Genomic DNA, 60,948 nt, shown 5'->3' on the forward strand with positions numbered 1-60,948 from the left:
ATGCAGACTTTTAGAGACCCCCCCATTATAATAATAATGTTCAGACACATTTCACTTTGGCTGAAATCATTGTGACCGGTTCACCCACATGAAGAATCAGTGGGAAGATTAAGAAAAAAAAGCGCTTCAGAAAAGCGCTATATAAAACCGATGCATTATTATTATTATTATTAAGTTTGGGACAGTTTTTGTTTTGGTCTAATATCAGTTTGAACAATAGTTACTCCCATAGTGTCACAGACGTGTCCCATTGAACGATAAAGACCTAATAACTCAGGACAGACTTTAATCTGCTCTATTGCACTATGTCCGCACTTAGATCCACTGCACCTCTTATATATTTATATCACTTTATCGCTTTATAAAACTGTATATCACTTTATTCCACTTTATATCACTTTATATCACTTAAAATCACTTTATATCACTTTATATCACTTTATGTCACTTTATATCACTTTATACCACTTTATATCACTTTATATCACTTTATGTCACTTTATATCACTTTATGTCACTTTCTACTACTTTATCACTTTATATCACTTTATGTCACTTTCTACTACTTTTTCACTTTATACCACTTTATACCACTTTATATAACTTTATATCACTTAATATCACTTAATATCACTTTATACCACTTTATACCACTTTATATCACTTTATATCACTTTATGTCACTTTATATCACTTTATGTCACTTTCTACTACTTTATCACTTTATATCACTTTATGTCACTTTCTACTACTTTTTCACTTTATACCACTTTATACCACTTTATACCACTTTATATAACTTTATATCACTTAATATCACTTAATATCACTTTATACCACTTTATACCACTTTATATAACTTTATATCTTCATAACACTTGATATCACTTTATTAGCCTGACTAACACCAGACTAAAATCACAAGTGATATTTAGTCTGGGGACACCAATTCATTTTCTCGTAGGAGAGGTGTGGTTTACGATCGTCAATACTCGTTTATTGGGCGAAACGAAAAAAAAAAAGAAGTCTATCATGCGTCTGCACGAGGCCACAGCCAATCGTATCATCGTATGAGATGACGTATGACGTACCCGCTGTAAACTTTTGAGCTAAATTATTTATTTAGCTTTATCTAAAGCTTGATTGAAAAATACCATCGCGTCTGCTGCTGTCATGTTGGATCCGTAAATAAACGTTGTTTTTTTTTCCCCGTAAATAAACTACAAGCTTCTGTATATCGAAGAGCGCGTCATCGTCTTGCCGTCCCTCCTCGCTCTGTGATTGGTTCCCAAATCCACCGGAAAATTTGGGCCATGGTCCCCAGGCTGTTGTGCAGTTCGAAATAATTCGAGCGCACACAGCAGCATGGCGTTAGCCAGGTTATCACTTTATATCACTTTATACCACTTTATACCACTTTATATCACTTTATACCACTTTATACCACTTTATACCACTTTATACCACTTTATATCACTTTATATCACTTTATACCACTTTATATCACTTTCATCCATGTCTTAATGGCTTTTACGCAGGAGCTAAGTGTTTCTAATTTATCTGTCTGACCTGGTTTTATTGAGAAATACAGCTGTGTGTCGTCCGCATAACAGTGAAAATTTATATTGTGATTTCGGATTTTGTTCCCTAATGGAAGAATGTATAGTATAAATAAAATTGGCCCGAGCACTGAACCTTGTGGCACCCCATAGCCCACTTTGGAACACGGTGAAGACTTTTGGTTTACATTAACGAATTGTTGCCTGTCAGATAAGTCAGATTTAAACCAGGAGAGGGCTGTTCCCCTGATGCCTACGTCACATTCTAACCTCTGCAGGAGAATATTGTGGTCGATTGTGTCAAAGGCTGCGCTAAGGTCTAACAAAACCAGGACTGAAGCTAGTCCAGCATCAGCTGCTAATAACAGGTCGTTGGTAACTTTGACTAAGGCGGTCTCTGTGCTATGATAACTTCTGTACCCTGACTGAAATTATTCAAATAAGTTATTGTCCTGTAGGTGACGGCAAAGCTGCTTAGCCACTACTTTTTCAAGGACTTTTGAAATGAAAGGGAGATTAGATATGGGCCTATACTTGGCTAAAATGTCAGGATCAAGACTAGGTTTTTTCAAAAGTGGTTTGATAGCCACGTATTTAAAGGACTTTGGCACATAACCGTTTTCTAAAGACGAGTTAATTATTTTCAAGATGGAATCTAAGATTTCAGGAGTAATTTCTTTAAGGAGTTTAATTGGAATTGGATCTAGAGGACAAGTTGTAGGTTTTGAGGACATAATGATTGATGATACCTCAGCCTCATCTACAGTTATAAACCTGTCTAAGACTTCAGATGGAGTCAATGATTCAACTGGGTTTAGATCAGGACAAGATGAGGGAAGTTTATAATTTCTTTTATCTCTAATGGTTTTGATTTTATCATTAAAGAATTTAAGGAAGTCATCGCAGCTAAGGGTATTAGGGATTGAAGGTTCTACTGCGCTGTGACTGTTTGTTAGCCGGGCCACAGTACTGAAGAGAAACCTAGGGTTGTTTTTATTTGCTTCGATTAATGAAGAGTAGTAGTTTGTTTTTGCTTTCCTCATGGCTTGCTTATATGCGAGTAGGCATTTGTTCCAATATCTAAGAGATTGTTCAGTGCGCGAATTGCGCCATAACCGCTCTAATTTGCGAGTCTTCCGCTTAAGCGCTCGTGTTTCCGCGTTGTACCAGGGGGCGACACACCTTGGCCGAATAACTTTCTGTTTCAGTGGAGCCGCAACATCAAGGGCTGTTTTTAACGTGAGCATAACGCTGTCCACAAACTCATCACTATCATTTAAATCAGTAAGCGAGCTATTCTCTGTAATGTTAAAGACTGGTTGGATAATTTCTTTAAATTTTAAAACAGATTTTTCAGATAGTGTCCGTTTTAATTTAATCTTATCCTGTGGATTAGTGTAATCTTCAATTAAGAAATTGAATGTAATTAGGAAATGGTCAGAAAGCGCAGGGTTTTGAGGGAGAACGTTTAGGTTGCTAATTTCAATCCCATATGTTAAAACCAAATCAAGGGTGTGTTTATGACAGTGGGTAGGTTTATTCACATTTTGTGTGAAGCCAACCCCGTCCAGCAGGGCACTAAATGCCCTGCTCAGACTGTCACTCTTATTATCGACGTGGATGTTAAAATCACCCACTATTATAATTTTATTCCAGTCCAGCACTATGCTGGCTAAAAACTCAGAAAATTCTGCTAAGAAGTCTGAGTAGGGGCCCGGAGGCCGATAAATAATTGCTAGTAGTAAAGCTTTTTGATTTTTAAATTTGTGACAGGTGAGAGACAGCGTTAGACTTTCAAATGAATTAAACTTTAGAACAAGATTAGAGTGTGATATCGCTGCGACCCCACCACCTCGGCCAGTGGTTCTAGCTGCTTGAAAATTGACATAACTAGGAGGAGTAGATTCATTAAGCCTAACATAGTCGTCCTGCTGAAGCCATGTTTCAGTCAGGGCGAGAAGGTTAATATTGTTATCGCAAATTAAGTCATTAACTAAAAGGGATTTTGAAGAGATTGATCTAATATTCAACAACCCAAACGTTATGTGCTGAGCACTTTGTTTATCGTTTTGTTTAATGCTTAATTTACTTTTGGGTATTTGTATTAGGTTATTTGGTCGTACACCAGCGTTTGTTATGTTAGCTTTTAATGTTTTAGTGCTTGGTGTACGGGGGACAGACACAGTCTTTATTAGCTCTGGTATTTGTATTAAGTTATTTGGACGCACACCAGTGCTTGTTTTGTTAGCTTTTGATATTTTAGTCTTTGGTTTACGGAGGACAGACACAGTCTTTATTTGTTCTGGAGAATCTACACACTTGATTTGTGACAATCCGGGAGCAGGGTTGGTGGTTACAGAGGAGCGTTCTACACTACTGCTCTGCGCCCGGAGCTCATATCTGGACCGTCAATTTAGGCCGCAACTCAGGCTATCGGCCACATTCTTAGATAAAAGGGATGCACCATCCAAATTTGGATGTATTTCCTGTTTGCTGTTTCTTTATTTCAAAATAAAAGCCCTGTTCTTACGGTTGTGCCGCGCTGATATTTTAACATTACAAATTGTCGGACAAAAGGTTTTTAGTTTTCTCAAAACCTTTACAACTATTAATATTCACAAATCAGGCTTATTTGAAAGATATTTAATACACAATTATGCCCTGATGTTTTATTTTTCATGTGTTACCCTGAAAATACAATTTTCAGAAGCTTTATTAGTCTAATCGTTTGCTCGGACGGTTGCACCACCTGACATTTCAGGGGTTTGAGGTGTGAAAACATTCAAAATATTTATTATTGAAATGTCATGAAAATGTGTTTAAACTAAATCGGTTTTGTAGAAAAAAGTGATAAATGTAATGAAACAAAATATTTTTAAAATAAATTTAACACTCGTATAAAAACATGCGCGTCATGAATGACCCGTATATTCAGAGAACTTTCACACCTGCAGCTCGAACCTTCTTGACCTGACCTAAATCCCCCCCCCCCCCCCTTGTCTCCAGTTTGTGCTGATTTTAAAGTGATTCATTTGTTCCACTAAAACTCGACAAAAAATGTAAACAATTGTTTGAGTAAATCTTGAGTAAAATTAAAAACATTTTCATTCAAAGACTAGAATTAAAACTAAACTAAAATGTTTAAAAATGAAAAGTCCATTGACGTCTTTTCACAAAATGATACAAAACTGATTGAAAATCTTTGAAAACCAATATTTTATTATAACAGACAAAGTTTTATAATGAAGAAAAACTGAAGGCGCCGAAAAAACCCAGTGAAAAAAGAACAAAAATGTGACAGAAACGATATAAAAATGACTTCATCATTTAACAAAATAAAATGAATATTTCCTTTTCCTTGTTGGGCTTGTAACATTTCCACTGCGCACACGCAACACTCTGGTCCTGCACTTCTGAAGGTCAGACTAAGATTATCACATATTTGTGAAAATAAAGTTTAGATGAAGATTTACATTCTATGACCTCCCTTAAAAACATCAGCATCAGTATTTGTAAAACATAAGTCTCTGTGAACGACACAGACATGTTCATGTCATGAAGCACATTTGATCTGAAAAGATCTGAAACAAACTCATCACAGCTGTTCCTCTCCAGTGTGGATCCTCTTCATGTGGTTCTTTAGGTGTGATGACTGAGTAAAGGTCTTGTCACACTGCTCACATCTGTATGGCCTCTCTCCAGTGTGGATCCTCTTCATGTGGTCTTTAAGGTGTGATGACTGAGCAAAGGTCTTCTCACACTGCTCACATCTGTATGGCCTCTCTCCAGTGTGGATCCTCATGTGTGTTTTTAGGTAGGATGACAGAGTAAAGGTCTTCTCACACTGCTCACATCTGTATGGCCTCTCTCCAGTGTGGATCCTCATGTGGTCTTTAAGGTGTGATGACTGAGCAAAGGTCTTCTCACACTGCTCACAGCTGTATGGCCTTTCTCCAGTGTGGATTCTCATGTGAATTTTCAGAACTGCAGACTCAGCAAACACATGTCCACACAGGCCACACTCAAAGGGCTTTTCCCCAGTGTGGATCCTCATGTGTGTTTTTAGGTGTGATGACACAGTAAAGGTCTTCTCACACTGCTCACATCTGTATGGCCTCTCTCCAGTGTGGATCCTCATGTGGTCTTTGAGGCTGGATGACACAGTAAAGGTCTTCTCACACTGCTCACAGCTGTATGGCCTAACTCCAGTGTGGATCCTCATGTGTGTTGTGAGGTGTGATGACTGAGTAAAGGTCTTCTCACACTGCTCACATCTGTATGGCCTAACTCCAGTGTGGATTCTCAGGTGATCTTCAAGATCCTGTGACCGACTGAAACTTTTCCCACACTGCTCACACTCGTATGGCTTTAGTCCATCATGGACTCTCTTGTGTCGCCCGAGACCTGAGAGCAGATTAAATGACTTCCCACACTCATCACATATGTATTCCTTTTCCCCAGCATGTATCTTCATGTGGGTTTTGAGGCTGGATGACACAGTAAAGGTCTTCTCACACTGCTCACAGCTGTATGGCCTCTCACCAGTGTGGATTCTCATGTGATTTTTCAGAAATCCAGACTCAGTAAACACATGTCCACACAGGCCACACTCAAAGGGCTTTTCCCCAGTGTGGATCCTCATGTGTCTTTTGAGGTGTGATGACTGAGTAAAGGTCTTCTCACACTGCTCACATCTGTATGGCCTCTCTCCAGTGTGGATTCTCATGTGACGTTTTAGATCACGTGATGTAGTAAATCCTTTCCCACACTGCTCACAGCTGTATGTCTTTCCCTGTGTGCGGGGAGTCTGCAGAGGCTGAGCTGGGTCCATTTCTCTGCAGACAGAAACAGGAGTTAGTGTCTGTGTCACACACATTATTGTGTAAAACACTAAATGTAGTTTGACCTGGTGTGACCCTCCCCCTCCCTCTGTTCTCATTCACACACACAGTATCACCCCTCCCCCATCAGCTCACTGTGAATCAGCAACAAACTCCAAAAGACACTTTGGAAACAGGATTCCTGTCGTTTTTCTCCTGGTTTAAACTGCTGAAAAGCCTGGCTCCAAAGAGTTTTTCTTTTTCTAAAAAGTGCAATGATCCGTGAGACAATGCTGGGCTGTGTATCAGAGTTTGAACCACACACAGGCCCAGAGTCCAGCTGGAAGTCCCTGGGGGCTTTTATAGCTCTGTGTGGAAAGCCCCTCCCCCCCTCACCTCTGTGGATGAAACCTCTGCTGCCCCCCCTCCTCCTCCTCTTTCCAGCTCATTGTTCCTGCTCCACACCTAAAGCTCTGGTTGGTCAGGCCTTTGAGAGTCAATAGTTTCAGATTCAACAGATTCAAAGGAAGTTTTCTCTGCACAAATGTAACCAGGCTCTATCATGACTTGTTCACAGAAAACATCCACAATGTTGGCCCTCTCTACTCGGAGCTACAGGCCTGATTTTGATGTGAAAACATTCAATAAAAGTATATATTTCCCCTCATGTTTGTGTCAGTATCTACAGCTCAAGTTTGAAAGTTTGATTTGCACAAGTTTTTCCCAAACATTCTTTCTTATTGCCTAAAGGAGCGAGGCCTCCTTATGATCATCCACATCTACAACAAATGTATGAACACAAAAGAGGAAATGCGAGTGTAACATTGGCCTTTTATGAAACTAGTTCTTCTTCTTCTTCTTGTTTTACGGCGGTTGGCAACCAGCTTAAAGGAGCATTACCGCCTCCTACTGTTCCGGAGTATGGGTCAGCCAATGAGCTTACACACTACAGCCGTTGTATATGAACAAAGCAAAATAATGGAAAAAATAAATAAAAATAAAAATAAAATAAAAATACCCCCCCAAAAATAAATAAATTAATAAATTAAAAATAAATAAAAATTAAAATTAAAAAACTACACCCTATCAAAAACCCCTATATCCTTCAAAAGCCCCACCACTTCCCTTATCTGTGCCCCGCCACACTCCAGCACACTCGCCATAGTGAACCCCCTAATGCCCAGCTCCTTCAACCTACTCTTCAGAGCTTCTCTCTCCGCACCATAACCCTCACACCTCAAGATTACATGATCTACAGACTCCTCCGCCTGCTGGCACACTCCACAAAGCCCTGTCTCATGTTCTCCTACCATCTTCAATGTTTTGTTCAGCCCGCAGTGTCCCAGTCTAAGCCTGGTAATTACCACCTCTTCTCTCCTACTTCCTCTATGCACCCCAATCCCTGTCACCTTCTTCTTCACCCCATACAAATGCCCACCCTTACCCCCAGAATCCCACCGCTCTTGCCACTCTTTTACAACCTGCCTCCGAACCACACTTTCTGCTTCCGATTTGCTGCTCTTAATTTCCATCTCAATCCTACTCTTACTCAAAGCTCCTTTAGCCAATCTATCCACTTTCTCATTTCCACCAATTCCTGTATGCGCTGGCACCCAAAGAAATTGAACATCCCCGTCACCCCTCCTTATTCTGTTCACAGACACAAGAATATCGAACAGCATACCCTGCCTTGTTCTTGAACAAAATGTTTGTATACTCGAAAGGACAGCTGCTGAGTCAGAACACACTACTACTTGTCTTAGTTTTGAATGCTCTATCCACTTCAACGTAGGGCTGCTCGATTATTGAAAAAATAATAATCACGATTATTTTTGTCATAATTGAAATCACGATTATTTGTTGCCTTTAAAAAAAAATATCAAAAAAGTGACAAAAATCCTGCAAAAAAAGACAACAATCCAGCAAAAAAAAGAAAAAAATACATCAAAAAAGTGACAAAAATCCATTAAAAAAGTGACAAAAATCCATCAAAAAAGTGACAGAAAATCCAGCAGAAAAAAGACAAAAATCCATCAAAAAAGTGACAAAAATCCATTAAAAAAGTGACAAAAATCCATCAAAAAAGTGACAAAAATCCAGCAGAAAAAAGACAAAAATCCATCAAAAAAAATGACAAAAATCCAGCAGAAAAAAGACAAAAATACATCAAAAAAGTGACAAAAATCCATTAAAAAAAAGACCAAAATCCGTCATAAAAGTGACAAAAATCCAGCAGAAAAAAGAAAAAAATCCAGCAAAAAAAGTGACTAAAATTAAAAATGTGAAAAAAAAAACATTAAAAAAAATAAAAACATTTAAAAAAAATAGTTTTTTTGCGATTATGCTAATTTTGTAATCGTTTACTGTTGTAATCGAAATCGTAATCGAATTTCGATTAACTGCACAGCCCTACTTCAACGCTACCAAAATTGCTACCATCTCCACTGTGTACACTGCCAGTCTATCCGAAGTCCGTCTGTTTATCTCGATCTTTTTTGATGGGACCGCTATTCCAAACCCTGTAATTTCATTATCTGGGTTTTTAGCACCATCTGTGTACACATGAACATACTCAGAGTACTTATTCAAACTGTGATACTGAAATGCTGAAACCAGATCCACTCATCCTTTCAATTCTGTCTTCAGGTCCAACAGGTACCAGTCAACAGAAGGGGTCCCCAATAACCATGAAGGAACAACAGGGAACACTAAAGCAGGACACATTGTAAGGTCATACACATGATACTCCTTAGCCCACTGATTTCCCACCGTTCCAAAATGCTCCTTCTGACTTTTCCCAAACTCCCAACATTCCAATATGCCCACCAAGATGCACCCAGTAATTCACTGCCAATTGCTTCCTCCGAAGATCTAACGGCATTTCTCCCATTTCCACCTGTAGGGCATTGATTGGAGACGTCTTAAAAGCTCCACAACATACTCTAAGGGCTTGCGACTGCAGAACATCCAAACGTTTCAACACAGAAGACGCTGCCGACCCGTAGGCCACACGACCATAATCAAAAACAGATCTAATTAACGCTTGGTAAAGTCTTGTCAAAGCAGAACAACTTGCTCCCCCATCCCTCCCCGCTACACAACTCATTACATTGATGACTTTCTTGCATTTGGTTCCTATCCGGTCAATATGCTCCCTCCATGTCAGGCGCGCGTCAAACACAACACCTAGAAACTTGAAGGAGCTCACTCTTTCAGTCCCCTTATCATACAGTTTCATAGGGCGGTGCAATTAATCGAAATTCGATTACGATTTCGATTACAACAGTAAACGATTACAAAATTAGCATAATCGCAAAAAATCGATTATAATAATTTTTTTCACATATTTTTTTTTGTTAATTTTTTTTTTTTTAATGTATTTTTTTTTTTAAATGTTTTTTGTCACTTTTTTGCTGGATTTTTGTCTTTTTTCTGCTGGATTTTTGTCACTTTTTTGCTGGATTTTTGTCTTTTTTTATGGATTTTTGTGACTTTTTTGATGGATTTTTGTCTTTTTTTAAATGGATTTTTGTCACTTTTTTGATGGATTTTTTTCTTTTTTTTAAAGGATTTTTGTCACTTTTTTGATGGATTTTTGTCTTTTTTCTGCTGGATTTTTGTCACTTTTTTGCTGGATTTTTGTCTTTTTTTTAATGGATTTTTGTCACTTTTTTGCTGGATTTTTGTCTTTTTTTTGCTGGATTTTTGTCATTTTTTTGCTGGATTTTTGTCTTTTTTTGCTGGATTTTTGTCATTTTTTTTGCTGGATTTTTGTCTTTTTTTGCTGGATTTTTGTCACTTTTTTAATGGATTTTTGTCATTTTTTTGCTGGATTTTTGTCACTTTTTTGCTGGATTTTTGTCACTTTTTTGATGTTTTTTTTTAAGGCAACAAATAATCGTTTGAATAATCGTGATTTCAATTATGACAAAAATAATCGTGATTATTATTTTTTCAATAATCGAGCAGCCCTACCGTCTCACTCACTTTCCTTTTGGTGAAGAACATCATTTTTGTTTTTTCCACTGAAAAACGGAATCCCCAGTCAAATCCCCACAATGTTTATAGCATCCTGGACCTTGCTGACCATGTGCTCTATATTTCTACCTCTTTTCCATAACGCACCATCATCAGCGAACAAAGACCTGCCAATACCCTCAGGTACAGCAGAGAAAACATCATTAATCATTATGATAAACAACAGGGGACTGATTGCACTGCCCTGTGAATGAAACTAGTTTACCTTATATGGGCAGTTTAAATCAGCGCCCTTGAATGAGTGGAAATAGCTTTGTTTCAATTTCCAAACACAAACTCACTAGTTTACCTCATATGGTTCATTCTCGCTTCAGTTTCAGCCCAAAAGTGTGATTAATGTCGCAGCAGAGCGGAGTTAGCGTTAGCCCTGAGCACCGCTAGCATCACAGCTGAAAAAACAAAAGATGTGACTTCCGCCCAGGCCGCGCTGACCCAGAGAGCAGCGGCCTCTGCTGGACAAGGGCGGGATGACACGTTTGAGATCGTCTGTAAAGTCAGACACTTTCTGTTTTTTGGTGGTTATTGTGTCAAAACTAAACCACATAAATACATAAATTAACCATTTGCAGACATTTTAGGATGTTTTCTAACAGTGAGTATTAAAAAATAATTTCAATGATATTAAAAATTATATTTAAAAAACGTATTTCCAAACATGCATGTCTATAAAACCTGCACTGTTCCGCAAAAGTGGCTTTAATTTTCATGTTCAAAGACAAAGAATCAAATCCAAAATGTGAAACTTTTTATTGGTGACAAATGAACCTTGTGCCGTTAACTTTCTGCCACTGGGAGTGTTTCGTACGTTCGGTGCATTTCGATGCTTTACACGGCCATAAAATTGTCAAAGATTAATGTTTTTTAGATATTATTTTGTTATTGTTTTCATGAAAGAGTCCTCTTTACATTGACATATTAACTTTATAAATTATCAAACAGTTTTAACCCTTTAAATGCCAGTGTTTGTCATATACGACCATCAGTAATGTTGAATAATATGAAATAATTCTAAAATTACAGCTTTTTTTTTAACCATGGCTCCTGTCAGTGTGACCGGCCTGTCCGTGTGGATAATCAGCAGGAAGATTCACTTTGGTGTATTTTTTGTTTTAGTGTAAAGTCAGTTTGTTTAGTTGTGCCCCATAGACTCCCATTATAAATGCAGACTTTTAGAGACCCCCCCATTATACAAAGCCCAAAAAATATTTTTTCTTACATTTGCCATTTTTCTGCATCAAACTGCTCACAATTATGCAAAATGTCAGATTTTTTTTTTTTACTAAATGACCATATTTTCCGTGTACCTGAAACCAAGGCTTTGCATTGGTATTGACATGTAACTGTTATCGACTCAATAATGTTCAGACACATTTCACTTTGGCTGAAATCATTGTGACCGGTTCACCCACATGAAGAATCAGTGGGAAGATTAAGTTTGGGACAGTTTTTGTTTTGGTCTAATATCAGTTTGAACAATAGTTACTCCCATAGTGTCACAGACGTGTCCCATTGACTCATGAACGATAAAGACGTAATAACTCAGGACAGACTGTAATCTGCTCTATTGCACTATGTCAGCACATAGATCCACTGCACCTCTTATCACTTTATATCACTTTATCACTTTCTACCACTTAATGTCACTTTATCACTTTATAAAACTATATATCACTTTATTCCACTTTATATCACTGTATACCACTTAAAATCACTTTATATCGCTTTATATCACTTTATGTCACTTTATATCACTTTCTACCACTTAATGTCACTTTATCACTTAATATCACTTTATGTCACTTTATGTCACTTTATATCACTTTATACCACTTTATGACACTTTTTCACTTCATACCACTTTATATCACGTTATACCACTTAATACCACTTTATATAACTTTATATAACTTTATATCACTTAATATCACTTAATATCACTTTATACCACTTTATAACACTTTTTCACTTCATACCACTTTATAACACTTTTTCACTTCATACCACTTTATATCACTTTATACCACTTTATACCACTTTATATAACTTTATATCACTTAATATCACTTAATATCACTTTATACCACTTTATATAACTTTATATCACTTTATATCACTTTATGTCACTTTCTACTACTTTATCACTTTATATCACTTTATGTCACTTTATATCACTTTATACCACTTTATAACACTTTTTCACTTCATATCACTTTATATCACTTTATACCACTTTATACCACTTTATATAACTTTATATCACTTAATATCACTTAATATCACTTTATACCACTTTATATAACTTTATATAACTTTATATCACTTTATATCACTTTATATCACTTTCTACTACTTTATCACTTCATAACACTTTATATCACTTTATTAGCCTGGCTAACACCAGACTAAAATCACAAGTGATATTTAGTCTGGGGACACCAATTCATTTTCGCGTAGGAGAGGTGTGGTTTACGATCGTCAATACTCGTTTATTGGGCGATACGAAAAAAAAAAAAAAGTCTATCATGCGTCTGCACGTAGCCACAGCCAATCGTATCATCGTATGAGATGACGTATGACGTACCCGCTGTAAACTTTTGAGCTAAATTATTTATTTAGCTTTATCTAAAGCTTGATCGAAAAATACCATCGCGTCTGCTGCTGTCATGTTGGATCTGTAAATAAACTTTTTTTTTTTCCCCCGTAAATAAACTACAAGCTTCCGTATATCGAAGAGCGTGTCATCGTCTTGCCGTCCCTCCTCGCTCTGTGATTGGTTCCCAAATCCACCGGAAAATTTGGGCCATGGTCCCCAGGCTTTTGTGCAGTTCGAAATAATTCGAGCGCACACAGCAGCATGGCGTTAGGCAGGTTATCACTTTATACCACTTTATACCACTTTATACCACTTTATACCACTTTATATCACTTTATATCACTTAATATCACTTTATATCACTTTCATCCATGTCTTAATGGCTTTTACGCAGGAGCTAAGTGTTTCTAATTTATCTGTCTGACCTGGTTTTATTGATAAATACAGCTGTGTGTCGTCCGCATAACAGTGAAAATTTATATTGTGATTTCGGATTTTGTTCCCTAATGGAAGAATGTATAGTATAAATAAAATTGGCCCGAGCACTGAACCTTGTGGCACCCCATAGCACACTTTGGAACACGGTGAAGACTTCTGGTTTACATTAACGAATTGTTGCCTGTCAGATAAGTCAGATTTAAACCAGGAGAGGGCTGTTCCCCTGATGCCTACGTCGCATTCTAACCTCTGCAGGAGAATATTGTGGTCGATTGTGTCAAAGGCTGCGCTAAGGTCTAACAAAACCAGGACTGAAGCTAGTCCAGCATCAGCTGCTAATAACAGGTCGTTGGTAACTTTGACTAAGGCGGTCTCTGTGCTATGATAACTTCTGTACCCTGACTGAAATTTTTCAAATAAGTTATTGTCCTGTAGGTGACGGCAAAGCTGCTTAGCCACTACTTTTTCAAGGACTTTTGAGATGAAAGGGAGATTAGATATGGGCCTATACTTGGCTAAAATGTCAGGATCAAGACTAGGTTTTTTCAAAAGTGGTTTGATAGCCACGTATTTAAAGGACTTTGGCACATAACCGTTTTCTAAAGACGAGTTAATTATTTTCAAGATGGAATCTAAGATTTCAGGAGTAATTTCTTTAAGGAGTTTAATTGGAATTGGATCTAGAAGACAAGTTGTAGGTTTTGAGGACATAATGATTGATGATACCTCAGCCTCATCTACAGTTATAAACCTGTCTAAGACTTCAGATGGAGTCAATGATTCAACTGGGTTTAGATCAGGACAAGATGAGGGAAGTTTATAATTTCTTTTATCTCTAATGGTTTTGATTTTATCATTAAAGAATTTAAGGAAGTCATCGCAGCTAAGGGTATTAGGGATTGAAGGTTCTACTGCGCTGTGACTGTTTGTTAGCCGGGCCACAGTACTGAAGAGAAACCTAGGGTTGTTTTTATTTGCTTCAATTAATGAAGAGTAGTAGTTTGTTTTTGCTTTCCTCATGGCTTGCTTATATGCGAGTAGGCATTTGTTCCAATATCTAAGAGATTGTTCAGTGCGCGAATTGCGCCATAACCGCTCTAATTTGCGAGTCTTTCGCTTAAGCGCTCGTGTTTCCGCGTTGTACCAGGGGGCGACACACCTTGGCCGAATAACTTTCTGTTTCAGTGGAGCCGCAACATCAAGGGCTGTTTTTAACGTGAGCATAACGCTGTCCACAAACTCATCACTATCATTTAAATCAGTAAGCGAGCTATTCTCTGTAATGTTAAAGACTGGTTGGATAATTTCTTTAAATTTTAAAACAGATTTTTCAGATAGTGTCCGTTTTAATTTAATCTTATCCTGTGGATTAGTGTAATCTTCAATTAAGAAATTGAATGTAATTAGGAAATGGTCAGAAAGCGCAGGGTTTTGAGGGAGAACGTTTAGGTTGCTAATTTCAATCCCATATGTTAAAACCAAATCAAGGGTGTGTTTATGACAGTGGGTAGGTTTATTCACATTTTGTGTGAAGCCAACCCCGTCCAGCAGGGCACTAAATGCCCTGCTCAGACTGTCACTCTTATTATCGACGTGGATGTTAAAATCACCCACTATTATAATTTTATTCCAGTCCAGCACTATGCTGGCTAAAAACTCAGAAAATTCTGCTAAGAAGTCTGAGTAGGGGCCCGGAGGCCGATAAATAATTGCTAGTAGTAAAGCTTTTTGATTTTTAAATTTGTGACAGGTGAGAGACAGCGTTAGACTTTCAAATGAATTAAACTTTAGAACAAGATTAGAGTGTGATATCGCTGCGACCCCACCACCTCGGCCAGTGGTTCTAGCTGCTTGAAAATTGACATAACTAGGAGGAGTAGATTCATTAAGCCTAACATAGTCGTCCTGCTGAAGCCATGTTTCAGTCAGGGCGAGAAGGTTAATATTGTTATCGCAAATTAAGTCATTAACTAAAAGGGATTTTGAAGAGATTGATCTAATATTCAACAACCCAAACGTTATGTGCTGAGCACTTTGTTTATCGTTTTGTTTAATGCTTAATTTACTTTTGGGTATTTGTATTAGGTTATTTGGTCGTACACCAGCGTTTGTTATGTTAGCTTTTAATGTTTTAGTGCTTGGTGTACGGGGGACAGACACAGTCTTTATTAGCTCTGGTATTTGTATTAAGTTATTTGGACGCACACCAGTGCTTGTTTTGTTAGCTTTTGATAATTTAGTCTTTGGTTTACGGAGGACAGACACAGTCTTTATTTGTTCTGAAGAATCTACACACTTGATTTGTGACAATCCGGGAGCAGGGTTGGTGGTTACAGAGGAGCGTTCTACACTACTGCTCTGCGCCCGGAGCTCATATCTGGACCGTCAATTTAGGCCGCAACTCAGGCTATCGGCCACATTCTTAGATAAAAGGGAAGCACCATCCAAATTTGGATGTATTTCCTGTTTGCTGTTTCTTTATTTCAAAATAAAAGCCCTGTTCTTACGGTTGTGCCGCGCTGATATTTTAACATTACAAATTGTCGGACAAAAGGTTTTTAGTTTTCTCAAAACCTTTACAACTATTAATATTCACAAATCAGGCTTATTTGAAAGATATTTAATACACAATTATGCCCTGATGTTTTATTTTTCATGTGTTACCCTGAAAATACAATTTTCAGAAGCTTTATTAGTCTAATCGTTTGCTCGGACGGTTGCACCACCTGACATTTCAGGGGTTTGAGGTGTGAAAACATTCAAAATATTTATTATTGAAATGTCATGAAAATGTGTTTAAACTAAATCGGTTTTGTAGAAAAAAGTGATAAATGTAATGAAACAAAATATTTTTAAAATAAATTTAACACTCGTATAAAAACATGCGCGTCATGAATGACCCGTATATTCAGAGAACTTTCACACCTGCAGCTCGAACCTTCTTGACCTGACCTAAATCCCCCCCCCCCTTGTCTCCAGTTTGTGCTGATTTTAAAGTGATTCATTTGTTCCACTAAAACTCGACAAAAAATGTAAACAATTGTTTGAGTAAATCTTGAGTAAAATTAAAAACATTTTCATTCAAAGACTAGAATTAAAACTAAACTAAAATGTTTAAAAATGAAAAGTCCATTGACGTCTTTTCACAAAATGATACAAAACTGATTGAAAATCTTTGAAAACCAATATTTTATTATAACAAAGACAAAGTTTTATAATGAAGAAAAACTGAAGGCGCCGAAAAACCCAGTGAAAAAAGAACAAAAATGTGACAGAAACGATATAAAAATGACTTCATCATTTAACAAAATAAAATGAATATTTCCTTTTCCTTTTCGGGCTTGTAACATTTCCACTGCGCACACGCAACACTCTGGTCCTGCACTTCTGAAGGTCAGACTAAGATTATCACATATTTGTGAAAATAAAGTTTAGATGAAGATTTACATTCTATGACCTCCCTTAAAAACATCAGCATCAGTATTTGTAAAACATAAGTCTCTGTGAACGACACAGACATGTTCATGTCATGAAGCACATTTGATCTGAAAAGATCTGAAACAAACTCATCACAGCTGTTCCTCTCCAGTGTGGATCCTCTTCATGTGCTTCTTTAGGTGTGATGACTGAGTAAAGGTCTTGTCACACTGCTCACATCTGTATGGCCTCTCTCCAGTGTGGATCCTCTTCATGTGGTCTTTAAGGTGTGATGACTGAGCAAAGGTCTTCTCACACTGCTCACATCTGTATGGCCTCTCTCCAGTGTGGATCCTCATGTGTGTTTTTAGGTAGGATGACAGAGTAAAGGTCTTGTCACACTGCTCACATCTGTATGGCCTCTCTCCAGTGTGGATCCTCATGTGGTCTTTAAGGTGTGATGACTGAGCAAAGGTCTTCTCACACTGCTCACATCTGTATGGCCTCTCTCCAGTGTGGATTCTCATGTGAATTTTCAGAACTGCAGACTCAGCAAACACATGTCCACACAGGCCACACTCAAAGGGCTTTTCCCCAGTGTGGATCCTCATGTGTGTTTTTAGGTGTGATGACACAGTAAAGGTCTTCTCACACTGCTCACATCTGTATGGCCTCTCTCCAGTGTGGATCCTCATGTGGTCTTTGAGGCTGGATGACACAGTAAAGGTCTTCTCACACTGCTCACAGCTGTATGGCCTAACTCCAGTGTGGATCCTCATGTGTGTTGTGAGGTGGGATGACTGAGTAAAGGTCTTCTCACACTGCTCACATCTGTATGGCCTAACTCCAGTGTGGATTCTCAGGTGATCTTCAAGATCCTGTGACCGACTGAAACTTTTCCCACACTGCTCACACTCGTATGGCTTTAGTCCATCATGGACTCTCTTGTGTCGCCCGAGACCTGAGAGCAGATTAAATGACTTCCCACACTCATCACATATGTATTCCTTTTCCCCAGCATGTATCTTCATGTGGTCTTTGAGGCTGGATGACATAGTAAAGGTCTTCTCACACTGCTCACATCTGTATGGCCTCTCTCCAGTGTGGATTCTCATGTGATTTTTCAGAACTCCAGACTCAGTAAACACATGTCCACACAGGCCACACTCAAAGGGCTTTTCCCCAGTGTGGATCCTCATGTGGGTTTTGAGGTGTGATGACTGAGTAAAGGTCTTCTCACACTGCTCACATCTGTATGGCCTCTCTCCAGTGTGGATTCTCATGTGACGTTTTAGATCACGTGATGTAGTAAATCCTTTCCCACACTGCTCACAGCTGTATGTCTTTCCCTGTGTGCGGGGAGTCTGCAGAGGCTGAGCTGGGTCCATTTCCCTGCAGACAGAAACAGGAGTTAGTGTCTGTGTCACACACATTATTGTGTAAAACACTAAATGTAGTTTGACCTGGTGTGACCCTCCCCCTCCCTCTGTTCTCACTCACACACACAGTATCACCCCTCCCCCATCAGCTCACTGTGAATCAGCAACAAACTCCAAAAGACACTTTGGAAACAGGATTCCTGTCGTTTTGCTCCTGGTTTAAACTGCTGAAAAGCCTGGCTCCAAAGAGTTTTTCTTTTTCTAAAAAGTGCAATGATCCGTGAGACAATGCTGGGCTGTGTATCAGAGTTTGAACCACGCTGGTTTTTCTACATCAGTAATAAAAAGGTGAAGCTTAAATCGAGCGCTGGAGCTGCAGAAGAAAGTCCAGTCTATGTTTGATTGTGAAACACGTCTTGACTTGAGTTTAGAACCTACTTTGACCTGACCTGGCTGATGTGAGTGTGTCTGTGTGCAGATCCTCCTCACCTGTGTGCAGACAGACTCCTGGGGGGGCAGCAGCAGCACAGACTGTGGAGCCGCTCTGTGAGTCCCCCCTCACCTCTGTGGATGAAACCTCTGCTGCCCCCCCTCCTCCTCCTCTTTCCAGCTCATTGTTCCTGCTCCACACCTAAAGCTCTGGTTGGTCAGGCCTTTGAGAGTCAATAGTTGCAGATTCAACAGATTCAAAGGAAGTTTTCTCTGCACAAATGTAACCAGGCTCTATCATGACTTGTTCACAGAAAACATCCACAATGTTGGCCCTCTCTACTCGGAGCTACAGGCCTGACTTTGATGTGAAAACATTCAATAAAACTATATATTTCCCCTCATGTTTGTGTCAGTATTTACAGCTCAAGTTTGAAAGTTTGATTTGCACAAGTTTTCCCAAACATTCTTTCTTATTGCCTAAAGGAGCGAGGCCTCCTTATGATCATCCACATCTACAACAAATGTATGAACACAAAAGAGGAAATGCGAGTGTAACATTGGCCTTTAATGAAACTAGTTTACCTTATATGGGCAGTTTAAATCAGCGCCCTTGAATGAGTGGAAATAGCTTTGTTTCAATTTGCAAACAGAAACTCACTAGTTTACCTCATATGGTTCATTCTCGCTTCAGTTTCAGCCCAAAAGTGTGATTAATGTCGCAGCAGAGCGGAGTTAGCGTTAGCCCTGAGCACCGCTAGCATCACAGCTGAAAAAAAAAAAAAGATGTGACTTCCGCCCAGGCCGCGCTGACCCAGAGAGCAGCGGCCTCTGCTGGACAAGGGCGGGATGACACGTTTGAGATCGTCTGTAAAGTCAGACACTTTCTGCTTTTTGGTGGTTATTGTGTCAAAATTAAACCACATAAATACATAAATTAACCATTTGAAGACATTTTAGGATGTTTTCTAACAGTGTGTATAAAAAAATAATTTCAATGACGTTAAAAATTATATTAAAAAAACTTTTCCTCTGGGCAAAATCACCGCCACATTTACTGCAGAAATTTACATTTAAATCAACAAAACATAATTTTCTACATTTTAATGTGTCCCATAAACAGGAAATACAAACATCAGGCTTTATTTCTGCACAGAAGTTTCATGTAAAAAACAATGAAACTGGACTCTTATATTAGCTTTAGCATTTGTTAGCATGGGCATACATTTACTTTTAAAACAAATTCAAAAAATGTATAATAATATAGATTTTTTCTGATATTTACAGGTTGTTCCACCTGACACCCAAAGTGGGACATTTTACCTTTGAGTCGGAGAAAAGCTCAGTTTATTTGATTTTTTTACTAAACATAATAGGACATACAGGCTATACCGACATAGATCATCCCCAAACCTTACATACATCATACATTTCATACAAAGACACGCACTTCACTAACTTTTCTAAGATATTGTTATTCTTGAAGTAGATTTATCATATTTGACCGTATTTCTGCTCCAGTAAAATTGTAATGAGGCATCTGTACTTTTTATTTTTCAAAGTCAAAACCAATCTTTAGTTCCTGCTCTGTCATTTGTAAGTGCATGATTGATTACATTAACAGAGACGTTTGTGAAAAACCTCATATACAGTCAGATACAAACAATAATCAGTCAAACAGTTGAAGCGCTCGCACCACCATCAAACCGACAAATAAAAGAACAAAAAACACAAAAACACTTTCACTTTAGTTACGACGTGCACGAGCTGAGACTTTGTTTTGTCAGGTGAGAATGTTAACAGGACTTTTTCTTATAAGTGTCTTTTCACTCAGACATAAAGACACCTGTTCTTGTGGCTGAGCTCATTTCCTGTTTGCTGTTTCTTTATTTCAAAATAAAAGCCCTGTTCTTACGGTTGTGCCGCCCTGATATTTTAACATTACAAACTGTCGGACAAAAGGTTTTTAGTTTTCTCAAAACCTTTGTAACTATTAATATTCACAAAGATATTTAATACACAATTATGCCCTGATGTTTTATTTTTCATTTGTTACCCTGAAAATACCATTTTCAGAAGCTTTATTAGTCTAATCGTTTGCTCGGACGGTTGCACCACCTGACATTTCAGGGGTTTGAGGTGTGAAAACATTTAAAATATTTATTATTGAAATGTCATGAAAATGTGTTTAAACTAAATCGGTTTTGTAGAAAAAAGTGATAAATGTAATGAAGCAAAATATTTTTAAAATAAATTTAACACTCATATAAAAACATGCGCGTCATGAATGACCTGTATATTCAGAGAACTTTCACACCTGTAGCTCGAACCTTCTTGACCTGACCTAAATCCCCCCCCCCCCCCTTGTCTCCAGTTTGTGCTGATTTTAAAGTGATTCACTTCATTTGTTCCACTAAAACTCGACAAAAAATGTAAACAATTGTTTGAGTAAATCTTGAGTAAAATTAAAAACATTTTCATTCAAAGACTAGAATTAAAACTAAACTAAAATGTTTAAAAATGAAAAGTCCATTGACGTCTTTTCACAAAATGATACAAAACTGATTGAAAATCTTTGAAAACCAATATTTTATTATAACAAAGACAAAGTTTTATAATGACGAAAAACTGAAGGCGCCGAAAAACCCAGTGAAAAAAGAACAAAAATGTGACAGAAACGATATAAAAATGACTTCATCATTTAACAAAACAAAATGAATATTTCCTTTTCCTTTTTGGGCTTGTAACATTTCCACTGCGCACACGCAACACTCTGGTCCTGCACTTCTGAAGGTCAGACTAAGATGATCACATATTTGTGAAAATAAAGTTTAGATGAAGATTTACATTCTATGACCTCCTTTAAAAACATCAGCATCAGTATTTGTAAAACATAAGTCTCTGTGAACGACACAGACATGTTCATGTCATGAAGCACATTTGATCTGAAAAGATCTGAAACAAACTCATCACAGCTGTTCCTCTCCAGTGTGGATCCTCTTCATGTGGTCTTTAAGGTGTGATGACTGAGCAAAGGTCTTCTCACACTGCTCACATCTGTATGGCCTCTCTCCAGTGTGGATTCTCATGTGAATTTTCAGAACTGCAGACTCAGCAAACACATGTCCACACAGGCCACACTCAAAGGGCTTTTCCCCAGTGTGGATCCTCATGTGTGTTTTTAGGTGTGATGACACAGTAAAGGTCTTCTCACACTGCTCACATCTGTATGGCCTCTCTCCAGTGTGGATCCTCATGTGGTCTTTGAGGCTGGATGACACAGTAAAGGTCTTCTCACACTGCTCACAGCTGTATGGCCTAACTCCAGTGTGGATCCTCATGTGTGTTGTGAGGTTGGATGACTGAGTAAAGGTCTTCTCACACTGCTCACATCTGTATGGCCTAACTCCAGTGTGGATTCTCAGGTGATCTTCAAGATCCTGTGACCGACTGAAACTTTTCCCACACTGCTCACACTCGTACGGTTTTAGTCCATCATGGACTCTCTTGTGTCGCCCGAGACCTGAGAGCAGATTAAATGACTTCCCACACTCATCACATATGTATTCCTTTTCCCCAGCATGTATCTTCATGTGGTTTTTGAGGCTGGATGATCGACTAAAGCTCTTGTCACACTGCTCACAGCTGTATGGCCTCTCACCAGTGTGGATTCTCATGTGATTTTTCAGAACTCCAGACTCAGTAAACACATGTCCACACAGGCCACACTCAAAGGGCTTTTCCCCAGTGTGGATCCTCATGTGTGTTGTGAGGTGTGATGACTGAGTAAAGGTCTTCTCACACTGCTCACATCTGTATGGCCTCTCTCCAGTGTGGATTCTCATGTGACGTTTTAGATCATGTGATGTAGTAAATCCTTTCCCACACTGCTCACAGCTGTATGTCTTTCCCTGTGTGCGGGGAGTCTGCAGAGGCTGAGCTGGGTCCATTTCTCTGCAGACAGAAACAGGAGTTAGTGTCTGTGTCGCTCACATTATTGTGTAAAACACTAAATGTAGTTTGACCTGGTGTGACCCTCCCCCTCCCTCTGTTCTCATTCACACACACACAGTATCACCCCTCCCCCATCAGCTCACTGTGAATCAGCAACAAACTCCAAAAGACACTTTGGAAACAGGATTCCTGTGGTTTTGCTCCTGGTTTAAACTGCTGAAAAGCCTGGCTCCAAAGAGTTTTTCTTTTTCTAAAAAGTGCAATGATCCGTGAGACAATGCTGGGCTGTGTATCAGAGTTTGAACCACGCTGGTTTTTGTACATCAGTAATAAAAAGGTGAAGCTTAAATCGAGCGCTGGAGCTGCAGAAGAAAGTCCAGTCTATGTTTCATTGTGAAACACGTCTTGACTTGAGTTTAGAACCTACTTTGACCTGACCTGGCTGATGTGAGTGTGTCTGTGTGCAGATCCTCCTCACCTGTGTGCAGACAGACTCCTGGGGGGGCAGCAGCAGCACAGACTGTGGAGCCGCTCTGTGAGTCCTGGATGTTTCCTCCAAACCTGCAGAGTCTTTGTGGCTCTTCCTCCCAGCTGGAAGTCACTGGGGGCTTTTATAGCTCTGTGTGGAAAGCCCCTCACCACTGTGGATGAAACCTCTGCTGCCCCCCCTCCTCCTCCTCTTTCCAGCTCATTGTTCCTGCTCCACACCTAAAGCTCTGGTTGGTCAGGCCTTTGAGAGTCAATAGTTGCAGATTCAACAGATTCAAAGGAAGTTTTCTCTGCACTAATGTAACCAGGCTCTATCATGATATTATCAGGGCAGTCGACTCAACTGCACCTCATTAAAATGCAGATGAAAAGAGGAGATCATGATGTCAGGTGTTCTCTACCTCTTATTGTTGGTTTTTTGAAACATATAAGTGAAGCTGTTGTGTGGAGTGTGGAATGTAAATCATCAGTTGTTGAATCTGTGTGATGCTGACGTGGTGAGGGCCCCTTATAGTCAGATGGTGCTGAGGGTCCCCTGAAGGCCAGGGCCGCCCTGTCCCTGAAAATAGAATATATGACCATTTGAAAGTAACTTGGCAACACTGTTAACATGAGCTGGGAGTTGATTCCCTCCTGAAAGCATTTGGTTTATCCATAAAGAAATCATTGTCAACTTTTTCAAAAGCAATAATTTTTTTGTGTGACAAACTCCTTAACTCCCACCTGAACCGAGCACATTTTCTCCAGTTTGGCTTTACCCCAGTCCAAAAGCTTCTGGGAAAAAGGCGTGAAAATAGCGACAAAACTGAGACGAAAACAATGATGGAAATGTGACAAAAAAGTGAGAAAACATTGACAAAAAGTGATGAAAAATGGATGAAAAAATGACAAAAAAATGATAAAAAATTGACAAAAAATTGACAAAAAAATGACAAAAAAATGACAAAAATGTGATTTAAAAAAATGACGGAAAAAATGACAAAAATTTGACAAAAAATGACAAAAAGTAATGAAAAATTGATGAAAAAATGACCAGAAAATGATAAAAAATTGATAAAAAATGGACGAAAAAATGTGATAAAAATGTGATTAAAAATGGACAAAAAATGACAAAAATCTGACAAAATGTAACAAAAAAATGACAGAAATGTGACAAAAAAATGATAAAAATTTGATTTAAAAAATGACAAATATTTGACAAAAAATGACAAAAATGTGATTAAAAAATGACGAAAAAATGACAAAAATTGATGAAAAAATGACAAAAAAATTATAAAAAATTGATAAAAAATGGACAAAAAAATGACAAAAATCTGAGAAAATGTAACAAAAAAATGACAGAAATGTGACAAAAAAATTAGCCTGGCTAACACCAGCCTAAAATCACAAGTGATATTTAGTCTGGGGACCACCAATTCATTTTCTCGTAGGAGAGGTGTGGTTTACGATCGTCCATACTCGTTTATTGGGCGATACGAAAAAAAAAAAAAAAAAGTCTCGTGCGTCTGCACGTAGCCATGGCCAATCGTATCATCGTATGAGATGACGTATGACGTACCCGTTGTAAACTTTTGAGCTAAATTATTTAGAACAAGGTCTAAAGCTTGATCAAAAAATACCATCGTGTCTGCTGCTGTCACGTTGGATCCGTAAATAAACTTTTTTTTTATTATCCGTAAATAATCTACAAGCTTCCATATATCCGTCCCTCCTCGCTCTGTGATTGGTTCCCAAATCCACCGGAGATTTCGGCCATGGTCCCCAGGCTGTTGTGCAGTTCGAAATAATTCGAGCGCACACAGCAGCATGGTGTTAGCCAGGTTACAAAAAAATGATAAAAATTTGATTTAAAAAATGACAAATATTTGACAAAAATTGACAAAAATGTGACAAAAAAATGACAAAAATGTGATTAAAAAATGACGAAAAAATGACAAAAATGTGACAAAAAAATGACAAAAATGTGATTAAAAAATGACGAAAAAATGACAAAAATTGATGAAAAAATGACAAAAAAATTATAAAAAATTGATAAAAAATGGACAAAAAAATGACAAAAATCTGAGAAAATGTAACAAAAAAATGACAGAAATGTGACAAAAAAATGATAAAAATTTGATTTAAAAAATGACAAATATTTGACAAAAAATGACAAAAATGTGATTAAAAAAATGACGAAAAAATGACAAAAATGTGACAAAAAATTAAAAAAAGTGATGAAAAATGGATGAAAAATTGCAAAAAATGTCTCCAAAAAAGGACAAAAAAATGGACCAAAAAATGGACAAAAAAATGACAGAAATGTGACAAAAATGACAAACATTTGATTAAAAAAATGACAAAAATGTGACAAAAATGAGTTGAATACCCAACAAAAAAATGCAGAAAAAAAAATCTGATGACGTGAGGAAAAAAATCCTCTCGGTTCAGGCGGGAGTTCAGAGGTTAACTCAACTCGCCTCCAGCAAAAGCTCATCAAGTCAAAGCATGGAGAAAGTATTTCACTGAAGACTTTGATCCAAGTGATGAAGTTTCTTAATGGTGTCTGTGCTCACTGCGGGAACATCCGCCAACATCAGAATCCAAAGTTCGTTGTCCCTCAAAGTGAATGGATGGTTGGACTTGGTCTTGACATCTCAGAGGACATTCTGAACAAACTTAAAAGCCTCATATCTTTAATAATGTTCTGTTCTGGATACCTCCCTGTTCTCCAAATGCCGTAGACCTGCGGGTTTGTGTGATTCACATGGAAGACATGAAACTATAATAAACAAACATATGGGATTATGGAGCAAACAAATACCAGTGAAATAAAGCCAAATGTTTTTTCATCTATATTCTTCAAAATGGCCGCCCTTTATTCTTTCTTCATATGTCGTCACCTGTAATAGTTTAACCTCTTAACTCCCGCCTAAACCTCACGGCATCAGATTTTTTTTCCATCATTTTTTTGTTGGGTATTCAACTCATTTTTGTTACTTTGTCGTCATTTTTTTGGTCAATTTTTGTCACATATTTGTCATTTTTTTGTCAATTCTTGGTCATTTTTTGTCAAATATTTATCACATTTTTGTCATTTTTCGTCATTTTTTTGTCACATTTTTGTCATTTTTTCGTATATTTTTTATCACATTTTTGTCATTTTTTTTTCTCATTTTTGTCATTCTTTGTCACATTTGTCAATTTTTCTGCAATTTTTTATCACATTTTTGTCATTTTTTTATCACATTTTTTTGCCATTTTTTTATCACATTTTTGTCATTTTTTTGTCACATTTTTTCGTAAATTTTTTGTCAATTTCTTGTGACATTTTTGTGACATTTTGGTAGTTTTTCGTCAATTTTTAATCAAATTTTCTTTTTTTGTCACATTTTTGTCATTTTTTCGTAGATTTTTTATCACATTTTTGTCTTTTTTTTGTCAATTTTTTATCACATTTTTGTCATTTTTTCGTAGATTTTTTATCACATTTTTGTCATTTTTGTCAATTTTTTATCACATTTTTGTCTTTTTTTTGTCAATTTTTTATCACATTTTGTCATTTTTTCGTAGATTTTTTATCACATTTTTGTCATTTTTTGTCACATTTTTTCGTAAATTTTTGTCAATTTCTTGTGACATTTTGGTCGTTTTTCCGTCAATTTTTAATCAAATTTTCTTTTTTTGGCACATTTTTGTAATTTTTTTGTTACATTTTGTCACATTTTTGTCATTTTAAATTTTAAACTCTTAATGTTTGTTTTTAAATCAATGAATGGACTTGCACCTTCTTATTTATGTGACCTGCTTGTTGCACATCAGCCCAGTCGAGACTGCGTCTGCAGGACAACACCTGCTGGAGGTCCAGGACCAAAAGTAAGCAGTGGGTGATGGTTCCTTCTCAGTGGCTGGTCCGAGGCTCTGGAACTCTCTGCCTGTTGAGCTACGAGCCGTCACTGACCTGACACTGTTTAAAGCCAGGCTGAAAACACACTTGTTTAAAGCCGCATTTGACTGCTAGCTGCACATGTGTAATGTATATGTATTTTTTTCTTAAATATTTTGTGCTAAAATTGTTTTTATTATATTGCACTTATGGAAAGCACTTTGGTTCAGCGGGTGTCACATTTTTGTCATTTTTTCGTCCATTTTTTGTCAATTTCTTGTGACATTTTTGCCATTTTTTCATACATTTTTTGTCACTTTTTTGCCAATGTTTTCTCACTTTTTTGTCACATTTCCATCATGGTTTTCGTCTCAGTTTTGTCGCTATTTTCACAGCTTTTTTCCAGAAGCTTTTGGCCTGGGGTAAAGCCAAACTGGAGACAAAATGACAAAAAAATGACAAAAATGTGACAAAAAATGACAAAAATGTGACAAAAAATGACAAAAATGTGACAAAAAAATGACAAAAATGTGACAAAAAATGACCAAAAAAAATGGAAATCTTTTATCACATTGTTGTCCTTTTTTTGTCCTTTTTTGTAATTTTTTTTTGTCATTTTTTAAATCAATTTTTTGTCATTTTTTGTCACATTTTTGCCACTTTTTCATAAATTTTTCGTCACTTTTTTGTCAATGTTTTCTCACTTTTTTGTCACATTTCCATCATTGTTTTCGTCTCAGTTTTGTCGCCATTTTCACAGCTTTTTTTCCAGAAGCTTTTGGATTGGGGTAAATCCAAACTGGAGAAAATGTGCTTGGTTCAGGCGGGAGTTAAGGGGTTAATTAACGTCTATGAATCTTGAGCTCTTCACTCACTGTAGAAAACTGCCTCCAAAGAAACACACGTTCCCTCCTGCCTTTAAACGCAGCATTGATTAGACGCTGAAAAAGCACGTGGATCATTATGTAAACATAGATGCGCCGCTTTTACTATGGATGGGCGGATCGATACCCAACGGCTACTTTTTGAGTATCGATATTGGGCAAAAAGTATCGATACTAATTTGCATATGTAAAAAGAAGGCGTGGCAGCCATTTTAAACATAATCACATCTTTGTTCTGAGCCAAAACAGTCCAGAGGAGCAGGGGATTGAACTACACCAGCCATTTCATTCTGCTTTAGCTTTAGAAATGTATATTGATTGAAATACATTCACCCATATCAAATGACCAGTATCGGTATCGGGAAAAACGACCCCAAAAGTATCGGTATCGCCCACCCCTAGCTTTGAATCCTGATCTTTAACAGTTTCACTCAGATAAATAATAAAGATAAAGTCACTGAGAGCCAGAGCCGTGGGAAGATGTTTTAGTCAGGAGGTGCTGAGGGACAAAACTTACCCCAAAATACTTTTTCTGTGCAAAAATCCTGTTTGTTAACCTCTTAACTCCCGCCTGAACCGAGAGCATTTTCTCCAGTCCAGCTTTACCCAAATCCTGTAGGCCAGTGTAACGCCTCATTTGAAAGACCTACAAAACTAAATGGATCTTTTTCCTCACGTCAGATTTTTTTTCATCACTTTTTTTGTTGGACAGTCGTCTCATTTTTGTCACATTTTCGTGACTTTTTCGTCAAATTCTTCGCATTTTTTTGTCAAATTCGTATCACTTTTTCGTCCATTTTTTCTCAATTTTTCGTCAAATTTTTCTCACTTTTTTGTCAAATTTTCGTCCATTTTTGTCTTTTTTTTTTTTTTAATTCTTATCACTTATTCATCCTTTTTCCCCCGCAATTTTTCGTAAATTTTTCTCATTTTTTGTCATTTGTAAATTTTTTGTCACTTTTTCGTCAAATTATTCGCATTTTTCCGTCAAATTCTTATTACTTTTTCATCCATTTTTTCTCCATTTTTTGTCAATTTTTTCTAATTTTTTCGTCAAATTTCTCACTTTTCGTCCATTTTAGTCATTTTTTTGTAATTTTTTTTTCCCTTTTTCGTCCATTTTTTGTACATTTTTCATCCATTTTTCGTCAAATTTTTCTCCCTTTTTTGTCAAATTTTTGTCAATTTTTGTCTTTTTTTTTAAAATTCTTATCACTTTTTCATCCTTTTTCCCCCGCAATTTTTCATCAATGTTTTGTCAATTTTTGTCATTATTTGTACATTTTTTGTCATTTTTTCGTCAAATTCTTATTACTTTTTTGTCAATTTTTTCGTCAAATTTTTCTCACTTTTCGTCCATTTTTTCTCACTTTTTTGTCATTTTTTGTTAATTTTTCATCAATTTTTTGGTCAAATTATTCGCATTTTTTTTGTCAAATTTGTCTCACTTTTTTGTCCATTTTTTGGTCAAATTATTCGCATTTTTTTGTCAAATTTGTGTCAATTTTTCGTCCATTTTTTCGTCAAATTTTTCTCACTTTTTTGTCAATTTTTTGTCAATTTTTTGTCAAATTCTCATCACCTTTTGGTCAATTTTTTCCTCAATTTTTCGTCAAATTTTTCTCACTTTCTTGTCAAATTTTTGTCAAATTTTGTCATTTTTTTTTCCTTTTTCGTCGAATTATTTGCATTTTTTTGTCAAATTCTTATCACTTTTTCATCCATTTTTTCTCAATTTTTTCTCATTTTTTCGTCAAATTTTTCTCACTTTTCGTCCATTTTAGTCATTTTTTTGTAAATTTTTTTCCCCTTTTTCTTCCATTTTTTCTAACTTTTTAGTCATTTTTTGTAAATTTTTCATCCATTTTTTCGTCAAATTTTTCTCCCTTTTTTGTCAAATTTTTGTCAATTTTTGTCTTTTTTTTTTAAATTCTTATCACTTTTTCATCCTTTTTCCCCCGCAATTTTTCATCAATGTTTTGTCAATTTTTGTCATTATTTGTACATTTTTTGTCATTTTTTCGTCAAATTCTTATTACTTTTTTGTCAATTTTTTCTCATTTTTTCGTCAAATTTTTCTCACTTTTCGTCAATTTTTTCTCACTTTTTTGTCATTTTTTGTTAATTTTTCATCAATTTTTTGGTCAAATTATTCGCATTTTTTTGTCAAATTTGTCTCACTTTTTTGTCCATTTTTTGGTCAAATTATTCGCATTTTTTTGTCAAATTTGTGTCAATTTTTCGTCCATTTTTTCGTCAAATTTTTCTCAATTTTTTGTCAATTTTTTGTCAAATTCTCATCACCTTTTGGTCAATTTTTTCCTCAATTTTTCGTCAAATTCTTATCACTTTTTCGTCAAATTTTTCTCACTTTTTTGTAAATTTTGTGTCCCTTTTTCGCCGATGTTTTCTCACTTTTTTCACATTTCCATCCTTGTTTCCATCTTAGTTTTGCTGCTATTTCCCCACCTCTTTTCCAGGAGCTTTTGGACTGGGGTAAAGCTGGAGAAAATGTGCTCTGTTCAGGTGGGAGTTAAGGGGTGCCTGCAGTTCACAAAGTATCCACCAGGGGGTGCTGCAGCGCCCTCTGCACCCTGGGTTCCCACGGCCTTTCTGAGAGTCCAAGTCAAGTCTCGAGTCACAAACAGCAAGTCCTAAGTCCAGTCTTTCAAAGGTCAAAGGTCAGGTCAAAGCGCCTGGACCGACACTGAATAAAACTCAGACTCTGGAAGCTGCAGCGATTCACAAAAAGTCCTTTTATTGTGTTTGTTTTCACCGTTTTTGTACAAACACCGAGAGTGCGTCTGTCCGGGCGCCCGTCCCTCCGTGAGAGGAGTCCACACGAGCCGCTCTGTCCGCTCAAAGTCCGGCTCCAGGTCCGGGTCCCTGGGGTTAAATCCTGGTTTGTGTGTGGATGATCTGGAGGAGGGTCTCGGAGACGGTCCCGACCCGGGTCCCTGGTGGAGATCCATTCCTGGTCCTGGTCCTGGAGGAAGCCTCAGATGCGGGTGAGCTGGTGCCACAGACTCGACGGCAGGATGCTCTCCACCTTCTCCATGATGAAGTTGAGCGGCGCGAACAGCGTGCTCAGGAACTGGAACGGAGGACAGGGACGTTAGATGACACCAGAAACAAGGTCTTAGCTTTCAAATGAGGCGTTACTCTGGCTTTTAGACTGGGGTAAAACTGGAGAAAATGTGGGGGTTAAGAATAAACAGGTTAACCCCTTAACTCCCACCTGAACCGAGCACATTTACTCCAGTTTGGCTTTACCCCAATCCAAAAGCTTCTGGAAAAAAGGTGAGAAAATGGCAACAAAACTGAGACGGAAACAATGATGGAAATGTGACAAAAAAGTGACGAAAAATGGATGAAAAAGTGGCAAAAATGTCACAAGGAAATGGACAAAAATGTACGAAAAAATGACAAAAATGTGACAAAAAAGTGACAAAAAATGACAAAAAATTGATAAAAAATCGATGAAAAAATGACAAAAATGTGATAAATATTTGACAAAAAAAAGACAAAAAATGACAAAAATTTGATTAAAAAAACGACAAAAAAATGACAAAAATGTGACAAAAAAAGACCAAAAATGTGTTGTTTTTTTTTACAAAAATTTGATAAAAAATTGACAAAAAATGAAAACAATGTTACAAAAAAATGACAAAAAATGACCAAAAAATGACAAAAATGTGATAAATATTTGACAAAAAATAAATAAAAAATTTGACAAAAAATGACAAAAATGTGATAAAAAATTGACGAAAAAAATGTGACAAAAAAAGGACAAAAAATGTGATAAATATTGGACAAAACATAAATAAAAAAATTGACGAAAAAATGAAAAAAATGTGATAAAAAATTGACGAAAAAATGAAAAAAATATGACGAAAAATGAGTTGAATACCCAACAAAAAAATGATGGAAAAAAAATCTGATGACGTGAGGAAAAAGATCCTCTCGGTTCAGGCGGGAGTTAAGAGGTTCGGCTTTACCCAAATCTAAAGAGTTTACAGCCGTGTAGTCGTCACTTTATTTAGTTATTTAGTTTTTTCATCTAATTTTCCCAATATTTTATTAAGTTTTTGTCACTTTCTTGCTGCTTTTTTGAGAGCATTTTGCTGCATTATCTCCTTTTCTTCTCATTTTTTGACATGTTTTTCAAGAAGCTTTTAGAATTGGGTAAAGCCAAACTGGAGAATGTGGTTTAGTCCCTGGTTTACTCCCCGGTCCAGCCCCCGGTCCAGCCCCCGGTCCAGCCCCCGGTCCAGCCCCCGGTCCAGCCCCCGGTCCGGTTACTCACGGCCTTGGCGAAGACCCCCATGAGCTCGGGAAACTGGTGCGTGAGCAGAGCCAACATGGCGGTGAAGGAGCAGAGTCCGGCCGTGAACAGGATGAAGAACGGCAGCTCCTTCTTCGGGTAGACGGACACTTCGTGGAACACGGCTTCACCGCGGGCGCCAGCGCCACACGAAGGACACGGAAACACGCCACAGGGAAACACGCCACACGGAGACACGCCACACGGAAACACGCCACACGGAAACACGGAAACACGGAGACACAGGAACAGAGAGGAGAGAGACAACAGACACAACGTCAGCTCGCAGGATAATGTTCTTACATCTTCACAAATATCATTATTCATCAAACTGAACCGACTGAAGGGTTTATACGGGCTGGGGACGGTTCAATTATACCAATACTGTATCGAGAAAGTATCGAAAGCAAGAACTGAAAAGGAATTAAAGTATTAATATTCAAGTTTTGACGCTATAAAAAAATAAAAAAATAAAAAAAAAACAAGAGGAAAAACTGGGGAAATTTGGGTCAAAATTGGGGGGAAAAATTATAATTATAAAAATATATTGTGGGGGGCGGGGGGGAATGAAAATTTGGACCAAAATTGGGGAGGAAAAACAGAAAAATTGGGGAAAAATTGGGAATAAAATTTGGGCAAAAAAACAAAATTGGGGGAAAAATTGGGAAACTGGGGAAAAAATATAAATACGAAAAATTTGGGGGAAAAAACTTGGCTAAAAATTGGGGGAAATATCAAACATTATTAATCTGTTTTATGGTTCTAAATGACAAAGAATTTAGCACAGGTAAAAAAAAAACACAAGGGGAAAAACTGGGAAAATTTGGGTCAAAATTGGGGAGGAAAATAAGTAAATTTGGGGAAAAATTGGGAATAAAATTTGGGAAAAAATGAAAATTTGGGGAAAAATTGGGGCAAAAAAAATATTATTTGGGGACAAATTGGGAATAAAATTTGGGGAAAAAATGAAAATTTGGGGAAAAATTGGGAAAAAAAATAAAAAATAAAAGAAATTGTGGGGGTTAACATTTTTGAAAAAAAATGGGAACAAAGTTGTGGGGGGAAAACGAAAATATGGGGAAAAATTGGGCAAAAAAACTACATTTTGGGAAAAATTGTAAAAACTGGGGAAAAAACTCGGTTAAAAAAGGGGGAAATATCAAACATTATTAATCTGTTTTATGGTTCTAAATGACAAAGAATTTAGCACAGGTATCGGAAAAAGCATCGTTAAAGTATCAGTGTCGAAGACAAATGAACGGTACCCAGCTCTAGTTTTGGGACAAATTAATACAGATTTCTTCAGAGGATTTTTTGGATCTTGTTTAGTTTTTGAGGCGTGTTCAGGAACATGTGTGCGAGTATTGTGCGCGTCTTACTGGGTAGCAGCTCTCGATCGGCCGTCTCGGTGCAGATGGGGTAGGGGTAGAACAGGTGGCCCTTCTCCAGAGGATACGGGATCATCCTGAACGCTACGAAAAAACAAACCAGGAGACAAAGTCAAAACCACGGCTTCACCAACAGCTGCTCCTCACACTGAGATCAACATGTTTTATCCTTTTCCATCACATAAACCCATTTTATTTAATCAAATGTTCAGTTTATGTTGGAAATGAAGCACTTTCTGTCTAAAAACAAGCCATTTCTTGTAAATGTTGTGTTGTAATAATAGATATAATATAATAAAGATGAGCAGGTCCCATTCAGACCCATTCATTGAAGAAGAAAAAAAAAAAAAAAAAAAGGCATAAAGGCGGGAAGCCCTGCAATCACGGGGTGGGCGGAGCCTCCACAGAGCTCTAGAGCGTGATTGACAGGCTCTGGAACCAGTCAATGTACTGGAAATGCTCCCAATTTTTAAACTTTTAAACAAAAACCAGCGTGGTTAAAAATATTTCACCTCCCCCAGCGTGGTCACATGGGTCACATGGGTCAAAGCGATTTTTAGAAAAAGAAAAAATCTTTGGAGCCAGACTTTTAAGCCGTTATTAGGATGTTTGAAGTCTCATTATAATCAACGCTCCCCAGTGTCTCTTGGAGTCGCCACCAGGGGGCGGTATTACAGCAATGTCAGCTCCCTCCATAAGGACCATAGAGAAGCACGATCCTCGCTCATTGCTTGTAATGCTCCACTAAAATGTGACATTTTGACTTTTTTCTAGAGGAACAGCCCCTGGAGATGAATCATCTCGTTTTCGAGGGGGTCCGATGATTCAAACTGACAACAACAATAATAAAACAGCTCATGAAAAGAGTCTTTTGGAACCTTCTGTGTATAAACAGATTACAGAACCAGGGGCGGAGCACAAAAATCTGGGCCCTGGGTACAAACTATCTTGGTGGACACAGGCATGAACAAAGATCTCAAGAGCCTGAATTAGTCTCACCATATTATACCTTTAAAGGAATAGGCCACCGTTTTTACATTTTTGTAACTTTATGGTAGAATTTTTATAAATTTTTGGTCAATTTTTTGTCCAATTTTTATCACATTTTTGTCATTTTTTGGTCACATTTTTGTCATTTTTTATCCATTTTTTGTAATTTTTTTGTCACATTTTTTGTCATTTTTTTGGTAATTTTTGACGCATTTTTGTAATTTTTTCGTCAATTTTTTGTCAATTTCTTGTGACATTATTGTGACATTTTTGCCACTTTTTCATCAATTTTTCGTCCCTTTTTTGTCAATGTCTTCTCTCTTTTTTGTCACATTTCCATCATTGTTTTCGTTTCAGTGTTGTCGCTAACTAAGCGGATAAAAGGGGGGACTATATTGTAAGACGTAATAATACCAGGAGTAGTTCGAAATCCGCGCAGTAATCTTCACTTTACTGTGCGGATTTCAAACTACTCCTGGTATTATTACGCCTTACAATATAGTCCCCCCTTTTATCCGCTTAGAAAATCCACATTGTTTAATTTTGTGTAATTATACTTTGTAGTGGAACACTTCACGTAACCATATTTAAATAGGGAAAACGTGGAAGAGCTTGGTAGCTTCTATCTTGACCTGTTTTGGAGCTATAGAGGAGAGAGGGAGAGGCTAAATGCTAACGCCGTCTGCGCTGTGTTTACGTGACTGAAGGGGAAGATCAGACAGGTCCTAAAGAACTCGTCAAAGCTAAGGTAAGAACATATCTCAGTGTGTAAAAACGGTGGCCTGTTCCCTTAAGTGTAGTGTCAGTAAATTGTTCTAAAACGTTCCGCTGGAATAGGCTCAATGGCACGAGACGTCCACCTTTTCACTAGAACATCACAGACTCGTCTCCAAATGCACACGGCTAATTAGCTAATTAATTTGGCAGAAACAGTGTCATAGTTGTGTGTATTAATGTGCTGCAGTCGTACGTACTTCCCTCCCAGGTGCAGTGCAGCAGGTTGAGCGCCCCCTCCACTCGCTTCCAGTGCTGCAGGTGGAAGAAGGCGTACGCGATGGCTTCACTGTCGCCGCGCTTCAGGATGTGCTCGGGCGGAAGGATCAGACTCTTCATCTCCAGCAGGTACTGAGCACAAACAGGAAGTCACGCACGAGCACTTTTAACCAACGGATCTACTCCAGGTTCCTTCTGTTCTGAATCATTCCTCCAGTCACATGTTTCCTGTGCTTCTTGGCAGTGACTAAAACTGTCCAGCAGGGGGCGGCAGTAAACAAGGACTGAGCTGAATCTGGGCAATATTAGTTTTTCAGACAGCAGTTTCACTTTTTATACTGTTTTAAACTAATGTTACTCTAGGGCAAATGTTTACCAACAATGGCGGATCTCCATGGTAACGGTGAGCAAAACACAATGAGACACTTTACAGAAAACTGCATCTTAACCCCTTAACTCCCACCTGAACCGAGCACATTTTCTCCAGTTTGGCTTTAGCCCAGTCCAAAAGCTTCTGGAATAAAGGTGTGGAAAATAGCAGCAAAACTGAGACGAAAACAATGATGGAAATGTGGCAAAAAAGTGACAAAACATTGACAAAAAAGTGAGAAAAAAATGACAAAGATTTGATAAAAAATTAACCAAAAAAACCTACAAAAAATTGATGAAAAATGACAAAAAATGACAAAAATGCTACAAAAAATTGATACAAATTGGACAAAAAAAACTACAAAAAATGACAAAAAATGTGACAAAAAATGACAAAAAATTTGACAAAAAAAGTTACAAAAAATTGATAAAAAATTACAAAAAAATGACAAAAATGTGACAAAAAAATGACAAAAATTTGACAAAAAAATGACTGATAAAAATGACAAAAAAATTGATTAAAAAAAATGACAATAAAATGACAAAAAATTGACAAAAAGTTACAAAAAAAGTCACAAAAAAATTATACAAAATGACAAAAAAGTCACAATAATGTGATAAAAATTTGACCAAAAAAAACTACAAAAAATGATAAAAAATTACCCAAAAAAATGACAAAAATGTGACAAAAAAGTTACAAAAAGTTGATAGAAAATGACAAAAAAAAAGACAAAAATGTGACAAAAAATGACAAAAAATGTGACAAAAAAGCTACAAAAAAATGATAAAAATGACCAAAAAAATGACAAAAAAAAAGACAAAAATTTGACAAAAAAATTATAAAAAATTGATTAAAAATGACAAAAAAAAAGACAAAAAAAATTGATTAAAAAAATGATATTTAAAAAAAAAAAAGTTACAAAAAAGTCACAAAAAAATTATTAAAAATGACCAAAAAGTCACAAAAATGTGATAAAAATTTGACAAAAAAATGACAAAAATGAGTAATACCCAACAAAAAAATGATGGGAAAAAAAAAAGGGATGACGTGAGGAAAAAGATCCTGTCAGTTCAGGCGGGAGTTAAGAGGTTAAATCTGACAGACTGGTGCAGTAAAAAAAGACATCATTCTTGCCCTGAAACCTTGGACTTGTTGACCGACCTTTGGGACGTGTGGGTTGAACTCCACCGCTCTGTGAATGGCTTCCACTGCGTTCATTTCTGCCGTGCTCAGGCCTCGTCTGGACGCCGCCTCTGGAGAAAACCTGAAACGCAAACACAGGATGTAATAATAACCTCAGCATTCGATACGATATACGATAAATGCCGATAATCGATATATTTGTTTTCCTGTGCTTTGAACCCCCAGGACTGGGACGATACACTTTGTTGTGATCCAATATCATGATGTTCAGGCCTGATACGACCATAGACCATTTGGGAACAGCAGGAAACCGCGGTGAAGGTAGCGGTTGGTGTTGGTCGGAGGGGCTGATGGCGCAGATTGACAGCCTCACTTTCATCAGTCGACCCCGGGGCAGCTGTGGCTACAATAGCTTACCACCACAGAGTATGGAGTGAATGAATAAGGCCATTTAAAGTGCCTTTGAAGTGCTATGTAAAACCAATGCATTATTATTGTTATTATTACATTTGTAGAGTTATGATTATTGTGAGATAAAATAATGTGATTTTATGATTATTCACGATTATTATCGACCAAATGAAAGGAAACAACTGATCATTTTAGTTTTTGTATTTAAAATGCTTTTCAATACTTGTAAACATTCACCGTTTCTAAAATAAAAAGGCTTTAAGACTTATACACTGAATAATACAGAACAATGTCAACTTCACTACTTTATAATGATCATGATTATTTTATTATGTATTATTAGGCAACAATCTAGGATCGGTTTGATTATTTAATTATTTGTCAGAACAGCTGATTATCTTTATCATATTCCTTTCTGCAGAGCATTTGTTTTTTGTTTGCATCCTGAGCCAGTTGTGGCGGCTGTTTCTGAACCGTAACCGTAAAACCGGTTAATCTCCAATCACAACAAAGAAGTATTTCAACATGAAGCAAAACGATATTTTGTCCCAGTGCCGTCTGTGGGAAACCTTGACCTAAAAGAAGGGTGAGAGTTGCTTCTTACTTGTCGGAAACGGCCCGCGCCTTGAGCAGAGCCGCCGTGTAGCAGATCGTGGCTGATTTTGGTAAACTTATATCTGAGGAGAAACAAAGTGGCGGTTAGGGGGCGGAGCCGGGGCGGAGGGACGCGGTGGTGGCGGAGGTCAGAAAGTCACCGTCGTATTTGGCGAGCACGGCCTGGACGTCTGCGTAGTTCTGCAGCTCCAGTAACGACTCCAGGAGGTTTTCGTGGATGTTGAACATGCTCAGGAGCGGGAACTCCTTCATCAGCTGCAGACGCGGGAGGCGGAGCAGCAGGGGGCGCCACCACGAGCACACGCACAAAACAAGGGGAGAAAGGAACCTCGGTGAAGATCAGTTTGACAAAGGTTTATACTTTAACCCCCACATGAACCAAGCACAGTTTCTCCAGTTCAACTTTACCCAAATCTATAACCTTCTCGAATGGTCAAGATAGAAGCTACCAAGCTCTTCCACGTTTTCCCTATTTAAATATGGTTACGTGAAGTGTTCCACTACAAAGTATAATTACACAAGATTAAACAATGTGGATTTTCTAAGCGGATAAAAGGGGGAACTATATTGTAAGGCGTAATAATACCAGGAGTAGTTCGAAATCCGCGCAGTAAAGTGAAGATTACTGCGCAGTAAAGTGAAGATTACTATTGTGAAAATAGCAATAAAACTGAGACAAAAACAATGATGGAAATGTGACAAAAAAGTGATGAAAAATGGATGAAAAATTGACAAAAAAAAAGACCAAAATGTGACAAAAAAACGACAAAAAAACGACAAAAATGTGACAAAAATGTGACGAAAAATGGATGAAAAATTGACAAAAAAAATGACAAAAAATGTGACAAAATGTGACAAAAAAATAACAAAAATGTCAAAAAAATGTCAAAAAAATGACAAAAAAACGACAAATGACAAAAAATTGACAAAAAATTGACAAAAAAATGACAAAAAAATGGACCAAAAAAACACAAAAATGTGACAAAAAAGACAATAAATGGACAAAAAAATGACAAAAATGTGACAAAAAAATGACAAAAATGTGACAAAAATGTGACCAAAAAATGACAAAAAATGGACAAAAAAACGACAAAAATGTGACAAAAAAATTACACAAATTTGACAAAAAAAAGACAAAAATGTGACAAAATCTTCACTTTACTGCGCGGATGCCAAACTACTCCTGGTATTATTACGCCTTACAATATAGTTCCCCCTTTTATCCGCTTAGAAAATCCACATTGTTTAATTTTGTGTGATTATACTTTGTAGTGGAACACTTCACGTAACCATATTTCTATCTTGACCTGTTTTGGAGCTATAGAGGAGAGAGGGAGAGGCTAAATGCTAACGCCGTCTGCGCTGTGTTTACGTGACTGAAGGCACGGGGGAAGATCAGACAGGTCCTAAAGAACTCGTCAAAGCTAAGGTAAGAACATATCTCAGCATGGAACAACGGTGGCCTGTTCCTTTAAAAAAAAAAAAACTTCCTGCAAAAGCACCAAACAGTAAGTAACGGTGGATTTTGAGTTTATTTCTGACGTCTCGCTGTATTTCCTTGTGTTGTTTGGGGAGGAGGCAGTTTTATACAGACGCCTATTGTGGATCAGTTTCCGTACGTTTGGGTGAGTGAACTCTGAAACCACATCTTCTCCAAACATCATCAGGCCACAAAAAAACGCTTCCCCTTTTTTCGTCTCATTTTTGTTTTGCGATTTTCACTCTTTGATCAAGAAGCTTCTAGATTTGGGTAAAGCCTGACTGTAGGAGGTTTTAAACGCGTGGCTTTGACTCACGTCTCGCATCATCTTCACGGCCTCCCGGGTCCGGCCCAGTTTCCTGGAGCACATGGCCAGACGCCGCTTTATGTAAACCAGGACGTTCGTGTCTCGCCCTGAAACAGAGACAGAGCAGACGCTGCAGGTGAAGAAGTAACATTTAAAGGGATCGTCGGCAACTTTTGCTGCACAAAACCGACATATAAATGTGAGGAAAATGTGTTTGAGTGGAGTCTTATGGAGACACTAAAGGTCAGATGTTGTTAAAGAGTGGAATGAAAACAACCCAAAAGCTTCCCTACAAAAAAATGTGAAAATGAGAAAAAAATAAGGCAAAATTGGGGGGGAAAAAAACATTTATTTGAGCTAAAACAAAGTCACTTCTTTAAAGGGATATTTCAGCAACACTCTGGATAACAAGGAAATGAGGTCTTTTGTCAAAAATCCTGAAATATCCCTTTAATGCTGTCCCTGGACCAACAGAATGAAAATGTTGGAGTTTCTTCCTGGATAAATCGAAATAATTTGCCAGATAGAACCATAGAACAGATTGATAATGATCGTTTATTCCATTTCCTTTGATTTATTTTGCATTTGTGTCATTTGTTTGAAACCAAGAAACTTCCTTTAACGACAAAAGGGTAGAAAAAAACAGTTTCCAAGTTTTTATTACTTTGTTCCCTCATTTTAACCAACATTTTCCATTTGTTTTCCCATTTTAAAAAAAAGAAATCTTTTAAATGTTTTCCCAAAATTTCCCCAATTTTTTTGCTTTTTTCCCCCCTGAAATGTTCTTTCGTTCCTCAATTTTTTTCGGTTTCCCTTTTTATTTTTTCCCTTTTTTTTCTTCTTTTAAAGGACCTCTATCATGCAAAATCGACCTTTTGTAATGCAATTTCCTTATAAAAAAAACACCCCCGAGTGGATTTTGGCACACAAAAAATAATACTCCATAGTGGTAGAGGAACTATATAACATAATTGCCTATAGTTTACTTGATAGCTAAAAATAGCAGGTTACAGATCCTTTATATGTTGAAGACTAACAGCATCAAAACTTGAATATCTATAATAGAAAACGCTATCTCAATGGCCGCCGGCTGGGCGCCGCCATGTTTATTTCCCATACCGACTTTAAAGCTAAGCAGGGACGGGCCTGGTTAGAACTGGGATGGGAGACCGTTCCTCCGAAGCTAAGCAGGGAAGGGCCTGGTTAGGACTGGGATGGGAGACCGTTTGGGAACATCAGGAAGCCTGGCGACAGTAGTGAGTTTGTGCGTGGTGCCGGCCCCCACGTTGCGGTCCCGCCGCCCGCGGCCATTGACCACGGGTCGATATGGACCGCGGTGCTGCTGTCCGAGGACAACCCGCCGTCACAACAACGCGAGTGCGCGAGATCTGACTGCCGTGCGTGTGTGCGCATCCAAACAGGGCGATGTGTGTGTTTGCGCGTGTGCGCGCGTTTGTGTGTGCGTCGGTGCGTGTATGTGTGCGCGCGTGCATCAAAACAGGGCGGTGTGTGTCATTTGCTTTCACGTATTGTGAGCCCAGAGGTACATTTTATTCTAAAGCAGCTTTGAACGCATTGCCAATTTTATTATAAAGTTATAAATACTGTCTAACAACGATCATTAGGCTATTTCATTTCAAAACCAACTTCTTTTTTTTTACATTGTACACTACCGTGATGCACCAAACCACGGGTCCTGCACCGTGAACCGACCCGTTAGAGCTGAACCCCTAATATTTATCCATACTTATTCCACTGTCTCTTGAATTCTATTCCCTTTTAGCGAACATATTGTCGTTGTAGTTTATAAGAAAGGAGCACGGGTGCATCAAACACTCAAATTGCAGTTTGTTTGAAATTATTTTTAGCATTACTTATTTTAAACATTTGTAGTGGCCATAGTTTTTGGACTGGGTTGGGAACCACTGGTCTACAGCTGAACTGTGTGACGGGTTGGACATTTCTTTGTAATAACTCATAATCTCAGACTATCAAATGTGCAAACTAGCGAGGCCCGGCCAAAGGCCGGGTCTCAGCTAGTAAAGATATATTTTTTTGATACCAGTAGTGTTTTTCGGTGCGTTTGACTCACGGTGCTGCGCCTCGTACTGCGCCTCGTACTGTGGTGTGTTTGACTCACGGTGCTGCGCCTCGTACTGCGCCTCGTACTGTGGTGTGTTTGACTCACGGTGCTGCGCCTCGTACTGCGCCTCGTACTGTAGTGTGTTTGACTCACGGTGCTGCGCCTCGTACTGCGCCTCGTACTGCGGTGTGTTTGACTCACGGTGCTGCGCCTCGTACTGCGTGCCGTGGTGCTGTAGTGTCTGGCTGCGTCTGTAGCACAGCTCCCCGGCCTTCAGAGCCTGTTTGAAGAGCCGCTCCGCCTCCATGATGGTGGTGGCCTCCTCCTCGGCCAGAAGGATGTAGGCCGTCGCACAACTGCAACACAAACACGTCACTAAGAGGAGATGACTGACAGGAACGTGAGGAAGGAAGGTAAGTTCATTTTTAAAACCACCAAATCCTATTTAACCTCTTAACTCCCGCGTGAACCGAGAGGATCTTTTTCCTCACGTCATCAGATTTTTTTTCCATCATTTTTTTGTTGGGTATTCAACTCATTTTTGTCATTTTTTTGTATTTTTTTGTCCAATTTGTATCACATTTTGTCACATTTTTGTCATTTTTTCGTCATTTTTTTATCGAATTTTCCTCATTTTTTGTCACATTTGTGTCATTTTTTTTGTCACATTTTTGTCATTTTTTTGTCAATTTCTTGTGACATTTTCGTGACATTTTTGCCACTTTTTCATAAATTTTTCGTCTCTTTTTTGTCAATGTTTTCTCACTTTGTTGTCACATTTCCGTCATTGTTTTCGTCTCTGTTTTGTTGCTATTTTCATGGCTTTTTTCCAAGAAGTTTTGCAACTTTTTTGTAATTTCTTTGTCATTTTTTGTCACATTTTTGTCATTTTTTCGTCAATTTTTTATCACATTTGTGTCACATTTTTGTCATTTTTTTTTGTCATTTTTTGTCACATTTTTGTCACATTTTTTGTGATTTTTTTGTCACATTTTTGTCATTTTTTAGTCTAATTTTTTTGATTTTTTTGTCTTTTTGTGTCATTTTTTGGTCAAATTTTCATCACATTTTTTTTTTTTTTTTTGTCATTTTTTGTGATTTTTTTGTTAAATTTTTATCACATATTTGTCTTTTTTTGTGTCACATCTTTATTTTATTTTTTTTCGTCAATTTTTTATCACATTTTTGTAATTTTTTTGTCACATTTTGTCATTTTCTGGTCACATTTTTGCCACCTTTTCAGCAATTTTTTGTCACATTTTTGTCACATTATTTGTGTTTTTTTTTGTCATTTTTGTCACATTTTCTTTTTTTCCCCCCTTTTTTCCGTCAATTTTTTGTCACATTTTTGTCAAATTTTTTCGTCAAATTTTTGTGATTTTTTTGTCTTTTTTTGGTCAAGTTTTCATCACATTTTTTGTTTTGTTTTTGTCATTTTTTGTGATTTTTTGTGTCATTTTTATTTTATTTTTTTCGTCAATTTTTTATCACATTTGTGTAATTTTTTTTGTCACATTTTGTCATTTTCTAGTCACATTGTTGCCACTTTTTCAGCAATTTTTCGTCACTTTTTTGTCACATTTCCATCATTGTTTTCGTCTCAATTTTGTTGCTATTTTCACAGCTTTTTTCCAGAAGTTTTTGGATTGGGGTAAAGCCAAACTGGAGATAATGTGCTCGGTTCAGGTGGGAGTTAAGGGCTTAAACTTCTTCCACTGGACCAGACTCACAAACGCTTTAGTCTACGTCCACCAGAGGGCGCTGTACTTCAACATCTCCAGCGTTTCCTCATGTGTTTCTCACTAAACTGAAGCTGGGTTAATGTTCCCAGGAAAAGCAGCTGTGAAGTCAGACCGAGAGAGCAACAATGACAGTAAGGTCCCAGAAGGGGGCGCTGTACTCACTCCTCCAGCTCCAGAGCTTCGTGAGCCGCAGAGATCCGCGCCTGAGGATTCCTCTCCCTCCAAGCCTTCTGCATGACTGACAGAGACACAGCGTTAACTACAGGGACAAGGCGGTGAAAGAGGAGTCGTTAAGGAGGAAAACATTAAAGCAACAAACATTTTTACATTTCTGCATATTCTTTGTATTTTTTACAACATTTTTCAGCATTTTTGGCCACTTTAATCTCTTACCCCGCCTTAACCGAGTGCATAACCAAATCCAAAAGCTTCTCAACTGGAGCTTTCTGCCTAAATGCCAGAGCAACGCCTTATTTGAAAGCTAAGACACACTTTTTTGTTGATTTTCCTCCTCGTTTTGGTCTCATTTTGTCACCATTTTGACTTTTAGGTTTGGGAAACTGGCGATAATGTGCTCCGTTCACAAATCTAAAAGCTTCTTGAAAAAAAAGTGTCAAAATGAGACAAAAATGAGGATGAAAACTTAACAAAAGACACAAAAAGAATAACAGAAAAGTGACGAGGCTGCAACAACGGTAGGAAAAAGATCCATTTAAATGAGTTTTGTAGGTCTTAGCTTTCAAATGAGGCGTTACATTTTAGATTTGGGTGAAGCTGAACTGGAGAAATGCACTCCACAGGGGTTAAGGAGGAAACTAGATACAAGTCTCATAATTGACATTAACCACAGCATGAAATAAATCCATGTTTTGCAGCGTCTCGCTTTAAAAATGTCAGGGTTTATACAGGCAGAAGCAAGTCAAGTTTAATATTTTAAAAGAAAATTGGACAGAACAGGAAACTTGTAGCAAAAAAATTTAGTCAATTTCAGCCCAAACTGCAGCTGAATCCAAGTTCCTTTTAAATATCCCGTTCCTTTCCATCCTTCCTGTGAACTGGGATGAATACCAGTGTTTATAAGTGTATGAGTGCGGCTGCCTGTGTGAACCCAGCCCAGACGAGGACTAGAGCTGTTTCTTACTGGCGTCTGCAGGTCTGAGATGATCCGAGTCGCAGGTGAAGAAGGTCTGATGATCCTGCGCCGAGAGGTTCATGTCGTAGTAAGTGAGCGGCTCTCGACCAGTCACCCACGTGTACCTGAGGGGGCGGAGACAAAGAAACAAAGTGTATCTGAGGGGGCGGAGACAAACAAAGTATCTGAGGAGGCGGAGACAAACAAACAAAGTGTATCTGAGGGGCGGAGACAAAGTGTATCTGAGGGGGCGGAGACAAACAAAGTGTATCTGAGGAGGCGGAGACAAACAAAGAAAGTGTATCTGAGGGGGCGGAGACAAAGTGTATCTGAGGGGGCGGAGACAAACAAAGTGTATCTGAGGGGGCGGAGACAAACAAAGAAAGTGTATCTGAGGGGGCGGAGACAAAGTGTATCTGAGGGGGGCAGAGCCAAACAAAGTGTATCTGAGGGGGCGGAGACAAAGTGTATCTGAGGGGGCGGAGACAAACAAAGTGTATCTGAGGAGGCGGAGCCAAAGAAACAAAGTGTAGTAGTAGTAGTAGTACTCACCGATTGTACTCGGCTCCTCGGAATAAATTTAACGGGTTTCTCCAGACTTTACATTCTGTGGAAACAAGGAACAAATAATGTTAACACTTCCAAACACAAGCACCTGCAAAGAACTGGAAGAAGTTTCTCTCGAGATGAAGTTTAGACGCCAGGTGAGTCAGTAGTAGTAGTAGTAGTAGTATCTGTAGTTCCTGATACACTTTGTCGACTGGAGTCTGTCTCCCCGTTGCTGCTGTAGTAGTAGTAGTATTATTCATAGTATTTGTAGTTCCTGATACACTTTGTTGACTGGAGTCTGTCTCCCCGTTGCTGCTGTAGTAGTAGTAGTATTATTCATAGTATTTGTAGTTCCTGATACACTTTGTCGACTGGAGTCTGTCTCCCCGTTGCTGCAGTAGTAGTAGTATTCGTAGTATTTGCAGTACCTGATACACTTTGTCGACTGGAGTCTGTCTCCCCGTTGCTGCTGCTGCTGTTGCTGCTGCTGCTGCTGTTGTTGTTGGGCGCTGCGGTGTCCACTCCTCCCAGCAGGGGGCGCAGGTGGCTCACTGACACCTGCTCGATGAAGGACGTGCCGTACTTCCTGAAATACCACCACTCGAAGATCTGCAGAAGAAGAACCGGTCATGCTTAACGCTTTAATGGCATTGACCTGTGGGGTCCCGCAGGGGTCGACTCTGGGGCCGCTCTTGTTCTATCTGTACATTCTGCTATTAGGTTAAATTCCAGTAACAACGATCACTATTAACCTTTTAACTCCCGCCTGAACCGAGAGGATCTTTTTCCTCACGTCATCAGATTTTTTTCCCATAATTTTTTTGTTGGGTATTCAACTCATTTTTGTAACTTTTTTCGCATTTTTTTGTCAAATTTTTGTAAATTTTTTTGTCACATTTTTGTCATTTTTTTGGTCATTTTGTTGTCAAATTTTTATCACATTTTTGTCACATTTTGTCATTTTTTCGTCAATTTTTTATCACATTCTTGGTCATTTTTTTGTCAAATTTTTATCACATTTTAGTCACGTTTTATCACATTTTTTGGTCATTTTTTGTCAATTTTTTTTATTTTTTTTGTCAAATGTTTATCACATTTTTGTCCTTTTTTTGGTCAATTTTAATCACATTTTTGTACATCATTTCTTGTCACATTTGTGTCATTTTTTGGTCATTTTTTCATCACATTTTTCTCATTTTTTTTGTCACATTTTTGTGACATTTTTGCCTTTTTTTGTCACATTTTTGTCATTTTTTTGTACATTTTTTGTCAATTTCTTGTGACATTTTTGCCACTTTATCATAAATCTTTCGTCACTTTTTTGTCAATGTTTGCTCACTTTTTTGTCACATTTCCATCATTGTTTTCGTCTCAGTTTTGTCGCTATTTTCACAGCTTTTTTCCAGAAGCTTTTGTATTGGGGTAAAGCCAAACTGGAGAAAATGTGCTCGGTTCAGGTGGGAGTTAAGGGGTTAAGCAGACGATACTCCGATGCTTCACTGACAGTGTGTGAACATGGGCCTGCAGATTCACTGCATCAAACAGATCAGTGTGTGGATGCAACTTCCTCCAGTTAAACACAGATAAAACTGAGATCGTTGTCACAGAGGTTGTCATGGGTCATCTTCAAACGCTCTCAATGGAACCTAAACATCAAGTCAGAAATGTCGGGGTAATCATGGACTCAGACCTGAATATTAAGTCCATTACATCAGCGGCCTTTTACCACCTCAAACACATCGCTCAAGTAAAAAAAGGCAGTGTCTAAACCGGACCTGGAGATGAATTCATGGGTGACAAAGTGAAGCCAGTGAATCTGCTCCTCTGGAAAATGCACTTAAAGACTCAAGTGGGGAAAACAACTGGACGACTTTCAGCAAAACTGGGGGAAATCTGCTCCGCCCTCTCCTGGAAATCACCGAGACCACCGCTTAAATAAAAATAAAAGGAAAGAATTCCACAGTTTTCCAGCAGAGGGCACTGACATAATAAGAAATCAGGATATAAACACATTGTAGTCAAGTGTGAAATGGACGGTCTTGCCCCTGCAGTCCTATTATTGTTCATTTATTGAAACAAAAAAAGTCCTCAATGTATTTTCCCCAATACAAAACATGTTTTATTTTGGAGCTTTTGTTTATGGACCCCGGCGACACACTCCCGATATATTATACCTATATCCCGATATAAGTTCGAGTTATTGTTGGTGCGGCTCCGACTCAATTCAGGCTTCTCATGTGGCCCCTTGTGAAAATGAACTGCCCACCCCTGCCCTACAGCCTGATTTTAATTTATTAAAGAGGGGGTATTCTGCTTTTTTCAGTCCCATAGCACCAGTCTATATCACACTACAATGATGAGCAAACCTTCTGTTGGTCTGTAAATGCAGTAAATTAGAATAACTGCCTTCTATAAAATGTCTCTCTCAAAATGGCTGTAGTTAATGTCTTGAAATAGGCCTCTGTCTCTTTAAGAACCTCTGAGCCTTTCCGACACGCCCCCTCCACACGCTGTCTGTGGCATCAGTGGGGAGGGGGCTCTGCTGAGGAGCAGTGGTTGGTTACTCGGCTGGTGACGAAAGCTCGGAGGCGTCTCCAGGAGGTGGGGGCGTTCCTAGGAGGACTCAGGCAAACCTATCCCTAAAATGGCCGCCATCAGAGTTTTTACAGATTACTCAAAAATACGTGAATGTGCCAAGGCAACACTTCAGGCATGTTTTTAATGAGGGAGTGACAGAATAACATGATGGAAAGCTTGAAAAAGTCCATTTTGCATAATTTAAACCTTTTTTCCCATTATTTCTGTTATAAGAAATAAATAAATAAATAAATAATAAGGAAGTGCTCCGAAAGCTGTGCAGAAGGAGCTCTTTCTAACCTACTCTGGACACGCCTGTTCTTTTTTCTTACTGTCACGGAGAAAAGAGTGTTTGGCTGAGAGGTTCAGGACTTTATTCAACCTTCCTAAAGAAGAGGCCGGTCGTCAGAAGTTGCTTTTTCTCTCCGGGTATCGGCGACTTTCACCAAAATAGTGTTTTTCTGTGACTGAGAGCTCGGCGAGAGGGGGCGGAGTTAACTGAATCGAAGCGTCGCGTCGTCCGGGTTTGGAAAATACCCCCAGAAAATACTTTTATTTATTACAAAAAATAGTGCTCGATAGTGGTGTGGAGGTACAATATATCATATAAACTATACTTTACTTTGGGATGGCTGAAATAGCAGATACAGATCCTTGAATGTTTCGTCTAATGAGAGCTTTTTGGGTAAACTCTCATGTGTTTAGTTTGAGTTTAAAAGATTCATAAAACTACTTCTGTCTGCCACATATCTGTAATACTCGACGAAAAACACAAGCGAGTGGACAGATGTACTGACCAGGATGAGTCCAGAGATGAGGGAGGAGGTTCCGGTCAGAGCCACGTAGAACTTCGGGGTGAGAGTGTTCAGAAACATGCTCACTGTGGAGAAAAGGAAGGCAAGAGTTAATGACGACGAAGTTATTATGGTAACTATGGTAACGCTCCAAATACCGGCGGAAAGATGTATCGTCATCGTATTGATATCGAGATGAACATTCAAAATATTAAAATCGAAAAAGCAGGATATAAACGATATAGATTTTCATGAATAAAACTGGACTCTTCTGTGGTTTTCACCTAACCCACAGTGATATCGTATCGGTATCGTATCGTGATATCGGCATGAATATCGAGATGTGGAATTTGGTCCACATCGTTCAGACCTCGTTCAAATGAGTTGAGTTTCGGACTTGGTTTATGGTCAATGTCTCGGTGACGGCTGGACCTGTCCACATGAAACAAAAACTGTCACGAAGTTTTCTCTCTACGCACATATGAACTATGGTCACATGACTGTCTTTCTCCTCTCTCTCCTCTCTCTCCCAGCTCTCCCCTCTCTCTCTCCCCTCCCTCTCTCTCCTCTCCATCTCCTCCCTCCCTCTCCCCTCTCTCTCTTCTCCCTCCGCCCTCTCATCTCCCCCATCTCTCCCCATCTCTCCTCTCTCTCCCCTCTCTCTCTCTCTCTCACCTCTCTCTCCCCTCCCTCCCCTCTCTCCCCTCTCTCTCCTCTCTCTCCCATCTCTATCCTCCCTCTCCTCTCTCCCCTCTCTCTCTCTCCCCTCTCTCTCTTCTCCTCCGCCCTTTCCTCTCCCCCATCTCTCCCCATCTCTCCTCTCTCTCCCCTCCCTCTCTCTCCCCTCTATCTCCTCCCTCCCTCTCCCCTCTCTCTCTCTCCTCTCTCTCCCATCTCTCTCCTCCCTCTCCTCTCTCCCTCTCCTCTCCCCTCTCCCCTCTCTCCCTCTCCTCTCCCCTCTCTCTCTCCTCCCTCTCCCATCTCTCTCCTCTCTCTCTCCCCCCTCTCTCTCTCCCCTCTCCTCTCTCTCTCCTCCCTCTCCTCCCTCTCCTCTCTCCCCTCTCTCCCCTCTCTCTCCTCCTCTCTCTCCCCTCTCTCTCTCCTCCCTCTCCTCTCTCTCTCCTCCCTGTCCTCTCTCCCCTCTCTCTCTCCTCCTCTCTCTCCCCTCTCTCTCTCCTCCCTCTCCTCTCTCTCTCCTCCCTCTCCTCCCTCTCCTCTCTCCTCCCTCTCCTCTCTCCTCCCTCTCCTCTCTCTCCTCCCTCTCCTCTCTCTCTCCTCCCTCACCTCTCTCCTCTCTCTCTCTCACCTCTCTCCTCTCTCTCTCTCTCCTCCCTCTCCTCTCTCTCTCCTCCCTCTCCTCCCTCTCCTCTCTCTCTCTCTCCTCCCTCCCCTCTCTCTCTCCTCCCTCTCCTCTCTCTCCTCCCTCTCCTCTCTCTCCTCTCCTCTCTCTCCTCTCTCTCCTCCCTCTCCTCCCTCCCCTCTCTCTCTCTCTCCTCCCTCTCCTCTCTCTCCTCTCTCTCCTCCCTCTCCTCCCTCTCCTCCCTCTCCTCCCTCTCCTCTCTCTCCTCCCTCTCCTCTCCCTCTCCTCTCTCCCTCTCTCTCCCTCTCCTCTCTCCCATCTCTCTCCCTCTCTCTCCCCTCTCTCTCTCCTCCCTCTCCTCCCTCTCCTCTCTCCCCTCTCTCTCTCCTCCCTCTCTCCTCCCTCTCTCTCTCCTCCCTCTCCTCTCTCCCCTCTCTCTCTCTTCCCTCTCCTCTCTCTCTCCTCCCTCTCCTCTCTCTCTCCTCCCTCTCCTCTCTCTCCTCTCTCCCCTCTCTCTCTCCTCTCTCCCCTCTCTCTCTCCTCCCTCTCCTCTCTCTCTCCTCCCTCTCCTCTCTCTCTCCTCCCTCTCTCTCTCCTCCCTCTCCTCCCTCTCCTCTCTCCCCTCTCTCTCTCCTCCCTCTCCTCTCTCTCTCCTCCCTCTCCTCCCTCTCCTCCCTCTCCTCCCTCTCCTCTCTCTCCCTCCCCTCTCTCTCTCCCCTCTCTCCCTCTCCTCTCTCTCCTCCCTCTCTCCCCTCTTTGGAAAGCAGTTACCGAAAAGAAATATTAAAGCTTCAAGTTTTGAGGAAATTTGGAGGGAAAAAATCAAGTGGAAACATTGGGGTAACTTGGGGAAAAGACATGGCAAAACAGTAGGATAATTGGGAAAAAAAAAAAAATTAAGTGGAATAAATGGGAACAAAATTGGAGGAAAAAAAGGGAAACATTTTGAAAAAAAATATGGGAAATGTGGAGGGGAAAAAACTGGTTAAAAGCGGCTTTTCTTGGTTGTTTAACCTCAAATAAATGACAAAATAAATGAAACGTAAGGAAAAGGAATTACAAATAATTTCGGTATCGTTAAAATATCGGTATTGAAGAACATTGAACGGTCCCCAGACGACCCCCCTCCCTCTCCCCCCCCCCCCCTCCCTCCCCGTCTCCTCTCGCTGGGTCTGAGTGAGGGTCTGTGCTGAAGAGGCAGCAGCTGTTCTTGTGTCCGAGGCTCATCAAAGACGGTCTGTGCGAGAGGAGCACCCACTCCAACTGCACCCCCCCCCCCCAATACCCCCCCCCCCCAGCACCCCCCCGACTCCCCCCGACACCCAGGCCCAAGACACGACACAGAGACGCTCATCAGTCAACTCCAAAGCTGAGTTCGCAAAGGACGTTATCTTAAAGTATGGATTATGGCGGCGAGACGCTGCCGGGGAAACGGAGACATCAACCTGACACGTTTAGATTCATTATTTTACGTTTTCATAAGTGGTGGGACTTGATTAAAGCAGTACTAAGTAACTCTTCCCCCTAGAGGCCATAAGTGCAACTGCAGGTGTAGTAGCAAGTTACGATTTTTTAACTTATTAATTGTCGTGGAGAGTAAATACTACGCTGACAGGAAAGGCGAAGGGACAGAGGGTTACTGTGCATCCAATTATACAATGGAACTATTTTTTTTCACTCAAACTTGGCTGTAAATACTGTTTAAAGTGACGTTAGCCCGCAGTTAGCTTTGCCCGTTAGCATGTTAGCTTCTTCTTCGTGATTACATTAGTGTGTATTGCTTTCTCCGCACCGGTGGCTGTCAAGTTACAAACATGGTTTTCTGGCCAGAGACACCAGGGGGCGATGAAAGACCCTCCAATCATCCCATAAACACTTGTATTACCCCCACAGGGACTACGGGAAGGATTTATTAAGATAAATAAGTTACTTAGTACTGCTTTAAAATTGCAATAATATAAACATACTGCATGTCATTGTGAAACACAGAACTACCTCAATAGTACTTTGATCGCCGCGGCTAGCCACAGTATGCTAATGCTAATGCTAATGCTAGGCAGGGACGGAAACTGACTTATTCACCTGAAGTAACAGATTAAAATGGACCACTTGACTGGTCTCCCCTTAGACTATTTTGGACATGAATGGCAATAACATGTATTGATATGGACTGAAAATAAGATGTGAACAATTATTGGACCCCGCCTCCCCCCAAATAAGTATTTAAACATGGTTAATGATGCTTAGCAGTGTTAATAGAGAAAAAAATAATTATGCTTGAGACTTAGACTTACTCATACTTATAATATAATACAGATAATTGATGTAGTTTAAGCTAAATGAATATATAAAATAGAGAAATAAAGTAACATAACTGGAGTTTCATATAAAACTAATCTAAATGAATAGGGTAAAAACTTAAACCTTGACAAAATAATAATAATCTATGTGCAGATATAACGTACCCGTGTTTTGTTGTATAAAACAAAAAATAGTGGGAATGTGTGTATATATATATATATATGTGTAGAAAGTTATATGTGTGTAATATCTGCTTATACAGGAGGTTGCAAAACTCACACTGCGGACATAAATGAAGAATTTTATTATCTTATTATTTTGTTTATTTTAATTTTACGCTATTGATTTAACCATTTATTTATTTGTTTTGCCGCTGTTTTCTCCTTCTTTGTTTCCGTTTTTTCTGTTTATCGTTAAGAAGAGAAAAAAAAATGAAAATAAATAGTTAAAAAAATAAAATGGGCCACTTTATAAAATAACTCACCTCACATAATATGATCAGATCACTTTGTCAGTAGTTTTATTACCGTGACCTAAAGTCTGTCATGTAGCAGAGGATATTTAGTGTAGAACAGTCCAGTCATCCTTGTTTCTACATTAGTTTAAAAGATAATTAGATGTAATTGATAAATCGTATGTAACGTCTTGTTTGCAGTATTGATCTCACAAAAAGAGAAACTTTAAAGGAACAGGCCGCGGTTTTTACCGAGATGTTTCTTGCCTTAGACGAGTTGATGAGCGCCTGCTGGTCTTTATCCGATACCAGAAGCTACGGCTCGGCAAAACATCGATTTGAGTTCAAAAAATATTTTCAGAAAATCTATTTTGTATATATATTTTTTTTTTGCATTAATGATTTGGACGTTGAAAAATCTTAGTTGAAATCTGCACGTTTTTTTTACAGTGTTTGCTTTTGCTACTTTTGGGTTTGTTGATGCACTTAAAGGCGCACTGTGTAATATTTTGGACTAAAAATACAAGACATCATCTTAATGAGCAGCTCAACGCAGAAAAGTCTATTTTTATAGTGGGTCAAAGAATGTGTTTGTTTGAGGAATTTTGTATTTTTTTCAAATGTGTTTTTTTTAATGTGTTTTGTCTCTTTTTATTGATCTTTTCCCTCATGTTGTCGTCACTTAAAGGTAATATCTGCAAAATCGACTTTTTGGAGCTTTTAACCATGTTGTTTTGCTGTATCCTGATCAGAAACACCCCAGAGTGGTTTGTGGCTTCATTCAGGCAGTTCTCAGTAATCCTCCTGATCCTGCTCTGAGCAGCTCCGCCCCCTGCTGGTGAACCTGAGTTGTGACTGATGGTTTTTACGTCATAGTGTCAAACAGGAAGAGCAGAACGTCTGTAATGTAAAGCCTTACAGCCTGATTTTTATTTATAAAACAGCCTTTTTGTTATTTCTGTTGTAAGAAATAAAGGGAAAAAGCTCTGCCCTGCATGTTTGCACTGAAGGTTGTGAAGAAGGAGCTCTTTCTAACCTACTCTGGACACGCCTGTTCTTTTTTCTTACCTAAAGATCACGTCACTGAGAAAAACACGCTAGGCAGCGAGAGGTTCAGGACGTTACGGACACTCGACAGAAGTGTTTTTTCTCTCCGGGATTCGGCGACTTTCACCAGTAGTGTTTTTCTGTGACCGAAGAGGATTCACTTTTATAACCAACGCCCATAATGTAAACACCTGATGGAGCGACCAGGACAGAGGGGGAGTCAATCAGAACACGTGTTAGCGTGTGTGTTAGCATGTGCATTAGCATCAGTGTTAATTTAGCAACATATTTTATTTTAGTTTTAGTCTTTTGACTAAAATGTAATTTAATTTTAGTCAAAAAAAACTTTTCAATTTTAGTCTAGTTTTAGTAGACTAAAATTCAGACTAATTTAATCGACTTTGGATTTATAATATTGATTATAATCATATTTAATTGTAGTTCTTGACTTCATGGAGCTGCTCCACATGAACAAAGCTCAGAGCTGATGCTTTGGCAGAGAATTTACATGATCTGAGGCTCTTTCAGACGCTCAATAGAAGTTTGGATGATTTTAGTCTCTCCTTTTCATTTTAATTTAGTCTTATTTTAGTCGACTAAAATATCTGGACATTTTAGTCACAGTTTTAGTCTCATGAAATACCTTTAATTTAGTTTTAGTCCAATTTTAGTCAGAAAAAATATCACTTTGACTAAAATTAAGACTAAATATTTTAGTCGATGAAATTAACACTGATTAGCATGTGCGTTAGCGTGTGCGTTAGCGTGTGCGTTAGCGTGTGCGTTAGCGTGTGCGTTAGCCATTTATGAAGCTGTGTTGCAGATGTGAACTATCATAACTGCACTGTAGTAACTTTTCTTATTGCTGTGATATTTATATTTCTTTTACTGCTAATAATGCATGGGTGGATTAGCTCAGAGAGAAGGGGCGGAGTTAACTGAATCGAGCATCGTGTCTTCCATGTTTGCAAAATACCCCCAGAAAATACTTACATTTCCCACAAAAAATAGTGCTCCATAGTGGAACAATACATCTTATAAATGCCAATACTTGACTCTGGGATGGATAAAATAGCAGATACAGATCCTTAAAGCATATTTTCCCAACGCTTATTTCGGGGGTTTCATCACACCTTTGCCACATATATATTTATCTCTTTATTGTCGCTTTGACACTTTTTTCAAGAAGTTTTCAGAAGCCAAACTGGAGAAAATGTGCTTGGTTCAGGTGGGGGTTAAGAGGTTAAAGCTCCGTAAATCTGTCAAGAATTAGAAAATGTTGTTCAGTCCAAGGCTGGAAAGTTTGGAGTCTGTGAGAGTAAACCTATGGAGAATCTGTGCTCCAGTCACATACACAGCTTTAACAGTCAAGCTCCTCAGTGTTGTGATTAAAAATGTCAGCTCAACGAGAGACGTGGATCAAACATAAACATGAATCCCGCTTCTAAACGCAGCGCTTGTTTTTCCGCTCACTGTGAGATAAACACGTTAGCGTCCGACAACACGGGCTGGCGGCTGGAGTTACCTAACCGGAGCTATTCTGAGGCGGACTGAAAATATGCGGGATGCTATTAGCAGCATGTGTTGTTAGCATTTACAGCCAAAATACGGAAGAAAGCTGCAGCGGGGGCAAAGCTTTTAACGCTACGATGAAACCGCTCGGCTGATGCGAGGAAAGCGGCAGAATCGAGGCTCGTGGACGTGATCGGGGGGGGGGAGAAACCGGGAGAAACCGCTGCACAGGAACAGACACATGACGGGATGCGAGGAAGGGGGACGGGCCTGTGGGGTTAGCGCCGCTGCACGCCGCGAACCGCATCAGGACCACAGGCTGGAATCACGAAGAAAAAGAGGTTTTTTTTTTAATGCACTCACGTGATGATTCGGTTCCAAACATGTCGAGGCCTCGCGTTGGGGGGAAGAAGGAAGGAAGGAGGAGAGGATGGAGAGGAGAGGCTGACAGCTACACGGCGGGGGGCATCCACGCGACAACAAAGCACCCGCGATCCCGCAGACCGATCGGGTGGGGGGCTGGGGGGAAGAAAACAAAAGAAAAAAAAAAAAAACACGGGAAAAGCCTCGGAGACGGAGAAAAAAAAACGATCAGTCCACGGGAAGCGGCGCGGCGTGCGGAGGGCCGAGCATCGCGGTGGCGGCGGTGACGGGGTGATGGGCAGAGGGAGGCCGGAGGGATAAGGAGGAGGAGAGGAGAAGAGGAGGAGGAGGAGGAGGAGGAGGGGGAGGCGGCAGGCAGAGGAAGCCCAGAGAGAGAGGCCTCGGCTGGGGTCGAGCGGCCGCGGCGCTGGGGCTGCTGTGGCGGAGGGGCCTCCCGGGGGACGGAGCGATGATGCTGGAATGAGACAAAAGCACAAACAGTGACGTCAGAGCGGGGAGGGGAGAGAGAGAGGGGAGGAGAGAGAGAGAGAGAGAGAGGGGGGAGGAGAGAGAGAGAGAGAGAGAGGGGGGGAGGAGAGAGAGAGAGGGGAGGAGAGAGAGAGAGAGAGAGAGGGGGGAGGAGAGAGAGAGAGGGGAGGAGAGAGAGAGAGAGGGGGGAGGAGAGAGAGAGAGAGGGGGGAGGAGAGAGAGAAAGAGAGAGAGAGAGAGGGGGGGGAGGGTTTATGGAGGAAGCAGCAAGTCCAATTTCAATGCTCTTTAATGACGAGATACTAGGGCTGCGCTAAACACGCCACGTGATATTCAAATACAATATCGGGAATCGGCTACAAATACTGAACAGATACCAGTTCTGGCTCTCACAGCTATAACCTTTAACCCCTCCTTTAAGTACAGTTTTTTGTTTGTTTTTTAAATTACATTTTTGTCTTTTTTTTGTCAATTTTCTTTTTTCTAATGATTAAATATTTGTCTTTTTTGTCACATTTTTGTCCTTTTTTGTCCTTTTTTTTAATTAAATTTTTGTCATTTTTTGACATTTTTTTGTCAATTTTTAATCATTTTTTGTTACATTTTTGTCAAATTTTTATCAAATTTTTGTCATTTTTTTGTCATTTTTAATTTTTTTTAATTACATTTTTGTCATTTTTTTGTTACATTTTTGTCAAATTGTTTATCACATTTTTGTCATTTTTTTTTTATTATTAAATTTTTGTCATTTTCATTTTTTTGTCACATTTTTGTCATTTTATGTCATTTTTAAAAAAATATAATTTGTCATTTTTTGTCAAATTTTTGTCAATTTTTTATCATTTTTTGTTACATTTTTGTCAAATTTGTATCACATTTTTGTCATTTTTTTGTCATTTTTAATTTTTTTTTTATTAAATTTTTGTCATTTTTTTGTCATTTTTTATTTTTTTTAATTCAATTTTTGTCATTTTTTTGTCAATTTATCAAATTTTTGTCATTTTTTTGTCATTTTTAATTTTTTTTAATTAAATTTTTGTCATTTTTTTGTTACATTTTTGTCACATTTTTTATCACATTTTTGTCATTTTTTTTTTTTTAATTAAATTTTTGTCATTTTCATTTTTTTGTCACATTTTTGTCATTTTTTTCAATGCTCTTTAATGACGAGATACTGGGGCTGCGCTAAACTAGCCACGTGATATTCAAATACAATATCGGGAATCGGCTACAAATACTGAACCGATACCAGTTCTGGCTCTCACAGCTATAACCTTTAACCCCGAAGTACAAATCCAATATTCCACATAGAGCTGACTTTATTACAGACGACACTCCCTAAACCAGAGCTAAACGTCTGCAGTGTTTACAACATACAGGCTAATGATGCTAACGTTGCTAACTAGCCGCTAACAGTTCTGGCGATTCTTACTCTGTTTTATGCCCAGGGGTTTATTCATCTGAAAAACTAACGCAGCGACTAAAAAATCCTCAGAAAATCCAAAATACTAGATGGTTTAAAGAGATAAAGATGTCTCTGACCAGCAGAGGGCAGCACTACATTTGAAGGTCACACAGAAATATTACTTTTTCATTATAATTTAGTTTTTATAAGATTAATATGTGGTTGATTTTTCCTTTTGAAACAGGTGAGTCTTTTCTTGTTTATTTAAAGCAGTACTAAGTGACTCCTGCCCCTAGAGGCCATGAGCGCCACTGCAGGTGTCGTACATGTTGTGTTTTTTACTCATTAATCGTCCGTGAGAGTAAATCCTACGCTGACAGAAAAGACAAAGGGACAGAGGGATATTGTTCATCCAGTTACACAACGGAGATCATTTGTTTCACTCAAACTTGTAAATACTGTTTAAGCGGCGCTAGCCCGCAGTTAGCTTTGCCCGTTAGCCTGTTAGCTTCTTCTTTGCGATTCCATTAGTGTGTATTGGTGACTCCGATCAGATGCAGGAAAGATGCAATTGTGGTTTTCTGGTCAGAGACACCAGGGGGAGCTTAAAGACCCCCCTGTCATCCCATAAACACTTGTATTACCCCCAGAGGGACGGCGGGAAGGATTTATTAAAGGTAAACAAGTTACGGAGTTCTGCTTTAAGACGGGGGTTCAATGTTAAACATGTCATTGGGGGTTCAATGTTAAACATGTCATTGTGCAGATTAGTGGGGTTTTGTTTATTATTTCCAGGTGAAAGTCTAAATGTGAAGAGGCCAAATAGCCCTGTGGTGTCTCCCCTTCAGTGTGATGTGATGTTTCTTTAGTCCAGCCCCCCCGGCGGGACTTCAGTTCAAACCCTCTGAGGCATCGATCTGAACGGGACGCAGTCGTCGGACTCTGACCTTTCGGAGCTGATTGAACTGAAAGGTCAGACGCTCAAATAAATGAAGGAGTTAAATGAACAGACGATGACACGACGGGAGAAACCACTGACAAACAAGAACCGTCGGGTATCGGACCCGCCGTCCATCAAATCTGATCCAATCCGGTACTCTCAAAATGCCCGGATCGATACATACCTAATTGTAACCTTACTTTAATAATAATACATGCTTAACTAGAGGGAAAACTACATTGTTTTAACTAGAGCAGGGGGAGGCAAGTTTGCATCACGGAGGGACAATTTTCATCATGGCCAAAACACCAAGGGCCGACCACACCATTGTAGCCGAAAGTTAAGAACCATTTTCTGTAAATGCCAATGTTTTACATCAGTGGTTCTAAAGACGCCATTACCTTGATGACCAGCTACGACCCAAATAAAACTAATTTGTCATATATCGTATAAAATATTGTATTTACCGCTCAAGTTTTTATTGAAGAAGCCTTAGATTTGCATTTAAGACTGAAATTAAGATCAAAACAACCCGATAACACTAATTCTAACAGACTCCAGTGTGTTTCCGTGTAGTTTCAGATGGAAAATATTGAAAAAAAGTTCCCTGTAGACTCACGACCCACCAGTTGAGAATCACATATGACCAAGTGGGAAGTTTTGCAAGGACATTTAAAAAATACATTATAAACAGACACTATTTCTCTCATTTTTAGAGTACTTCAACAGGTATTTGATCCGAATAATATTGATTGGGGGCCAGAGGTTCTGTGCTGGAGGGCCGGATTTGGCCCCCGGGCCTGACGTTGCCTACCCCTGAACTAGAGGCTATTCAAGAGATAAAAATGTTTTGTTCACTTTTTCATCGCATTTCTGCCACTTTTGTTGTTGTTGCTTTTTCATCACTCTTTAGAATAGAATAGATCAGAAAAAACTTTATTGTCACCCATAACGGTGGCAGAACTGTGCCTTTGGCTTTCTCACACATTCAATACATCGGAATTAGTCTTGTTGTGTGTTTTTGTCACTTTTCCATCACTTCTTAGTCGTGTGTTTTTGTCGCTCTTTTGCCACTTTTTGGCTTTTAAACTGGAGCAAATGTGCTCGGCTCACGTGGGGGTTCAGAGGTTCAAGTTCCAAACACTTTCTCTTCCCTGATGACACGGGTTTATTCCAAATCCTCCAATTGTGAAAGCGACTCAGGGAGAACCACAGAGTAAACCTCTTAACTCCCGCCTGAACCGAGAGGATCCTTTTCCTCACGTCATTACATTTTTTTTCCATCATTTTTTGTTGGGTATTCAACTCATTTTTGTAACTTTTTTGTCATTTTATCCGTACATTTGTTATCACATTTTTGTCACATTTTTGGCTTTTTTTTTGAGTCAAATAAAAAATAAAAAAATAAAAAAAATCTTTTTGGTAATTTTTTGGTCAATTTTTTTTTTTAATTAAATTTTTGACATTTTTTTAATCACATTTTTGGTCATTTTTTTCTCAATTTTTTATTTATTTTGTATTAAAAAAAAAAAAATTGTCACATTTTTGTCCACATTTTTGTCCATTTTTTTTATTTATTATTATTAAATATTTGCCTTTTTTTGTCACATTTTTGTCATTTTTTGGTCAATTTTTTGTACATTTAAAAAAAAAAAATGTCTTTTTTGTCACATTTTTGTCATTTTTTTCGTCCATTTTTTGTCAATTTCTTGTGACATTTTTGCCACTTTTTCATAAATTTTTTGACAATTTTTATCACATTTTCGTCACATTTTTTGTCATTTTTTTGTCATTTTTTTGGTCAAATATTTATCACATTTTGTCTCTTTTTTTTTGTCTCTTTTTTTTTTTTTGGTCAATTTTCTATAAAATTTTGGTCATTTTTTGGTCACATTTTTGGAATTTTTTTGTCATTTTTTTTTGTCATTTCTTGTGACATTTTTGTGACATTTTTGCCACTTTTTCATCCATTTTTCGTCCCTTTTTTGTCAATGTTTTGTCATTTTTTTGTCACATTTCCATTTTTTTGGACATGGTGTAAAGCCAAACTGGAGAAAATGTGCTCGGTTCAGGTGGGGGTTAAGGGGTTAAACTGTGTTCTAAATATTCGCGTGTGACCCTTTTATCCGTCTGTAAACTCTTCACATGAACACTAAAACATCTCTATCCTCGTGTCTGTGGAAAGTGTTTCATTTCCTGGTGGTCACCGGTGTGAAAACCCATTTGGAAGAGTTATGTTCTATTCAAATGCTGCAGCTGCGGCCGAGGTGACCAGAGCGAGCGGTTCCAGGATCCTCCGAACGCCAGGGAAATAAAGGCATTTGCATCGGCCCCTTTTTCCATCTTTATTTGAATCGTTTATTTGCAGCTCATT

General features: G+C 38.8%; 1 protein-coding gene across 2 annotated transcripts; it reads right to left on the reverse strand.

The window, feature by feature from the left end:
• Positions 1-30,842: 30,842 nt before the first annotated feature.
• LOC306965847 (suppressor of tumorigenicity 7 protein homolog) lies at positions 30,843-55,894 on the reverse strand. 2 transcript variants are annotated; one of them, XM_079560416.1, is made up of 15 exons: positions 55,741-55,894; positions 48,767-48,849; positions 45,821-46,001; positions 45,396-45,450; positions 44,853-44,968; positions 43,874-43,949; positions 42,171-42,325; positions 39,896-39,993; positions 38,240-38,354; positions 38,089-38,161; positions 37,092-37,194; positions 35,542-35,692; positions 33,569-33,661; positions 32,172-32,314; positions 30,843-30,959 (listed from the first exon to the last, which is right to left on the reverse strand). In XM_079560416.1, the coding sequence occupies exons 1-15, from the start codon at positions 55,760-55,762 to the stop codon at positions 30,864-30,866; spliced, it is 1,560 nt and encodes a 519-aa protein (XP_079416542.1). In that variant the 5' UTR covers positions 55,763-55,894; the 3' UTR covers positions 30,843-30,863. The 2 variants fall into 2 exon arrangements, with proteins under 2 accessions (XP_079416542.1, XP_079416541.1); XM_079560415.1 differs by having other exon boundaries at positions 32,172-32,327; positions 33,567-33,661.
• Between the last annotated feature and the right edge of the window lie 5,054 nt (positions 55,895-60,948).

Source organism: Gobius niger (assembly GCF_951799975.1).
Source record: "Gobius niger genome assembly, chromosome: 7".
Lineage (NCBI taxonomy): Eukaryota > Metazoa > Chordata > Actinopteri > Gobiiformes > Gobiidae > Gobius > Gobius niger.

What these genes read in the sequence shown, in the direction of transcription:
- LOC306965847 (XM_079560415.1), bottom strand. Translation starts at nt 55,762, where the DNA reads ATGTTTGGAACCGAATCATCAC. An exon ending in CGTGCTCGCCAAATACGACG is followed by an intron (nt 38,162 to 38,239) that starts GTGACTTTCTGA and finishes GTTTCTCCTCAG; the next exon opens with ATATAAGTTTACCAAAATCA. An exon ending in GCACTGCACCTGGGAGGGAA is followed by an intron (nt 33,662 to 35,541) that starts GTACGTACGACT and finishes GTTTTTTCGTAG; the next exon opens with CGTTCAGGATGATCCCGTAT.